The sequence below is a fragment of the Rhinoraja longicauda genome, chromosome 13 (assembly GCF_053455715.1).
Source record: "Rhinoraja longicauda isolate Sanriku21f chromosome 13, sRhiLon1.1, whole genome shotgun sequence".
Taxonomy (NCBI): domain Eukaryota; kingdom Metazoa; phylum Chordata; class Chondrichthyes; order Rajiformes; family Arhynchobatidae; genus Rhinoraja; species Rhinoraja longicauda.
In genome coordinates, this window is record NC_135965.1 from 24,566,532 (window position 1) to 24,638,620 (window position 72,089).

Genomic DNA, 72,089 nt, shown 5'->3' on the forward strand with positions numbered 1-72,089 from the left:
ATTGAAAGTTTACAAAACCTCCAACATTTTTAAGCTGCTTTAATAACCTATTTACTCAGTAAAACATCTCAAGGTATTGTATGAAGGTTCACAGCAAGATGTACTTCACAGGTAAATAGGGTGGTAAAGAAAATAATACTTGCCTTTATGGTCAGGCTGTTAAGTATAAAAACAAGAAGTCATGTTGCCACGGTACAAAACTTTGGTTAGGCCGTATTTAGAATATTGCGTGCAGTTGTCCCTCAGGCCCCCTTTAAATCTTCACCTTCTTACTTTAAACAAAAATCCTAGAGTATTAGACTCCACTACGCTAGGAAAAAAGACTGACTGCTCACTTTATTTCAGCCTCTCATTATTTTATAAATCTCTATAACGTCATCCCTCAGCCTCCTATGCTCCAAGAAAAACAGTTTAACCTATCCAGTCTCTCCTTGTAACCCAAGCCCTCCAGTCTCAGTAAGATTCTTGTGAATCTTTCTGTACCCGTTCCAATTTAATGACATTATTCCTATAGCTTGGTGCCCAGAACTGCTCACAATACTTTGTACAGTCTCACCAATGATGTACCATGGAGAAGTACGGGGTTTGTACATTGAAAGAAGATTCTAGTGCTCAGGATTCAGTTGCCGATAGTGTGACAGTGCTCAAGTGGAGATCACAAAGTGCCAGAACTGGGGAGTATAGAGTTTAATGGAGGTTTGTAAAATGATAAAACCATATGACACCTGAGCTCATGGTGCCAGTATACACCTGAGCTCATGGTGCCAGTATGGGCGATTGGGTTTAGCACTGTTACGTCCTCTTCGCCCTTATCATATTTACTTGCTTCTCCATTCAAAGTTATTGTTCAATTTCGCAATACTTTCTGTATAACAAGAATTTAATGAATACATTTATTTTCCTCTTATCACAAGGCTGTGGATTCAACATTCATAGGCGTGAGCTGAAAGCCCTGCCTGATATGAGTGCAACACTGCCAGAAGTGCCTGACACTCATTCCTGGAATACCTGGATAAGTAGGACACCAATGTCAGGCTCCTATTCATTGACTACAGCTTTGCTTTTAAAGCCATTATCTTAACCAAGCTCATCTCCAAACTCGTGGAACTTGGAGTCAGCACTTCCCTCCGTAACTGCTTCCTCGACTTCCTGACCAAAGGACCACAAACAGTGAGGATAGATAACAAATCATCCTCAGTGATAACACACAACACTGGTGCCCCGCAAGAACGCGTTCTCAGCCCCTACTATACTGCTTATACAGTGCTGTGCAGTGTTTATACAGTGCTGTGCAGTGCTTATACACTCACGACTGTGCAGCCAAATACCAATCCAACTCAATCTGCAAGTTCACAGTAAAAACACGACCGTAGTGGGCCGGATATTGAATAATGACGAGACGGAGTACAGAAAGGAGATTGACAACCTTGTAACTTGGTGCCAAGACAACAATCTTTCCCTCAACATCTGCAGGACAAAGGAGATCATGATTGACTTCAGGAAGTGAAGCAGTACACATGTTGCCGAAGTAGAGATGGTCATAAGCTTCAAGTTCCTAGGAATAAATATCATCAGCCATTTATCCTGGACCAACCATATCGAAGCTACGGCCAAATGCCTCTATGTCCTTAGATGGATTAGAAAGTTTGGCAAGTCCCCAACAACCCTCACCACCATCTATAGATGTGCTGTAGAAAGCATTGTATCGGGATGCATCACAGCCTGGTTTGAGAACTGCTACATACAAGACAACAAGGAATTGCAGAGTATTGAGCCCAGACCATCACACAAACCAAGCACCCTTCTATTGACTCCATCTATACTTCATGTTGACAAGGCAAGGCCACCAGAATAATCAAGGACCACTCCTTCTGCTCCCCTCTCCCATCAGGCAAGAAGTACAGAAGTTTGATTCAGGGACAGTTTCTTCTCACCTGTTATTAGGCAACTGAACAGTCCTCTCATCAATTGGAGTGCGGTCCTGAACTCCCATCTACCTTATTGGAGACTTTTGAACTATCTTTTGTCGGACTTTTTCAGACTACAATATTTTATCCTGCATTATATGTTGTACCTTTATCCTTTACCTGTGCATTGTGGACTTGATTATATTCATGTAGTCTTTTCTTTGACTGGATAGCACACAATTAAAGCATTCACTGTTGCTTGGTTTACATAACAATAATAAACTAAACTAAACTAAACTAAACTATTGCATGTTAAATGATGCTCTTCCTTGCCCTCCCAGATATACAGAAATGAACCTAAGGCCCTGTTTCAAAGATGCAACTTGGCACTTACATTAAATGTCACAGAAATTAGGGCTCAGAATATGACATCAGTTCACAATCTCAATCTTCCTTGCTGCCCCACTAGATGCACAGGACTACCCTGAGCTGATTTGACTCGCATGGTTAAATGCACTGCAAGGATAGAAAACTGCTCCTCACACAGCGAGTTTGATCTCTGTCACTAATCGTTTACCAACTGCCACATACACTGAAACAACTAAATCCTCTGCATAAAATGAATGCTCTGATTTCTTCCAGGTCTCTGTACTCTGTCAGCTTTGCTCAGGACCCTGGTAGCTCCTTGACCCCCTACATCCAGGCCAATGTTTACCTCCTACAGACAGCAAAAAGCAGAGCACTTGATCTTATGACATCTCTGTAGGAGACTACCAACCACATATTGGAGGGGGGGGGGGTGGGGGAGCAGCTTTCCATAACAATTCAACCTTTCATTTACATTCACCTATGTCACTTTAGGGATTACCTTGAACTTTTACCCACTAGTTTTGACCACTCTACTTCTGAAATCAGTTTCTTCTCACTTTCGCACTTCTGATAAAAGGTTCTGGGCTCACAACATCAATGTTTCTCTCTCCACTCATGCTGCCTGATCGGTAAAGTTTTTCTTGAATTTTCTGTTTTGATTTAAAATGTTTAATATGTACAGCTTATTGATTTCCTTCCTCATGCCTTGACCTCCTTTACTGAGCTGGACCACAGATTTCCAATTGAGTTCAGCATAACATGTTTGATATTGCACCCCTTGTTGAGAAATCCATTTGTGAGCTGCAGCGAATTTTGAACAAATTGTCGATGAACAACATGTAGAAGTTGGGAGGATATGTTGCAGCTTTATAAAACACCCATTGAGCCGCACTAGAAATCTTGTGATCTTGTGTCCAGTTCTGGTCGCCATACTGCAGGAAGGGTGTGCTTGAACTGGACAGAGTGCAGAGGAGAGTCACCAGGATGTAACTTAGACTACAGAACTTTAGTTATAGGGAGAGATTGGATAAGCAGAGCTTGTTTTCCCTGGAGTGTAGAAGACGGAGAGCTTACCTGTCAACGAGAGTCAAATTAAATCTTTCCTTCTGGCAGGGGTGTCAATGGTTAAAACAAAATTACATCGATAAAACATGTGAGAAGGCTTTTTCAAAGGGGAGCTGAGGGATTTTCTTTTTACACAAAAAGGGTTGATATCTGTAATTTATTGCCATAAGAGGTGGTGGAATCAGATACAAATATTACATTTAAGAGCCATTTTAAATGGGCAAGGCATAAAAGGAAACAATCTTAATGCGGGCAAATATGATTAGTGTAGATGGGCAAAAAGGTTGGTGGGTCAAATGGCCTGTTTACGTGCTGTACAACTCTATAATTTTATGACTTTGAATGTCTCTGGGTTTGGACATGATTGCGGAAACATGGATATTCTGGTAATTCAGGTAATCTGCAATTTGCCATCCAACACCTGTGTAGTGCAAGCTGAAGCTCATTTAACAGATGGCACATTGCATATGGAAGGATTGAAATCACTATTGCCCAACTGGTAGAGCTGCTGTCCGACAGAGCCAGAGACCTGGTGGGATTCTAACCTCAGGCACTGTCCATGGAGAATTTGCACATTCTCTCTGTGACTGCATGGGTTTCCTTTCGAAGCTCCAGTTTCCTCGTTCATCACAAAGATCTACCAGTTGACAGATTAATTGGCCACTGTAAATTGCTCCTGGTGTGTAGAGGAATGAGAGAAATAAAGGGGGAGGGGTATTGATGAGCCTGTGGGGAGAATAGGATAAAACTGGTGGTAAAATTGGTGTAAATGAGTGGTTGATGGTCTATGATGGTTGATGACTCAGTGGGCCCTCAATGTTATGTAATACATTTTTTAGAGTTTTTTAGGTGGAAACAAAGTCAAGTTTAGAATCATAGTCTATGGCATGGAACAGGCACTTTGGCTCAACTTGCCCTTGCTGACCAAGATGCCCTTTTACACTAGTCCCATCTGCCTGCATTTGGCCCATATCTCTCTGTGATGTACAACATTATGACTGTATGAATTTGAACATCTCTACTTTTGGACTTGGATTTTGGAAATTACACATTTTTGTATTTCAGACATTGTGCAATATATCATCCTGAACTTCCTCACCTCCATATCTTTCTGCTGCGGCACTAATTCTTGTATTTTCTTTCCACCCAGCTGAGCGCCAAAAATTTGGGATGCCACTGATAGCTCTTATGACCCTTCTCCATATCCAGTGGCGAACAGTCAGGCCAGGGACGTGTGAGATTTGTGATCTGGAGCACAGATCGTAAGGGCTATCACCTCTAAGAACAAATTGGTAAACAAATGGAAACCTTGCTGGCAGTTGATTCCATCCATCTAGGCTGCCAGCACAGCAGCTTCCCCTGTCAGGAAGTCCATGTGGTTACTATGACTAAGCTATCACTCCTCTTAGATGCCTCGCTGTTGGAGGATGTTATTCAAGTGGGAAACACAACTTGGATCCTCAAGGAGAAATTCCAGTGTCTGCATTTCTCCAGGGAAGTATCGTCCAGAGAGGGTTGCACACTGCCATTATCAGTGACCCTTTTTCTATATTTGACCCATCTGGTAGGTCTACTCTGCAATGGTTCCCTTTTACCATATGCTAAATGAAAGATGAGGGAAGTGAATGTGAGGCTAGGAAGTCTCGGACGGGAAAGAGGCATTCCATTTCACTGGCAATAGAACTGGGAAAGGAAGAAGTTGTACAATTAAGGCAGGTTTCATTCAATACGTGGAACCAAGTTCTCAGTGAGAGAGATAACGTGGACTGAAGATGAAACCAAATGTGTGTAAGGTAGGGAGAGGGTTCTGAGTGAAGGAAAAGATCTAGCCAACATAATCAACTTGAAGATTAACAAAATGGATGGTGAAAATAAAAGACAGGCTAAGGTATGAAATAACGACAACACAAAGGCTCAGAAAATAATTACCGTTATAAAAGAATTGGAAAATAACAGTTCAGAGTGGAGTGGAATTAATAAAATTAAATTTCCCCCTGCACAACATTGTGTACAGGACCTGAAATAAAATGGGGGAAGTGGGGGCAATAGCTTCACAGAAAAGAATAAAGTCCTGGCAGCCAATGCAGCCTATGAGTCCAAACTGGAGCATGCTGCCAGCATAAAATATGCTCCTTGTAATCTGGCAATGTAGTGGAACAAAACCAGCAATATAGTGGAACAAAGCTGCTGGCAAATCTCATACCTCAGAATGATATGCAAACTGGCTATACTTGGAGAATAGTGCCTAGGTCTGATTGCTGCACCAGACAGATATGTAGCATTGGAGAGAGTGCAGAAGTGAGTCACCAGGATGTTGCTTGGAATGGAGGGCTGTGGTAGTGAGGAGAGATTGGATTGGCTGGGTTTATTATCACTGGAATGTAGGTGGTTGAGGAGTGACCTTATCGGTGTTTGTAAAATTATGAAGGGCTTAGATTGGGTAGACAGTCAATTTCCAAGGATGGGAGAGCGTAAAACTAGAGGGTGCAGTTTAAGGTGAGATGGGAAAGATTTAAAGGGCTTGGAGAGGCAAGTCCAGAGGATGATGGTTATCTGGACAGACAGGAAACTTGGATAGGAGAGAATAGGCAGGATATGAAGATAAATGAAGACAAATGGGGTTAATGTAAATAAGCATCGTGGTCGTTATGGATGTTGGGTCAAAAAACTCAATTTCTATGCTGTACAGCTACGTCTCTGAACAAAACATTACAAAATAACCAATTGCACATAAAAGGTGGTAAAAAGATTATTTTCCTTACTGCTATCCACCCTGGAGTCCTGATGTCTCCTGGGAGATCTGGCATAGTCACGAGGTCTTGCGCTCCTCTGGTCAATCACTTAAAAACAAAGAAGCACACTAACAATGAACTAATCCTGTTAAAGTGCTAAATTGCTACATGGAGTAAGTGTGCCCCAATGATTCTCGAAGTGGAGAGAGATGGTGACAGCCCCAATTTTGTAACAGTGGCCAGTGGTGCCAGCTGTGGCTTGGTAGGGTTTGTGTTTGTGAGGCTGATTTCGATTTGGGTTTGGGTTTTGCTCCCATCTGTCCAGTCGTACTGTCCAGTCCTGCTATTGTCAATCTCTTCAATTCTCCATCATCAAAGGAAACCACTTACTTTTTGCCTGTTTTGGCCAGTTGTGAACATTGCTTCATTCATTCCCAGAATTATACATTGTGGAAGCAGGCCCTTCAGCCTAACTCATCCACACCAGCCAAGATATACCCAAGTAGCCATGATTCCCATTTGGCCGCGTTTTGTCCAAATGTAATTGTATCTCCATGTACCACTTCCTCTGGCAACTAGTCCCATATATGCTTTACCTACTATGTGGAAAATTACCTCTCAGGTTCATTTAAATCATTTATCTCTCATCCTAAAGCTGTGCTTTCTAGTTTTAGACTCCTCTACTATTGCTATCTACCCTATCAATGCCCCACATAATTTTATAAACCTCTATGAATTCATGCCTCAGCCTTCATGGCTCCAGGGAAAACACCTAACCGATCCAATGTCTCCCCACAACTAAATCGTCCAGACCAGGCCACATCCTAGTGAATCTTCTCTGCACTCTCTCAATGCAACCACATCCTTCCTCTAGTGTGGTGACCAGAACTGTACACAATACTCAATGTGCATCCTAACCAATTCAATTATCTATGTGCATCCTAGCTAATGGTTTGTTGGCCCCTGAAGACCGTCCAGTGAAGACCAGAGTGCCGAAGCGGAGGGAGTCGGCAACAGTGGGTCGGGAGGATCAAGGCCGATCACCTCTTCACGGCAGAGGGTCACCCTTGGCGTGCCGCGGCCATACCCGGCAGCAGGCCTGGCTCACCCGCCCAGAGATTAGGGAGTCAGACGGAGGGCCAGTAAGCAGACTGGCTGTGGGAAACAGTGCACTGCCTCGGCAGTGGGGTGGGCCTCTAACCCTGCAACAACATGGGGCTCGGCTGGACTGTGCGCTGCTCCAAGAGGCCGAGTGTGTGGACTAGACGTGACCTACAGCAGCACGGAGCAGTGGAGCAGAGGTGAAGGACATCAACAACCATGCTTGCCCAGGCCAACCCTAAGAGGCCGCTAGGATAACGGGCCTATATGGTGAAGAACCCTGCACGTACAACTGGCGACTTTGTATACTATCTCAGTATGTTACTACTATACATGTACTGTATGCTTATCCAATGTACTAATTGCTTATCTGAGATATATCTAAGGGGTGATGTCTAGTGTTACTTGTACTGAACTGTATACAGGTCCACCACAAATTTTTGGGCAACTGGTGTTCTGGCTTTAATCCGGACAAAATTACAAGAGTGCAGTTGAAACTCCTCCCTGGAATTCCCTCTGAAAATGTGGTGACCAGGCCAGGTGAGGCAGGCGATCATTGGGACTTGCGTGCCTATTGGTGGGTCAAATTTGCCTCGTGCAGCATGTGTTTGGAACTCTGGTCCAGCCGGCAGATTGGAACTCCGACCTGTCCGGAGCCGGTAGATCCGTTTCCATAGCTGACTTCCGCAGCTGATCGGTCGGTTGAATTTGCCTCCTATGGCTGTAGTTCTGGAACTCCAGTGCCCGGTTGGAGCTGGCAGATCCGTTCCCATAGCCTGCTTATCTCTCCATTCCCCGTATACCCATGTGCATCACAAAAGCCTCTTTAACGCCTCTATCTTATCTGCCTTCACCACCACTTCAGCAGTGCATTCTCGGCACCACCCACGCTCTGTATAAAAAACCTGCCCTGCACTTCTTCCCAAACCTTGCTCCTCTCACCTTAAAGTGATGCCCTCAAGCCTTTAACATTTCCACGCCAGGAAAAAGATCCTGACTGTCTACACTATCTATTCCTCTCATCATTTTATGTACTGTTATCAGTTCTCCTCTCAACCTCCCGCGTTTCCAGCTCAAACAATCCAGGTTTGTACAGCTCCCTTGAACTAAATGGCCCCTAATTCAGGCAGCGTTCTGGTAAACTTCCTCTGTACCTCTCCAAAGCTTCCACATCCTTCCTGCAAAGACGTGGAAGCTTTGGAGAGGGTGCAGAGGAAGTTTACCAGAATGCTGCCCGGATTAGAGGGTTTCAGCTACAGGGAGAGGTTGGATAGACTTGGATTGTTTTCTCTGGAGCGGGAACTTGATAGAAGTATGTAAAATTATGAGAGGCATAGATAGAGTGGACAGTCAGGACTTTTTTCCCCAGGGTGGAAATGTCCAACCGTACAGGGCATCGGTAAAAGGTGAGAGAGGGAAAATACAATGGAGATGTATGGAGCAAGAGTGGTAGGGGCCTGGAATGTGCTGCCAGGGGTGGTGATGGAGGCAAATATGATGGTGGCGTTTAAGAGACTATTAGAAAGGCAGGTGGAAGGGCAAGGGATAGCGAGATATATCGATTATGTATAGGCAGATGATATCAGTGTAACTTGTCATCGTGCTCAACACAGCATTGTGAGCCGAAGGCCCCGTTCCTGTGCAGTACTGTATGAGGTTCTATGTATGTTCTAATGGGACAACCAGAACTGCAGGCAATACTTTGAACTTGGCCGAACAAAATTCCTATAAAGCTGCATCATGACTTCCCGACCTATGCCGACAGGAATATCATATGCCTTTTTTTTTCTACTGTGTTGCCATTTTCAGGGAGTTATAGATCTGAGTAGGTGTGCTGACGTTATTCAGGGAGGGGACATTATGCTATCTCTATGGGACATTGGTCTCTAATGTACACGTCAGCCAAGCTCAACCCTCACTGAATCTCAACTGCACGTGATTCCCACCCCATCTGGTGCAGTTTGCAAATGACTCCACCTCCACCAAAACCAAGCCTCTCGGTGTGATTCTACAACCGACATCTAAGCATTTTGATGAACGCATGACCCCACGCACCATGGTTAACTGTTGATGCATTTATCAACTAAGAATAAACTATTAATCTCAACGACATCCAATAACAACTTAAAACTAGTTACGTAGAGTTTACCATGGCTGATTGTCTTCACTTTTAATTTACTAAACTACATGCCAAAATGAATTAATTTCTCTTTTAAAGAGTCATTGTAGTGTCAATGGCTGTATTAAGCTGTGAATGGATTTGAATTGTAACCTGCACCTGATAAGCTTTAGAATGAAATGAAGCAAATCTCAAGTAACAGACACTGTACAGTACAATAATGGGCTCTTTGGCCCACCATGTCGACGCTGCCCTTTTTATCCTTTCACGTGAATACCATTTGTCTGCATTAAGTCTGTATCCTTCTAAGCCTTGCCTCTTTAGGTGTCTATTGAATTATTTGTTAAACAGATTAAAGGACAATGTGCAAAACCACTGCCACTCACCCTCATTATTTGCCTTTCTACAAATGGCACTTTCCAAAAATCAGCGACATCCCGAATATTAATTCGCTTAGCAATTCCAACCCTGGATAAACCTGGTTACACGTGCCGTTGTGGGTGAGCTCCAGCACATTTAAATACTATTAATATTTCTCTGGTGCTGTTAATGTCATTAAGGTCCTTGTAGAAGAATGAGTATAACATTACTCAGGGTTAATTTACTCTTGCCACGTTTGAACTCCTTGATAGACTCCAGGAATGGTTAATAACTATTTTACAAATAAGGAGCAAACCTGTGCTTGTCCGTTTTAATATCTGAGCATAAATTCAGTGTGGGCAGAATATAAATCTCGCCCTTACACCACGTGGCTTTGAGGTCGCATTCAGAATACCGATATATAAAAACCACAAATACATCTTCTGATACATACACTGAACACAGCACTCAGTTACGTAAACTCTTATGAAAGAATATAAAAGCCCAACTAAACTTTAGTCACAGTCTTGTGATTTGGCTCTGCTCTATCGGAGGGATATTAAAGCCTTTGTGAGATAACAGGTTTACTTGGTATTTTTAATCAGAACAACTCCCCTTCTTGTCCTACAGAATGCTTAAAATTAGGCTTATCTGAAATTGACCAGATAGGAGCATACAGAGGCAGGGAAGGTGGAGAGGAGAGGGGTGGGGTAGGACAAGAAGGGGACATAAAGTTGGGGCAGAGCAGGAGGGGGAAGAGAAATGGAAGTGGTGTACATGAAAAATCATCCTGGGATAGAGAAATACAAGTTGGCTGAATTCACTGCCATGACTAGTGTGGGAGGAGGAAATGTAGGATCATGGAATCCCACACCACTAAAATGGGCCTTTTCGACCCACCTCTCCTATGTCTACGCTAATCCCATTTGCTGGCATTAGGGAGCATTTCAAACATTGGAAATGTATCAGTTTCCACTAACTCATCAGGCAGGTTGTTCCAGATATTCACACTCTTTATGTGAAAAACGCACCCTCATATCTCCTTTAAATGTCTCCCTTCTTGCCTTAATTCTGTGCCTCATTTTAGACCATGTTGCCCGGGGTAAAAACTCTTGACTATCTATCCTATCCATACCTCTGATCATTTTATTAATCTCTAAAAGGTCACAATTCAGCCTCTTACATTCTAGCGAAAATAAACGCATCTTATCCAACCTTATAACTACATCCCTTCATTCTGAGTAATATCCTGTGTGAATCTTTTCTGCACTCTGCACTCTTGGCGTCCACATCCTTCCTGTAACAAGGTGACCAGAACTGTACACAATACTCCAAGTGCAGTCTAACAATTTTTCTGTCAATTGCAAATTTACTAATCAGACTACCTACACTCACATCCATTTACATCAAATACAAACAACAAAGGTCCCAGCACTGATCCCTGCCGTACACCACTGGTTATGGATTTCCAGTCAGAAAACATTATTCTGTGTCTGCTATCACCAAGCCAATTTTAGATCTGGTTTGACAACACACCTCAGTTTCTTTTTACCTTAACCATCTGGACCAGCCTACCATGCAGGACCTTGTCAAAAGTCTGCAGAAACCCATTGAAACCACATCAATGTTTAGGTTTCTGTTGAATGAAGTAAGGAGGAATGCTCAGAGTCGTGGAGTTACACAGCACAGATACAGGCCCTTTGGCCTAACTAGTCCCTGCAGCTCAAGATGCCCCACCTAAGCTAGTTTAATTACCTTGCATTTGGCCCATATCACTCTAAACTTTTCCTTTTCATGTACCTGTCCAAATTTATTTTAAATGTTGTTATTGCACCTGCCTCAATTACATCCTCTGGCAGCTCTTTCCATATACCCACCACCCTTGGAGGATGCTTACGTGGAGAATAAACAGGACCAGATGGGCCCAGTGACCTTTTTCTTTATCTTCCAGTAGTGAGAGGTTATAGTGCGGCTTGTCGGATACAGTGGGTGCATTCACTCACTGGGAGAAATTTACAACGGCATATGAAAGAAAAGGGGATAGATGGTCAGGGATTTAGGTTAGGAAAATGGCAGGAGGCACACATATATCATGAAGGCCCGGGAAGTTCCATGGAATAATAGATAATAATGTTTTGTGGACAGTGACTGTCCTCAGAAGGAGCAGTCAACGTAAACAGAAAAGCAGTCAACGTAAACAATTTCTGCACATAATATTCAGCACATAAATCCCAGCAGCAAACTGACTGTCAGTCACTGCCCAGATACTCTCAACAACAAGTATTTATGCAGTGACTTCTCATTATCATTTTAAGCAAGTTACTCATTTAGATGAGGCTGAAGATACAATCACATGCCCACAAATCAGAAAGACCGGCTTCATGAGAAACAGGGATAACATTGATGGAAATCATACCATCAGCATAGAAATATTTTCTGTCAGTGGAAATCAAAATCTGCACAATTTAAATGCTGATGCCTGGATGATGTGTTTAAAAAAAATTAATGGGCACTCGTGGATAATGATGATATCTCAGGCAGCCTGTGCATTTCTTTCTTGGATAACTGATCGTGTCCCAAGATCAGGGATGAATTTTATCTTCTTAGTTCTTTTCCAGTCATGTAATGCTGATAAAATCAAATCTTATCCTCAGGCCTTGAGGTATTTTCATTATGAGACGATATTGTGCTGAAGCCAGAATTTATTTTCGACAGCTAAGCCATTAAACTTTGAAGTGATCAAGGCTCTTTGAGCCATATATTTTTGAAGCTTAGCATCCTCGTTGTGGGTTAAGGCAAATCTTCAAAAGGAGTCTAGAAAGGATGCAATATTTATTTTTTGATTCTGCTTTGCTCGTCCTGATGACACAGACAGTCTCTCATGAACAAACTTCAGAAAGAAGGAACTAACTTTTGATGGTGTTTTTCATGACTTGTAAACAACGCTCGGGACTTCATGGGATATGTTTCTGAAAACAGCAATCTTCCTACAGCTATCAGATTCTTGAACTGATCTGCTCAATACTTCCCCTGGTTTATAAAACACTACGGACAACCTTATGCACCACGTGTTTTTAATTATGTATTTTTGCATTGTTGTCTTGTTTTTTTTCAGTTTTTTTCCTTTTCACTGTCTTGTAGAATTTATACATAAATGAAATATAATTTATGTTTCTGTGTGTTGTCCATGTGCTTGTGATGCTGCTGCTGCAAGCAGGATTTTCATTGGACCTTTACTTCATCATACTTGTGCATATGTTGATAAAATCAACTTGACTTGAAGCATAGATTGTTGGAGGATGCATGGCAGGTACGCTACAGAGAACACAGTCCTACAAACAACAGTGCAAATTACCAGCAAGTCTGTGCATTGTGTGTTATTTGCGAGAAAATATTGTTTAGGATTCCCCGGAGAACTACTCATTTTTAATATTCTCCCATTAGTATATGGCACCTTGGGTGGTTCCACAGGCATGTTGTAGGTGGCGCTACCGAGGGTTCAAGAGGACAGTAATAATGCCGCAAAACCTAAATCGTCTGGAATGGTAGAACCATTCAAACTGGTTTTCCATAATATCAATGAGAAAATTAACACCTTGGGTGTACAATCTGGAGGCATCCATGTCTCGGTGGGGGATATTGCCACACAAGGGCGCAAAGCGAAGCGGACATCATTGTAATTGTCATGGGGATAGATCTGTTTTTCCAAGTTCAACAGTCTCAGATCAACTAGCGCACAGATGATGGGTCTTATTCAGTGCTGTATTCTTCTTCTTCATAGGCAGTTGTAAGATTTGAGAAGTTTTCCCTCATTCTGAAATCAACACAAAACCAAAGAGCTGCAGTTTGGACATTTTAAACGGGAGACTGGGGCTGATAGCGGAGAAAGGCTGCAGTCAGTTTACCAAAGGATGTCACAATCTGTGGGTCCTAAAATGGCTGCAGGACCTCGTGACCAGCCACAAAAAAAGGTAAAAACCTTACATCCCAGTCTCTAGGTTTTTCTGCAAAGCCATGGCCAGAACAAAGGATGGGTATTGGCCATGCAGAAACCTACGAAACCAGGTCAGAGTCCAGACACTGGGGCGCTGACATCAGCATACTCACAATGCCCCAAGCCGACCTAAACAGTTCATCTCAGTGAGGGGGCACAATAGCCCATAGAAAACTACCTGGTAGGTGATGGGAAACCAGTTAACACCCATCACCTCACAATGAAATCCCAATTTACACCGTCTGGCCATCCCCGGTATCCCGGAACATAAGCGCAGATCAGAAGATAAAACCTCATACATATCTTTTGAACAAAAAGATTCCAAGATCTGGCGGGAGATAGGACGGGTCAGAAACAGTATAACTGGCCACTACTTTGGGTGAAAAAGTTAAGACGGACAGGAGGCAAGAAGCGCAGAGAAAACCGGGTTCGAAGTCTGAAGTCAAGAAGAAATACTGGAAGAAGAAGCTGAAGCTAGAAGAAAACCTGCAAGAAACGCAAGCAGGCAAGAAAACGAATGCAGGAGGAAGAAAAGACAGGCAAGAAAAACGGATGCAAGAGAGAGGAACAGGCACGCAACTCGAGGAGAAATACTGCCAAACGAACAGCCAGTAACCCCAGTAATAGCCCCATGGTGAGCATGCATTCCAAATCCTACATATCCTGGACATAGTTTAGTGGAGAGGGGAGGGTGGTTGTGAATAAACGTTGGGTGTGTACTAAAATATGTGTTGGTCAAGGTTGCGATGCGTCGTGCGTTCCCCATCTTACAGTCGTGTATGGGTCTTGCAGAACTGTGTTTAAGAATTCATAAGTAAAAGGTATTCGTGTATATGTCTTATAGAACTGTGTGTGTTTTATGATTCATAGTTATAAGTATTCGTGTGATTCGGTATGTGTTTCATAGACATGTATTATAGAACTGTATAAGTATTCATGGACAATAGTCCCAAGTGCTGAATAAAAGCCTTTTTCATTTAAACCCTGGTTTTAAAATCTGGTCTGGTTGAATTTTTTCTGCACTATAAGAGCTCCTGCATCTAAGCCCAGTGTCTAGAACCGTAAGGGGTGAGTGGGTCGAACCACTCACGGGGAACCAGTGTGCACGGCCTGGTCAAGGGATCAGAGCAAGGCACGGGGACCTTAGGTCGGGCGAAAGCTCGGCGCAGAAACCCCTTACAGATAATGGCGACCACGAAGGGACACTGGCAGCAGGATGATAGTGTACCAGAAAAGGATTTTAAAACTAGGGACATAATGGATGAGCGCATTGCGGACTATGTTTTTAGTAAGGTGAATATCACCAAACAATGGATGTGTGCGTTACTAGATAACAAGCGCCCACTGGATGCAGCAATCCGGTGGACGGCCAGTACAGCCCATAAGAAATCTGTAGAGAAGGCGGTCTGGCTGACCTGCTATAAAAAGCAGGTCCAGCTTTTGGACCGCGTGGTTGTGGCACAGGCAGCCCAGATCAGGGACCTTCAGGAGGAGGTAGAGGAGAAGGCTGCGGGTGGGAACCAGTTGATTGAGGCTCTGGACTCTTTAAACAAGGAGCGCCGGGTCGTAACCAACCGCCACAAGGCCAGGGTAGAGCTGATGGAGTGTCAGATCACTGAGGCTATGCGCAGTAAGGGCAAGCTCAGGGAGCAGTGCGCTTCCCTGAGCCACCAGCTGGAGACCCAGGAAGAGAAACTTAAGGGAGTTAGGGCAGCCTATAAAATGGTTTTGGAGGACAGGTCGGAAGGGGCCGACCACGGGGCCTGCCTGCAGGAGATAGAGGGTCTGCGGGGTGCTTTAAATAAAGCAAGCGGGCTGGTCTGTTTGATGAACCCCCCCGCGGGCCAGTCACTAACGGGTGCGAAGGTCCCGGTTCCGATCCCTAGAAAGACCATGGTGGCTTCAGCCCCCAGACTCCACAATTCCCCTAGCTACGAGGCATCCTGGAAAAGGGGTAGTGTAGGGGAAAGAGAGAGAGAGGAGCTCCCGGTAGAATACTCGGCACCGGCACCCATGTGCCCGGTCCTGGAAACCCGACGGGGACCCCCCCTGGACAATGGGGACACAGGACCCATTCAGAGCGAGATCGTGGTGCCCCACAGCTCCCAGCATTTAAGAGCTATGATTGGACATGTAACTAAATTGTCCGGATCAGGGGACCCCTCAATACATTTCAGGGAGATCGAGCAAACCGCCGCAATCAACGGTTGCGACGAGGGAGAACGGGCAAAATTGTTGCTGTTCTCCCTGGACAGCTCGATCCTCCAATGCCTCTCAGACGAGAGTAAAAGAGGGACCAGGACCTACGATCTCCTGCGGGACGAGGTCCTGGAAGTCTTGGGGGTGGGGGATGAGGGTCCTTTTGCCCGATTAGGGAAGACCCTCCAGATGGAGGGAGAACCCCCAAGAGTTTTTGCGGCGCGACTATGGACAGTATATCAGAGTAGTTGCCCGCACGTCCCCGCGCGGGATGACCTGGCCGGGAATGGGAGAGCCCAGTGGCTCCGATGTTTGGTATCAAACAGCCTGGCGGCCGTCAGGGAACAGGCGAAAGCCTGGTTTGATCCCACAAATAGCACGGAGGAGGCAGTTTTAGACCGTCTCACGGTTGGGTATAGAAACACCCGGAGTACGTCTACCCGACTCGTAACAGGGAAGGTGTACGTAGCGGAGGCTACTGCACTGGCCCAAAAGGAGTGGCGACAGGAGGGTAACCCTACCACACAGTCAAAGTGTTTCAGGTGCGGTAAGGTGGGACACTGGCAGAAGGATTGCAGGGCCCACACCAAGGAAGATAGGGTTGGCACCACCCAGCGCACCGAGGTCCCAGTTAAGCCCGAAATCATCGAAACGATGATCGAGGTGATGCAGTCCCTCATGGCCGCACAGGTGGCAGTCGCTACCGGCTCCCCGGGTGCGAGGGGGGCACTGGACATTCCCCAATGACATCAGCCCACGCAGCCTGCCTATCTGTGTCCTCTCCGCTACGATGCGTGGAAGAGACCGCTTGTGGAGATGGTAGTGGAGAGGCAAAGGGGCAGTTATCTGTTGGACACGGGGGCTTCATGCACCGTGGTCCACACAGAGGAACCCTTTGACTCTCCCCTGTCCACGGGGGTCCCTTTCGCACTGGCGGGGTTCACAGGGAAGGAACAGGCTGGCGCGCGTTCACAGCCAAGGATGAGGCAGGTCACGCAGACAGGCAAGGTTGCCTGCGTGAGGGGGGAGGACATTCTCCAGGAATGGAGGGTCTCCCGTTTTGGGTGGGATTCAGGTGAGGAAGAGCCTGATCAGCTCGACCAGGGGCTGGATCCCATTACGGAGGAAGAGGAGTCGGAGGGGGACGACAGTAACGTCCCCGACTCATGCACCAGGATGGCGGGGGTAGCGAGCGAAGGCTCACCACCTGTAGATACAGGTAGAGTGAGGCCGGATGCTGCGGGTATACCCAGCACCAAGGGGGCAGAGCTGGATGAGGCGGGGCCAGGGTCGGCAGCTGCGGGGGGTACCCGAGCTGCGGCACGGCAGGAACCGGTCCTCAGCCAGGCTGTCCAGGGGGCAGTGTCTAAGGTGATCCTCCGTAGGTCCAGCAGGAAACCCCAACTTAGGAAGTTTTGGCCAGAGGTCAATCACGCCCCGAAGTACGGGAGCCAAGTAGGGAGGAGGGAGCTTACATCCCGGAGGGGACCTAGCCCCCGCCAGGCAGCGACAGGCTGCGGAGGATCAAAGGTGGGAGACAGCGTGGTGCAGCCGCAGGAGACGACCCGCTGCAGCCCTGACAGGGATTAGCTGAGCCGCCCTGGGAAGGCGGCACTGTATTATATTTTAGGTAAATTTAGATAAGGATAGGTATTTTAGATAAGGATAAGCTATTATAGATATGGATATTTTAGGTAATATAGATAAGGATAGGTATTTTAGATAAGTTTAAGTATTTTAGATAAGTTTTGTGGGGATAGTTAGCGTTTAAATAAAGTTGATGCGTCCAGGATGTGTGGGTGTGGGGTGCAGGCTGGGGGTCAAGAGACCCGCCCGCAGAGGCGTTTAACAAAGCCAAGCGCTCCCCAAGAGGCTGGCTATACCATTCTTCTTTATCTGTTTTCTGGAGTGGAAGGAGGCACTCGTATGGTGGATCTTTGCCACGGCAATCGGATGTGGGTGGACCTATCGGGGCCACACCAAGGACATCATCATCTACGGCTGCTCCGGGGACACGGCTCCCATCGCGACCGATGGGACTGGAAGGAGAGAAGCGGAGGAGACCGCAGTTTACTTCCATGAAGGCCGGTGGCCGGGGTGGCTGGGATCGAACTCTTCAGAGTATTCCAGCGCCCCAGGTTTTGCTTATCGGGACTCTTCATTATTGTGCCCGAGAATCAAGATCATCGCCCAAAAGATCAGCGCCACCGTCGGCAAAAGGATCTGCCTGGTATGCACGGGGAAGGTCCCCGCGAGCAGGCGGTGGTGGCTGAGGAAAACGAGCAGGACAATGGCTAACTCCACTGTTGAGTGGGAGAGACTTAACAACAACACTCACAGGACTATTTCTGGGACTAAAGAACAGTTGAGTGTGTGTTGGGACAAATGGTGGGAACCGGATGAGGGGATTTATATGTGTATGTGGGGTTCGAGGTATCGTTGCCCCACGGGCAACAGCATATTTTTCCAGAGACAGTGGCAGGATGACGGTAAGGGGATGAGGTGGGATGTTAGCTCGCGGGCTTGTGGGGTCCCCCTTTCCCCGATCCCGGTAAACGCCACTGAACTCATCACACGACCACGCATGACACCTCCCACAGTTCCACTGGCAGTAGCACAGGAGGGTGAGTGCCCAAAAACCACTAAGGGGAAAATGTAAAAGAGGGCAGCACCTCAATAACCGAGTACATCAAGGGGAATGGAGAGACCGTTACGTGCGGGTGGGCAAGCAGGACCCAGCCGCAAGCTGCTAGGAGGACGTGCCCCCCTCCACACTGAGTAGACTGTGTTTTATATTGTCCCCTTTAAAATTTGTATAAACTGTGTTTTTTGTATTGTTTTCTTCAAATTTGTATCAAGAGTGATTGTGAAGAAATGTACAAAATGTATCGTTTTGCTGTTGTGTTGTTTTCGTGTCCTACATTACAGCTGACACCAGTAGGAGGATGGCGGAGGCATCGGCCTGGGACAAGGTGTAGGTGTATATGTCCGACATGAAAATGTACATATTTGTAATATAGTTTTGCCCGGGACACGGGCAGTAAAGGTCAGCCTAAGAGATGGGGACTGTACGTTCGCAATGAAACACTAGTTTAGTTAAAACCTCAGGGGTCTGGATATGGAGAATCGGGAAAACATTGCTCAACCACATTATTTAATTGATTCGATAAGCTGGGGTTATGCAAATCAACAGGAGGGACTGTAAGATTTGAGAAGTTTTCCCTCATTCTGAAATCAACACAAAACCAAAGAGCTGCAGTTTGGACATTTTAAACGGGAGACTGGGGCTGATAGCGGAGAAAGGCTGCAGTCAGTTTACCAAAGGATGTCACAATCTGTGGGTCCTAAAATGGCTGCAGGACCTCGTGACCAGCCACAAAAAAAGGTAAAAACCTTACATCCCAGTCTCTAGGTTTTTCTGCAAAGCCATGGCCAGAACAAAGGATGGGTATTGGCCATGCAGAAACCTACGAAACCAGGTCAGAGTCCAGACACTGGGGCGCTGACATCAGCATACTCACAATGCCCCAAGCCGACCTAAACAGTTCATCTCAGTGAGGGGGCACAATAGCCCATAGAAAACTACCTGGTAGGTGATGGGAAACCAGTTAACACCCATCACCTCACAATGAAATCCCAATTTACACCGTCTGGCCATCCCCGGTATCCCGGAACATAAGCGCAGATCAGAAGATAAAACCTCATACATATCTTTTGAACAAAAAGATTCCAAGATCTGGCGGGAGATAGGACGGGTCAGAAACAGTATAACTGGCCACTACTTTGGGTGAAAAAGTTAAGACGGACAGGAGGCAAGAAGCGCAGAGAAAACCGGGTTCGAAGTCTGAAGTCAAGAAGAAATACTGGAAGAAGAAGCTGAAGCTAGAAGAAAACCTGCAAGAAACGCAAGCAGGCAAGAAAACGAATGCAGGAGGAAGAAAAGACAGGCAAGAAAAACGGATGCAAGAGAGAGGAACAGGCACGCAACTCGAGGAGAAATACTGCCAAACGAACAGCCAGTAACCCCAGTAATAGCCCCATGGTGAGCATGCATTCCAAATCCTACATATCCTGGACATAGTTTAGTGGAGAGGGGAGGGTGGTTGTGAATAAACGTTGGGTGTGTACTAAAATATGTGTTGGTCAAGGTTGCGATGCGTCGTGCGTTCCCCATCTTACAGTCGTGTATGGGTCTTGCAGAACTGTGTTTAAGAATTCATAAGTAAAAGGTATTCGTGTATATGTCTTATAGAACTGTGTGTGTTTTATGATTCATAGTTATAAGTATTCGTGTGATTCGGTATGTGTTTCATAGACATGTATTATAGAACTGTATAAGTATTCATGGACAATAGTCCCAAGTGCTGAATAAAAGCCTTTTTCATTTAAACCCTGGTTTTAAAATCTGGTCTGGTTGAATTTTTTCTGCACTATAAGAGCTCCTGCATCTAAGCCCAGTGTCTAGAACCGTAAGGGGTGAGTGGGTCGAACCACTCACGGGGAACCAGTGTGCACGGCCTGGTCAAGGGATCAGAGCAAGGCACGGGGACCTTAGGTCGGGCGAAAGCTCGGCGCAGAAACCCCTTACACAGTCCATTGCTATCATGCGTGATCCACTTTCTTTCTGTGGGTTTTGAGGTGACTGATGAGCACAGTGGGAACTGTGACTCTTCCACAGATGGGGCAGGAGGTGGCTGAGGGGGCGGGTGGGTCATTGGTGAGGTGGTGTGCTTCTTCTGCTACTTCCACAGGGCCGCTGCATGCTCCTGATGCAGGGCCTCAAGGTCCTCAATACCCTTCCCGAATGCTCCTTCTTCACTTCGATCAGTCATAGGCCAGAGTTTCCCAGTGGGGATGTTGCACTTCTTCAAGGAGTTTCTCAACACATCTCTAAAAAGCTTTTCCAACTCTAAATTTCCAATTCCAATTCCAAATTCCAAATTTTCTCCTATAACAAAACTCAGAACAGTGTCTGTTTAGGAAGTAGACACAAGGAACAGCAGATGCTGGTTTACAAAGAAAGACACAAAGTGCTGGAGTAACTAAATAGGCCAGGCAACATCAATGTGACTTTTCGGATAGGGACCCTTTTTTAGATGGATTGTGGTTAAGGTGAGGAGTGGGGGAGAACAAAACTGGAGGAGGGGAGGTTCAGGACAAAGCTTGGTGAGTGATAGGTGGATACAGGTGAGTTTTTTTTTGATAGGCAGTTGGTTGGACTATATGCAGAGATGAAAAGACAAAAGGTGTGAGATAAGCATAGAAGAAGAGCAAATTGTGAAACCAGAAGAAGTTATATAGGTTGAAAGGGATGGGAAAGGGGAGAAATGGGTACGAGACCAGGAGGGGCACAGGGAAGGGGGAGGGAAAAGAAAAAAAACCAAAGGGGTTGTTTGTAGGTTACTTACATAAAATTGGATTATTTAACGTTTATACCATTAGGTTATAAACTACCCAAGCAGAATATGAGATGTTGTTCCACCAGTTTGTATCTGGCCTCACTCTGGCAGCAGAGGAAGTCCAGGACAGAAAGATCAGTATGGGAATGGAAAGGGGAGTTGAAATGGTTAGGCCTTGGCAGACTGAGTCTATACTAGGTACTGCAATGTAAAGGAGGCACGTGCGGGAACACCCAATGCAGTAGATAAGGTTAGAGGAGGTGGACGTGAACTCTGTCTCATCTGGAAGGACTGCTGGGGGTGTGGATGGCTGTGAAGGAGGAGGTAAAGGGATAGGTGTTCCATCACCTGTGATTGCGAGGGAATGCACCTGGGCAGGGGGTGGTTTTTGTGGGAAGGGATGAGTGAACCAAAGAGCTGCGGAGGGAGTGGACTCTGCAGAAGACAGAAAGCGACAGTCATGGGAAGATGTGTCTGGTGGTCGGATCACGTTGAAGGTGGCGGAAATGTCAGAACATTATGTGTTGGATTGGTAGGCTGGTGGGGTAAATGTTAAAGGCTAGGGGAACTCTAACTGGTCTGTCTGGAGGGGGTGGGGAAGAAAAGGCAGAACCACGAGACACAGAGGAGAAGCAAATGAAGGTTCCATCAATGACAGCAGAGTGGAAACCACATTTACTAAAGAAATAGGATATCTGGTCACAGGGCTCCTGATGCAGGGACTTAAGGTTATCAGCACCTTCCCAAATCGGGTTTCTCAGGAGTTATACATTATTCAAGCAGGCTTTGAGCATATCTTTGAATCTTTCTTCCTGCAACCTTATCCTTTGACAAAGCTCAAAATCCTATTTTGTTTTGGGAGTCTCCTGTCAAGCCTTGCAACTGAAGCTGCCTGAGTTTAATTTGAACCTCAGTACCTGCAGAGGACGCCAATGTTGTCTCGCTAGTATGCTTGGATGATTCTGTGTATATAGTGTTGGTCGTATCCCTCCAGTTATTTGAAATGCCTACTGCAGTCCAGGTCTCTGAGGCATACAGGGGAGCAAAGATCACTGCTGCCCAGTAAACCGTAAGGTTTAGAACTTGATCTTCAATTCCCTTGACCCCAAATGCTGTGCTGGCTCATTGAAGTCAGTGGTTATCTGGTAATTAATGTCCAAAGGGCTGTCAGGAGCACTGCAATTTCAACCAGTCTAATGTAACAGTGCCCAGCACGTGTATCTGATGTGGGGCATAGAGTCCAGATCCCTGGAGCACTGCTTCAACAGAATATGAGGCAGGGGCACCTTTATGAATTGGGGTTTGACAGATCTAAGATTCCAGCGAGCATAAATGCTGAAGCTTTTTGTTAATACAGACAGTAAGGAACAGAAAGTCCAGCTACGAGGTACATGGCTTCTGGAGATACTTGGGATTTCGGTGCGTGGGCGAATTTCGTCCAATGTGGGGAGAGTGGTATTTTATTTCTGCCTTATGAGTTAATTGAATCATTAGGGATATAACAAGGCATCTCCATTATGTGGAAGACACCTCTTGTGTTCTTGGAGAAAGTCTCGACTGCTTTCCATGTCTGGGCCAACCACAGGTGCAGGGTCAATCCCACAAGTGGGCTGATGTTGTTTTAATAGAGCATCATTGCACAATTGTTAATTGGGATGATCACATGTCACTTGTCAATTTCCATGGCATGATGCAGTAAAAAAATGTTCTTAACAGATAATGGTGCCTGATTGCTGTGGGGAGGTTACATGGAAACAGTTTTTTCTTTTTTTCCCCTGACATTTTTTATCAAGACAGATTATTTGCTGGTCAATTTCCAAAGTAACTTTTAAGTGGTTCCCTAGTTTCTGATCGAAATCACATTAAATCCAATTTAGCCCTTGTAATACAAATAGTGTCCCCTAATTGATTGATCATGTTATATTAAATTTGTCTCATTCAAATGCAGCTAGAATAGATTCAATATCAGGGGAGTGAAAGTGAGGGGAGGATGGTTGCTACTACCAAGCACAAGGATGTCATCAGTGGCAGACCATTGTGGTATATCAGAAGGCAGCATTCCGTACTGATGTCATGGGAGAAAAAGGGATGAGATCCTGCAGGCAAGGTTTAGGGAGTTAGGAAAGAGAGTACAAAGCAAGAGGTCGAACATAGTAACATCCAGATTCCTTCCAGAATCACATGCTAATGAACAAAAAAATCAGAATGTACTGATGGAAGCACAACCAGAGAGATGGTGCTACAGATTCCATTGGGCATTGAGGTCATATCTGGGAAATGTGGGACTCATGCAGACTGGAAGCCATGTACCCCAATAACATTGTGGGGGAATAGATAGGGTGAATGCAGAGTCTTGTCTTACCCAAGGTAGGAGAATCAAAAACAAGAGGATAAATGTTTAAGGTGTGAGAGGCAAGATTTAATATGAGGGGCAATTTTTCATTCAGAGGGTGGGGAGCAAATGGAACACGCTACCAGAGGAGGTAGTTGCGGCAAATACTATCACTTCATTTAAAATACACTTGGACAGGTACTTGGGTAGGAAAGGTTTAGAGGGATATGGGCCAAACACAAGCATATGGATTAGCTTATATGGGGCAGCATGGACAGGTTGGGCCGAAGGGTCTGTTTCTGCGCTGTAGGACTCCATGACTATGACCAGAATCGATATCTTTGTGGGCAGGTTTGCTTGTGCGTTGGGGAGGATGGGAAGTGGGGTGGAGGTTCAATCAGGTTGGTCGGGAGATTGGAGGCTGAGATTTGGAAGGAAAAACGAAGAAGTGGAAACGAAAGGCAGAAAATTCGTTTCGCAGGATTTTAGATTAAAAGTTAGAAAATAGGCATCAGGGGAACCAATCCGTACAACAAGAAAAGGATTACAGCAAGCTTGCAGAGATCTAGCAGAGAGCTGAAGACATCGGCCGATGTGGTGGGGCGATGTTTTAGCTATAAATGCAACACGTCTCGGAGAGGTTGCACTGGCAGCTTACATTTCCTGATTAGATGATTTTCAGATAAGATGAAGCTGGATGTAAAGCAAGGGTTGGCTTAGAAGCAATCTCAGTTGTGTGAACCGATGAGATGATAGAAGGATCATTGAAAGAAATGGTGTGGGTTGAAATAAACAATGACAAAGAAGCAACCTCACTGTGAGGACTGGGAATTCTGGATTTGATTTCAGGGAATGAATATCAGTGGGAGAGCAATGTTGCGTTAATGCTCATAATAGAGTTAGATTTAGCGCAGTTAGGGAAATTTACGCCATTGTGAGTTCACTTAGAAGGAGATTCAAGAGATTTAGGTAAACATGTCCCCACAAAGAGAAAGGCATGATTGCCAAATTAATCTCATCTCATCTTCATGTCAAGAAGTTGAAGGAGTAAGAAAAAGAAAGGTCATGTTAAACATTAATTCCTTAATAGAGCAATAGCTGGAAGAGTTTACAAAATCTCAGAACTGTGCAAGTGAAGTTAAAATGAACATTAGGAAAACAAATAGGGAAAATAGTATTGGCCTATAAAATGACAGGTACATGGATAGGATAAGGACAGGTACATAGATAAGATAGGTTTAGAGGGATATGGGGCAAACACAGACAGGTGGGACTCATGTAGATGGGGCATGTTAGTCAATGTAGAAAATTTGGTCTGAAGGGCCTATTTCCGTGCTGTATGACTCTACGACTATGTAAAATTTAAATAAAGAGCAATGGGATAACTAGGGCAGAGTGGGGCCCATTAGGATCTACATGGATAACAAGTAGGCAGAGGCATGTATCTGGATAATGCTCTTATTGAGTACTTGCAATTGTCTGAGTGAGGGGGAATGATATTGATGTTGTGGTTAAAGGTGGGGTGTGGAGGGTTGAGTGTAAAGTGTTGGGATAAAAAAGATAGGAAGTACTAGAGACATACAGCACAGAAAAAGGGCCTTCAGCCCATCATGCCCATACTGACCATCAAGCAGCCATTTGCAACAATCCTCCAATATTTTGAGTTTGCTCTCCACCATTTTCATCAATTCTCCCCACGGATTCCACCACTCATCCACTCACCGGGAAAACTTTATAGCGGCCAATTAACATGACAACCAACATGCCTTTGGTTTTTGGGAGAATACTGGAGCACCTAAAGTAAACCCATGCGGTCAGAGGAGAACTTCACACAGGCAGCACTGGATGTCAGGATTGAACCACTGATGACAAGGGACTGTGCCTTTGTGCAGGCCTGGACCTACTAGATGCTTTTGTTTGTTGTTGAAAATAAAGCCTGTTGTGTGCGTTCACATTATGCCTAGTGCTAGTTTAGTCATTGCTAATCTGATGCCACTCCTGATGCCACAGTAGGTGAAGGTAAAAGAAGCAGGATAACCGTTGTGATTCTTTAACCCAAGGGCAATCATATCCTAAATGAGAGATGAGGGATCAAAGTGATTTTCCATCTGTCTGAAATGGCCAATTGCCCACAGGTACATTTGGGGGCATGGGTTCTTCATCGAAGGAATTCAACATTACTTTTTTTCATTTTAAAGCATCTTACCACTTTCTTCTTCGCTTGTTGTATTCTCTGTTTCAGGGCTTTCTGTAAAAAGCAAAGGGTGATTAGGAATGTACAATATGTAACATTGAATTATATGGCAGACACAAAATTCTGGAGTAGCAGGACAGGCAGCATCTCTGGAGAGAAAGAATGGGTGACGCTTCGGGTTGAGACCCTTCTTCAAACTGTCCCACTGAGTTACTCCAGCATTTTGTGTCGACCTTCGATTTAAACCAGCATCTGCAGTTCTTTCTTACACATTGAATTATATGTTTATTAATGCCAATATTTTATGTTCATACGGGAATTCAGATATTATTACCTCTTGCTCATTGTTTAAGACCTTCTTTGAAATTTACCTCTTTGGTCAACATTCTGGCCATTCCAATTAATATTCCTGCAGCATTCTAATGAAGAGCATTCTGTGAATAGTCATCACATCCCCATAAGTTTTAAAATGTTTATGAATAAAGGTAAGTCTGGCCTTTTGGGGGAAGTACTAAATTGGGGTAAAGCAGAATACAACAATATTGAGCAGCAGTTGGTGAGATTAAATTGGACAAACAGCTATTATTAGGTAAATCCACATCAGACATGTGGAAGTCATTTAAAGACCAGCTGATCAGATTTCAGGACTGGCATATTCCAGTAAGGAGGAATGATAAGGATCGCAAAGAAAGGGATCTTTGGATGACCAGAGAGGTTGTAAATTTGTTTTTTTTTTAAAAGAGGAAGCTTATGTAAGATTTAAGAAGATGAAATCAGACGGAGGAATATAAAGCAAACAGGAAAGGATTTATGCAGGCAATTAGAAGCAGACATTGAGATTGATAATAGGCCAGCAGCAATATAGATCATTGACAGGGGCAGAAACTTATGGGTGTTCATTCATTTTGAACTGAAGCACCAAATGAACAATAGAATATCAGCAGCCTCGGCAGTCAATGGGCAAGATTCATGTTGCTCTCGTGTTCATGGCAATGTGATATGCTAAAAACAAGTCTTAATATCATAGGGCAGGCAAATCAATTGTTTTAATTTAATTTCTAATAACCTTTGACATATAATAAATATATTGGAGACTTGTACCATTTCCAGGTGCTTCGAGAAGTCTTTGTACATCTAGAAAGAGGCAGAAACAAATATTCATACTTGCCGGTTTTAATTTACATATTTACATGGCATTTGTTATTTCATTGTTAATGTGGGTTTCGGTGTATTCACATTATCATGAAAGTTCCTTGAGAATAGATCAACCCACTGTGAGATCACTTGAAGCTGAGCATTAACAAGTGCCCTTCTGTCAGTGTGCCATTGTTACTGATGAGAGAGGGAGACATAGGGAGAGACTGGGCTGGCTGGGAGTTATTTAATTCCATTTGCAATCTCCTCTCATCCTTCTCCTAATAACTTGGGATAGATCCAGTCAGGCCCTGAGGATGTGTGCACCTTAATGCTCTTCACAAGCCTGAGCACCACATCCTTCTTGATTTCAACCTACCCTAGGCTTGCACTATTATTGTGTGCAGATGCGTGTACATGTGTGTGTATGTGTGTGTACACTCTGAACTTTTTTTTCTTATTTGCTATATTGTTGACAGAGTTTTATGTCAACATATTCTGTTGTGCTGCTGTAAATCAGACTTTCATTGTTCTGTCTAAGCCCCCCAGGCCTACTCCCACAGGGTCCTCTCACTCTCCCACCTGAAGCATTTGATCCACTTCCAGTTCTGACACCCTCGCCAGTGAAAGCACTATACAAGGATCCATCATGTCAGTATCTAAGGGCAGAATAGCTTTCAGTATAACAGTATAACAGTATAACAGAACTTTATTGTCATTCGGTATAAATACCGAACAAACAGGAGAGTGGGCAGTGAGAAGAGCACGCTTTAGTATAAGCAACCAGCATATAGATTGCTGTGGAGCTAAATTCAAGTGAAAGTGTACATGTTCCTTTAGTTTAGTATAGAGATACAGCATGGAAACAGGCCCTTTGGCCCACTGTGTCTGCACTGAGCAGCAGTCCCTGTACACGGGTTCTATCCTACAGTCGAGGGACAATGTACAGAAGCCATTTAACCAACAAATGTCTGTAATGTGTGCGGAAACTGGAGCACCTGGACAGAGTCGAGGGAGGAGGTATAGTGACAGGTGTTGCATCTTCTACGGTTGCAGGGGTACCTGGGGAGGGCATGGTCTGGGTGGCAAGGGATCAGTTAACCAGGGAGTTGTGGAGGGAATGGTCTCTACAGAAGGCGGAAAGGGGTGGAGATGGGAAAATGTGGCTGGTGGTGGGATCCCTTTGGAGCTGGCGAAAATTTCAGAGGATTATGTGTTGTATGCGACGGCTGATGGGGTGGAAGGTAAGGACTAGGGGGACTCTGTCTCTGTTGCAACTAGGGGGAGGGGGAGCAATGATGGAGCTGCGGGGTACGAAGTAGACACAAGTAAGGGCCTCATCTATGATGGGAGCGGAGAATCCCCATTCCCTAAAGAATGAGGACATCTCGGATGCCCTGGTAGGGAACACCTCATCTTGAGCGCAGATGCGGGTGCAAATGGAGGAATTGGGAGTAGGGGATAGAATCTTTGCAGGAAGCAGGGTGGAAAGAAGGGTAGTCAAAATAGTTGTGGGACTCAGTGGTTTTGTAATAGACGTTGGTCAATAGTCTATTTCCTGTGATGGAGACTTTGAGATTGAGAAAGGGAAGGGAGGTGTTGGAGATGGTTCAAGTAAATTAGAGTGCAGGATGAAAATTAGTGGGGAAGTTGATGAAGTCGACGAGTTCTGCATGGGTGCAGGAGGTAGCACCGATGCAGTCATCAATGTAACGGAGATAATGTTCAGGGATAGGGCCAGTGTACGCCTGGAACAGGGATTGCTCAACGTACCCTACAAAGAGGCAGGCATAGCTGGGGCCCATGCGGGTACCCATAGCTATGTCTTGGATGGAGAAGGAAGTGGGAGGAGTCAAAGGAGAAGTTGTTGTGGGTGAGGACCAACTCCGCTAGGTGGAGTACAGTGTTGGTAGAGGGAAATTAGATGGTTCTGCGGTTGAGGAAGAAATGGAGGACTTAAGGCATTCCTGGTGGGGAATGGAGGTGTAGAGTGACTGGACGTCCATAGTAAAGATGAGGGAGTGGGGGCTCGGAAAAACAGAAGTCATTAAAGAGACGAAGGGCATGTGAGGTATCTTGGGGTTCAGGATTTATGTTCCATTGGAAGGGCAGGAACTGATTAGGAGTCAGTATGGTTTTGTGCAGGGGTAATCATGATGCACATAGGTTTTTTGAGGAGATAACTTGACGAAGGCAACATGGTAGACATGGGTTCATGGGTTTCAGTAAGGCTTTTGACAAGGTCCTACATGGTATGCTGGTCCAAAAGATTATGGCATATGGGATCTGAGGAATGCTGGCAAACTGGATTCAAAATTGTCTAGGTGATAGGAGGCAGAGAGTAGTGGTGAAGTTGTAAAAGGTGAAGAAGCTTGTGTAAGGGTACAGGAGGATATAAATCAGCTGGAAAGTTGAGCAGAGTAAGAGCAGATGGAATGTAATTCAGGCAAGTGTGAGGTAATGCATTGCATTGGCTGAGGCATTGAATATAAGTGCCCGGACTTCATGCGGCAGTTCTACAATGCATTGGTTAGACTGCAATTGGAGTACTGGGTACAGTTCTAGTGGCCACACTACAGCAAGGATGTGGTAACAATAAAGAAAGAGTAGAAGAGATTCACCAGGATGTTGCCTGTAATAGAGGGCTGCAGTTATAAGCCGAATGTGAATCATGATGTCAGCCTTCGGCACTGTTTTCAAGCCTTTCTGGATGCTGAGAAGTGACTTTATAAAGATTCTAAAATTATAAGGGACACAGATAGGATCATCGTTTCAATGGAAAAGGAATCTAGAACTAGAGAGAAGATAGACACAAAGTGCTGGAGTAACATTGGGTCAGGCAGCATCTCTGGAGAAAAAGGATGGGTGACGTTTCGGGTCGAGACCCTTCTTCAGGGAACTGGAGGTAAGAAAAGGCTAGAACAAAGCAGGACTGGCAACAGGTGACCATGGAAGGGTGGAGCCCATAATGGTCCATTGTTGGCTGGGGAAGAGGTGATAACGAAAGAATATAAGGATGGGAAGAGTGGAGTGAATCGGACGAATAGGGTGGATGAAGGGGGAAGGGAGGGAATGCAAGGGTCACTTGAAATGAGAGAAATTAGAGAAAGCAGAGGTTTAAGGTGAGAGGGGAAAATTTTAAAGAAGATCGAACGGGTGCATTTTCATACAGAGGGTGGTGGTTGTCTGGAACGAGCTGTGTAATGAGGTAGTGGAGGTAGATGTAATTGCAATGTTTAAAAGGAATTTGGACAGGTACTTGGAGTGGAATGGAGTAGAGGGATGCAAGTCTAAAGCAGACAAATAGGATTAGTCTTTCCAAGCATCCTGGTCAGCATGGGCAAGGTGACCGAAAGGGTTTGTTTCTGGGCTGTAGATTTGATTTGTAGATATGTGCCTCGTGAATTACCAGTGCAATGAATAACAGACTAGAAATGGTTATTACCGTGTCCAATCTTCTGGAAAATTATCTTCCAATTGCAAAACAAAATAAAAATAGGATCTCAAATTTCTATACCATGTCCTTCCGTAGTAGGTTTAATGAAAGTAATACTTACACACAAAGCAAAACCAGAGTGGAAGGAATGGCAAACAGATAATTGCCGCAATTACTTTCAAGATGCGATCAAAGGTGCTTTCCGACGCCATTTTCTCCTTTGGGTTTTGTTCTAGAATTCAAGTTAAGACACATGCATAATTTTTGGAATCACTCAACTATTTCTTGCATTTCACTCATTTGTTTGGATGGCAAAACATAGAATCAGATACATGACCGAAAACTTTGAAGTTTGGGAAATTTGAAAAACTTTGAAGTTTGGTAACGTTCACTCAGAAGGTAGTCCGTAACTGGAATGAGCTGCCAGAGGAAGCTATTGAAGTGGATAGACAATAAACTAAACTAAACCAAAGTAAAACTAAACAACTATGACTTTCAAAAGACTTATGTGTAAGTATATGGAAAGGAAGGGTTTTGAGGGATATGGGCAAATGCAGGGACAAATGTGACCAGCCCAGAATGCCACGATCATCATTGGCAAGATGGGCCAAAGGGCCATGTTTCCATGTTGTACAGCTCCATGACTCTAGCTCTATGCATAACCTCCATGGTAAGAACATAGAACATAGAACAGTACAGCACAGGAACAGGCCGTTTGGCCCACAATGTCTGTCTGAACATGATGCCAAGTTAACCTAATCCCTTCTGCCTGTACAAATGCATCTTCCTCAAATAAAACTGAAAACTACACATATTTGGTTAAATTTATAATAGACAATAAACTGTTAATTCAAACGTGATACTTTCCAAATTTTATGTTAGATCTAAATTGTCTGATAATTTTTCCAAACATAGCGCTACATTTAACACACGTTGCAATTACAGTTGAAAATTAAGCAATCTGCAAAGGCAACTGCAATTTTTTCCAAAAACATGGAATATTTACTGTAATTCTCACTGAATGTTACCACATAGGAAAAAAATTATACTGAAAAGTAAACATGTTACTTTTGTAAATATTGTAATTCTAATTATTATCCAAAGTTAACAGTAACATTACTGAAACTTCAGAATTTTCCACAAACATTATGGTACTTCTGCCACACATTGCAATCATGATGTCACAAACATGAGAGAGGCCTTTCAGCCCTTCGAGTATTTCTCCAGATTCTATCACTCACCTCCACCCCAGCGGCAATACATAGTGGCCAATTATCCTATCAATCTGCACATCTTTGGGACTAGTTTATATATTTTCATAATCCCATCAGAAATCATGGAAATATTCTCCATTCAATCATGATTTATTGAGACAGCTAGTTTATCTTACTATGATTACTTCACCTTTACTTTCACTTTGTGGAATCTATATCTTTGTCCACAGAGATCTTTCACTGTCCCCATTTCTATGAGAACAAATTGCATGGTGTCCCCAAGAAACAGAAACACCCCATGCTGTTGGAATAATTCCCTTACTTTTAATGTCCTTTTCCTTTAGATTCATAAAAGGGTGATGGAAAACACATCCCATATCTTAGTGACAATGGAATAGCTGGTGAGAGCTTATCTGGGTTCATGGAAGATTTGGAAAAAGCCTGGAAGGAGGTGGAAATTCAGGCCCACAGAAAACAGAAATAAAGGATCAGAGTGAAGAGGGTGTAATGTGAGGTGTTAGGGTTTCCTAGGGGCTCTAAGACATCTGGTTCTGGGAGGAAGCATAATACGTTTACAGTATTAATAAAATTACAAATTGTCTGGCCATTTTCAAATCGCAGTTTCCGTAGTGCAAGATTATCACGCAACAAAAGCTTTTCAAAGTACCTTGGTACATGTGACAAACTGAACTGAATCAGCCCCACATCATGCATCATGCATTGCAACTGCCAACACTGTAAAGTATAGTAGACACTGTAAATCATTTTAGTGTATCCTTACTTAAAGACAGAAGGAGACAATTTCATCCATCAGATCCATCCTGGCATCCGGCACACTTAAAAGGGAGAGTTTTAATTGTCTCTAATGGAAGAAAAAAGAAAATTAATTGGAGGGCTCCTTCAGAGTAACCACAGGTGCAATGACACAATGGTTTCATTTCCTGCTGTATCATTCAGGTCATGTCTTACTAGTTTAATCAAGTTTTGTGAGGAGGTGACAAAGGTGATATATGAGGGTTGGATGGAGGATGTTGTCTGCATGGATTTTAGTAAAACATTTGATAAAGTACTCCATGGTAGGCTGATCCAGAAGATTAAGATGCACGGGATTAACAGTGACTCGGTTACCCTGTATGGATTCAGAACTAGTTTGCTGATGGAAGAGAGGGTTGTGGTGGAAGGTCAATATTCAGACTGGAAGGCTATGACCAGTGGCCTTCAGCAGGATTCTGTAGTGGAGCCTCCACTGTGTGTGATAAGAATTGGATGTAAACATAGACGGGTTGGTTAGTAAGTTTGATATGACAGCAGGATTGCTGGGGTCTCAGACTGAGAGGAAGGCGGTCAAATTATACAGCGTCATATAGATCATCTAAATATAATGGGCGGAGAAATGACAGATGGAATTTTATCCGAGCATGCGCGACGTGTTGAGCTTCAGGAATCAAGAGTGCGTAATTGTCATATTTCCTGACAGAACAATGACATCCTTCCTTCAGCAGCACAACAGATTTGTAAACACAGTACTCAATAGATAAGATAAGAATCAAACAAAAAAAAGTTCAATAATTTAAAAACACCAATATAATGCAAAAAATCCCCACAAGTCCCTGGTGAAAATAAGCCATTTCAGAATTTGGATTAATTGGTTTAAGTAGTGTTCAATAGCCTGATGGCTGTGGGGAAAAGCTGCTCCTGAACCTGGGGGTCATGGTTTTCAGACTCCTTTACCTTCTTCCCGATGCAGAAGTGAAATGAGAGCGTGGCCAAGGTGGTGTGGGTCCTTGATAATGCTGGTTACTTTTTTGACCAGTGCTTCCAATAGATCCCTTTGATGGTGTGGGGGTGGGGTCAGTACTCATGATAAACTGTGTATTGTCCACTAAATTTTGTATCTCCTTCATTTCTGGAATTTGTCTGTAATGCAACCAATCAATATGGTCTCTACCATACAACTGTGGACGTTCTGGAGAGTATTTGTCGACTTACTGGATCTCGTCAATCTTCCAAGGAAGTAGAAGCATTGATGGGTGCTTTCTTAATGATTACATCAACGTGCTGGGTCCAGGAAGGATCTTCAAAAATATGCACGCCCATAAACTTAAAATTGTTGTCTGTCTCCTCCACCGACCCATCGATGAAGAGAGGTTTGTGGATCTTCGTCCTTCCTCTTCTAAAGTCAGTAATCAGCACATTGGTTTTACTGACATTGAGAGCAAGGTTGTTCTGGCACCATTCAATCAGTCTTTTGATCTCCCTCCTACACTACCACTCTTTGTTACCCGTAATTCGCCCAAAAACTGTGGTGTTATCGGTGAATTTAAAAATGGAGTTGGAACTGTGTCCGGCGACAGTCATGGGTATAGAGTGAGTAGAGCAGGGAGCTGAGCACACAGCCTTGAGGTGCCCCTGGGCTGATGGTTATCGAGGAGGAAAGATTGTTGCTAATTTCTACCGATTGTGTTCTTTTGATGAGGAAGTGAGAGTTCAGTTGCAAAAGGAGGGGATGCTGGTGTTGATCTCCGAGCTGTGATAATAGACAATAGACAATAGACAATAGGTGCAGGAGGAGGCCATTCAGCCCTTCGAGCCAGCACCGCCATTCAATGCGATCATGGCTGATCACTCTCAATCAGTACCCCGTTCCTGCCTTCTCCCCATACCCCCTCACTCCGCTATCCTTAAGAGCTCTATCCAGCTCTCTCTTGAAAGCATCCAACGAACTGGCCTCCACTGCCTTCTGAGGCAGAGAATTCCACACCTTCACCACTCTCTGACTGAAAAAGTTCTTCCTCATCTCCGTTCTAAATGGCCTGCCCCTTATTCTTAAACTGTGGTCAATGAACACAGCCTGACAAGTGGTCCAGTGCAGAGTGGAGAACCAGCGACATCACATCACATCCCCTGTTGATCTATTGTGGCGGTCAGCAAATTGGAATGTCCCAAAGGTTTTGCTAAGGTAGGAGTTAATTGGCTCTTGGCGATCGAATGTAAGGTGAAAATATGCGATTAATGGCATTAACCATGGTTCAATGTTTCAATGGTACTTTATTTGTCATATGTACCAAGGTACAGTAAAATTCATTATTGTATGCAGTTCAGTACAAGTAAGCATCTTAGATAAGCATCTTAGATACAGTAGAAGTGTAGAGCAGTTGTACACTGCGACAGTATATGGAGATGCCAGTTTGGCACCATTTTCAAGTCTCAGTTTGCAAATGCAGGGTTCTTGAGCTGACTATGAAGGCCCGTTGTCCTGGCGGCGTTGCGGGGTCGGCCTGGCCAGGTGTAGCCGTTGGTGTCCTCCGCTGCTGCTCCATCACTGTGGATCATGTCCAGACCATGCACTTGGCCTCTTGCAGCAGTGCCCGGTCCATCCAAGCTCAAAATGTTGCAGGGCCTCAAGCAGCCTTCTCCACTGTCAATGCAGTGCACTCCCTCCCACCACCCGTCTGCTTACTGGCCCCCCGTCTGATTCCTATCGCTCTGGGCGGGTGTGCCAGGCCTTCCGGACTGGTTCCCGGTCTGCGGCGTGGGTCCTCGGTTTGCGGCGGGCGAGCCAAGCCTGCTGGTGGGCCTGGCGGTGGCTTGTTAGGGTACTCCTGCCATGTGGCTTGCCAGGATTAACCTTAACAACGTTGATGTACAGAGGGGCCAAAGCCCATAACTCCCTGAAAGTGGCAACAAGATAGAGAGGTGAAGAAGGCATATAGTATGCTTGCTTTCATAGGTCAGGACTTTGAGTATATGAGTCAGGAAGTTCTGATGTGGTTTTAGAAGACTTTATAAAGTAAATAAAATTATGAGAGGCATATTTTGCATGGACAATCAAATGGTTTTTTTCCAGGATGGAAATATTAAATATGAGAGGGCATAACTGAGGAGAGAGGGGCAAAACATAGAACCGTAATTAACTGGATGCCACAATGCTGTGAACAAGCTGATGCTGTAATTCATTACTTTGGCTGTTCGTAAACTTGGCTTCAGCTTCTGCCTCTATGACTATTTGAAAAATAAGGCACAAAAAATAATTCCCCATGAGAGCCAAGTACATATTTCGTTTTTTTAGATGTTAAAATTTCCTGAGAAGCTTCTGAAGAATATAATAAGGCAGAAAACACTAATGTCAAGTGGGTTATGGTGACATTAAAATGGATAACATCAAACCTGGATGTGTGGCAAATAGCTGGGGGAATGGTAATCGACTGTTGGAAGACAGAGATAGAGTGGCTGTGTGGGCAAGCAAGTGGCAAATTGGATTTAATGCAATGTAATGTGAATTAAGAATGAGGTGAGACAAATCACATGCTTGTAGAGATTGTGCAGAGATATTGTGAGCTGGGTGCACTATTTGTTAATCTTTTAAAGTGATGGAGCGTATTGATGGAGTGGTCGGTAAATTGTAGGAGATGCTGGGATTCATATACTTAGGCACAGAAAACAATAGCAGAGAGGTCACAAAAGCAGGAAAGCAAGACAATTGGCTTTGTGGGTGATGTTAACATGCCCAATATTGACTGAACTCCTCACTGCCAAAGGCTTAGCAGGGGCAGAATTTGTTAAGTGTATTCAAGAGGGTTTCCCGAAACAGTATATGGATAGTCCAACCCGAGATGGGAACATACTGGACCTTAAGTTGGGAAACAAGTCTCGCGGGTGACTGGTGTTTCAGTGGAGGAGCATTTTGGGGATAATGATCACAACTCCATGAGTTTAAAGATTGTTTTGAACAAGGATAAGTTTGGACCTTGAGGATGATACTAAATTAGAGTAAGGCAAACTCTGAGTGTATTAGGCAGGAGCTCAGGAGGGTACATTGGGATCAGTTGTTATTGGTTAAGTCCATGCCTGACACGTGAGAGCCGTTTAAAGGCCAGTTGATCAAAGTTCAAGACCAGCATGTCCCAGTAAGTAGGAGAGATAACGAGACAAGTAAGGGAACCTTGCGTGGTTGGGTGCCAGTGACTAGCGGTGTTCCGCAGGGGTCAGTGCTGGGGACGCTACTCTTCGTGATATATATCAATGATATGGATAAGGGGATTGAAAGCTTTGTAGAGTAGAGAAAGCAGGGACTCTGCAGAAGGACTTGGACAGGTTGGGAGAATGGGCAGAGATATGGCAGATGAATACAGTGTAGCAAAGTGTGGAGACATGCATTTTGGTAGGAGGAAGTGATGCGAAAGACATATGGATCTGCAGGGAATGGAAGGATATGGATTATGTGCAGGCGCATGTTGGTCTTGGCATTGTGTTCGGCACAGACATTGTGTTCAAAGGGTCTTTTCCTGTGCTGTACCGCTCTATGTTGTATGTTTTATGTGTGTTTTCTATGTTGTATGTTCTAGGTCATGGTGATCTGCCGAGAACACTGGTACGGTTGTAACATTGCTACTAAGTCCAATTCTGGTCAACACTCTTCAGGTGGCGTCCTTGCGAGGGAGCAGGAAAAATAATTACTTCCAGTCATGAAGAGCTTCAATTTTTAGGATAGACCGACAAGGATAGACCGGGTTGTTCTTGATACAAATAAGTTTGTGAGAATTGATTGGGGTGTTAATAATGTGCAAGTCTGGTGCAAGTCCCAGAGAGCACACATGAACCTTTGGGCAAAGATATGGGAATTGGGGAGTTAACGATAGCAGACAGACCAGGTGTGACCTTGAAGTTACTCTCTGGATGCAGGGTGGAATCAGAGCTTTCAGAAAGGAAAAGGGACACAGGCAGAGAGCGTTTGCAGTACTATCGACAGGGATCAGTACAATGGAACAGATGGGTTTACTCTGATAGGTGCAAACTACCTCTTTTGCAACAGAGCTTCAACAACTTTATGATCATTTTTGGCCAAAGAGGTTTTAAAGATCTTCTGATCGCAGAACAGAAAAGTGAAGGGACAGAAAGGTTCAGTGAGGGAAGGGTAAAGTTGACAGCTTCTACTGTGGGAAGGCCCTGGGGAATTCAGCAGTGTGGAAGAGGGAGTACAACTATCTCAGAGTCCTGAGGCTGGAAGAGTGAGGCTGGACAAGCGTTTGAATGAAGAGGAGACATTTAAGAATGAATTCTGTGAGAATGAGAATCACTGGAAGTCAGTGTCCATGAGGACAGAGGGAATGGGTGCGTGGGATGTGGAAGTGAAGCTAACTGGCAATTTGTGGAAGACTGAACATGGAGTTGCTGAAATTCACTTTAGATGCAATCTGTGCCATACAGGAGTGAATTTACTGAATGGATAGGTTGGCGACAGTTTCACTCTTTCTGGCAATGATTTAACAAAAGATTATTAGATGTGTGAGTGGATTTCACCTCAACCTTCAAGTTTATCTATTCAGGCCCATCAGTGGACCAGCCCAAGTCCCCGTCTCGCACAGACATATGAGTGTGTTATAATCTGGCAAACAACACATGGGCAGTGGGAAGTTAATGGGGAGTGGCATTGCAAGGATCAAATGTTGAGGGATTGGGCAGCAGAAAACTGAACAATCAGCAGCTCCCAGGCACTTATTATCTTCTGTGACCTGATGATATGAGACCTTACTTGTAGCACTAGATTATTCTGATGCAATACAGCTTTGACTGTTTCCACTTCGGTGATAAATTTTAAAGCCATTACAACCGGCACACGCTATAAGAGAGCTTTATTTTGGCTAACTTTCAATGCAGTTAATTCTCTCAGCACATTGCTGGATCATTGCTATTTTACTCTGTGAGATTTTTCTGGTTTGCAACTTGATGTATTCCTGCAACAGTCACCCACTATGAAAATACTTTTCATTAAAGTTAAAGAATGAAGCACGTAAAAAGCACAATAAAATTGCAAGTCTTTTTCATTTGTAAACATGATTTGTTTTTATCTAACTCTTCAGGGGCTTATTTGCTTTACAAAGGATTCGGAAGTGTCTGTGCCAACCAAGTGACCAGCTGATTGCCCATCTGCCCAGCTTCCCACTGAGATACAATCACACCCTCTCACTCTGAGCTCACCCAGTCCAATCAATTCCTGGGGAGGTTAAGTGGCATTTGTACTTTGAGTCCATTGTGAATACTGTGGAGAAGAGGGAAAGGCCTTTGAATCACAAACTGCAGGGGAGAAGGAGAATGGTTGCAGCAAATATTTTGTTTGGCAAATTGTATTTTTTGAAACAAACAGGATTTTCCATGTCTGTGAGTGTTAAGAAATTCCACTTTAGCTCTTTCGAGACTGTTAAATCTCTCAGAGCTTTTCACACACATCTGACTTATTTCTCAACAGTCCTGACTTGTTATCTTGACAACTATATTTTATCGTGCTGAAAATCCCCACAGCATCTAATGCACATACAGTATAGCTTGTGGGCAGCTGATATTTTCTCACTCCCTTCTTAGACAGTCTCTTGGAATCCTGGATGACTCGCGTTCATTCCAATTCCGTTGGTTCTGAGGTGGCCGATTGAACATGTTTACTAATTGTGATATGGCCTGGTTCAACAACAGGAACGCCCAGGAACAAAGGAGATCACAAAAGTGGCGGACACCACAGGATCCATCATGGGTACTGACCTCCAAACCATAGAAGAAATCTATAGAACCCATCCTATCAGGATGCATTTCAGTTTGGTATGGCAACAGCTGTGCCAAAGACTGCAAGAAATTGCAGAGTTATGGACCCACCTCAGTACACCATGAAAACCAGCCTCCCCACCATCAATTCCATCTGAACGACACTAGCACAGGAAAGCAGCATAATGAAAGACCCTCATACTCTGATCATTCTCCCTCCTGACATACTCATTCAAGCTAGGTTTTATCTTGAAAAATTAAAATCTTAAATTTTCAAGATACAAAAACTTGAAAGCTGTACCACCAGATTAAAGAATAGCTTCTTCCCCGTTATTGTCAGTCTCTTGGACGAACCTCTCATGTACCAGGGATGTTTTCCAGATCTCCCAACCTATCCCGATGTGTGATCCTCGCACTTTTTTAACCTGCACTTCTTTGGATCTGGAACAGTAAATTCAGCACTCTATTTCCTTTCTCTTTTTGCACTACTTGTGAGTTCAATTAGTTCATTCTGCCTCTGACTGTGCCCTACCTCATACTGTAAGTGAAGAGAAACCATGTATTATGTCGCACAGTTAAGGATGTCCAGTTCAAAATGTTGCCGCAGTGCAAGGTGTGGGACTTTGTGAAGACTTTATTCGTTACAGATTTAGACTTTACTTTAGACTGCAGAGATACAGCGTGGAAACATGCCCTTCGGCCTACCGTGTCCATGCATACCAGCGATCGCCGCATACACAAGCACTATCCTACACACTAGGGACAGTTTACAATTTTACCAAAGCTAATTAACCTACAAACCTGCACTTCTTGGGAGTGTGGGAGGAAACTGAAGCACCTGGAGGATATGCATGTGGTCACAGGGAGAACGTACAAACTCCATACAGGCAGCACCCGTAGTCAAGATCGAACCCGGATCTCTGGTACTGTAAAGGCAGCAACTCTACGGCTGTGCCACTGTGCTGCCCCTTAATCTCTCGCCTCTTAAGAGATCGCAACTCTTCTTGGTGATTCTGTAAACTACAGCAGCAATTCCTAAATTCATAAAATCAGCTTCCAGTGTGTGGAGTGAGCAGCTTTTCTCCTTAGTTGAACTTCATGCATCAAAGCAAAATATAATCAACGTTCAGACAGTTTACTGCATGAGTCACTTGATATTCATGGTAAAGCCGTGATTTTTACATTGTAACCTGTTACTGTGGATTTCTCAGTAATAGGCATTGAGGTGGTTAGGCCACAGCAAGATATACTCAGCAAGATGGGTCTGCGTGCACGCCGTGAGAGGAAAGAACAGCCAGGAAAAATATTCACATGAAGCTTTACAGCTGTTTTATAATCACAGGCTATAACTGGCCAAGGATGTTTCAAATGGCACATGGAGCATTCTGTGGAGGTATTTTCTGAAAGAGACTGTACATAACCATCATGCTAAACAAGCTGAACGCACCAGTATAAAGGCTATTGCCATGAGTTCTGTGTATTGATCAAACATTGATTAAGAGCTGCAGAAAATTGGTGCCAAGTAAACAGTTTGCTAGCAATGTAGAGAGAGAGAGAGAGATACCACTTACGACACAATTACAGTCATGGGAATGGCTGACTTAATCATTCCAATGAGTCTATGTGGATATTTTCCAACAGGGCATCGATCATTCCATACTGCTTATTAACACACAGATAAAATAGATTGTGGATGCACTTACGATTCAAGGATACCGCATGGAAACAGGCCCTTCGGCCCATTGAGTCCACGCCGATCAATGATTATCCATACACTGGTTCTATCCTGCACACTAGGGACAATTTACAGAAGCCAATTAACCTACAAACCTGCACGTCTTTGGGATGTGGAATGAATCCGGAGCACCTGGAGGAAACCCACAGGGTCACAGGGAGAACGTGCAAACTCTGTCCAAACAACACTCGTAGTCAGGATTGAACTCAGGTCTCTGGTGTTATAATGTAGCAACATTACCACTGCGCCACTGTGCCACCCCAAGTATTTGTAAGCCATACAGATTCAAAACTGGCTTACTGATAGAAGACAGAGGGTTGACTTGGAAGGAAAATATTCATGCTGGAAATCTGTGACCAGTGAAGTTCTGCAGGGATCTGTGCTGGGACATCTTCTGTTTGTGATATATATCAATTACTCGGCCGTAAACATGGATGGGTTGGTTTGTAAGTTTGCAGATGACCACAAGATCTCTGGAGTTGTGGAATATATGCAAGGCTGTCAAGGTGTACAGCGGGATATAGATCAGCTACAGATGCAGGGTGGAGAAATGGCAGATAGAATTTAATCCGAGCAAGTGTGAGGTTTTACAGGAGGCCAAATGTAAGGGGAAAATACACAATTATTAGCGAGACCCTTAACAGCAGTGTTGTACAGATGGTTCTTGGGGTCCAAGTCCACAAGTCTCACAACAACACATGTAGATAGAGTGGTAACAAAGGCTTATGGTATGCTTGTTTTTATAGGTTGGGGTATTGAGTATAAGAAGATAACTGCAGATGCTGGTACAAATCGATTTATTCACAAAATGCTGTAGTAACTCAGCAGGTCAGGCAGCATCTCGGGAGAGAATGAATGAGACCCTTCTTCAGACTGATGTCAGGGGGGCGGGACAAAGGAAGGATATAGGTGGAGACAGGAAGATAGAGGGAGATCTGGGAAGGAGGAGGGGAAGGGAGGGACAGAGGAACTATCTAAAGTTGGAGAAGTCAATGTTCATACCACTGGGCTGCAAACTGCCCAGGCGAAATATGAGGTGCTGTTCCTCCAATTTCCGGTGGGCCTCACTATGGCACTGGAGGAGGCCCATGAGTATGTCAGGAAGTCATGATGTAGCTATATATAACTTTGCTTGGGTGGCATTTGGAGTATTGCATTCAGTTGTTTTTCCCTGTTACAGGAAGGATGTGGATGTTTTGGAAAGGATATAGAGGAGCTTTACCAGAACGATGCTTGGATTAGTGGGTATTAACTACAGGGAGACGTTGGACAGACTTGGATTGTTTACTCTGGAACACCAGGCATTGCAGGGAGACCGGATGGTGATAGATAAAATTGAGAGGCATAAATAGGGTAAACAGTCAGAAACTTATTCCTAGGATGGAAAAATTAAATATGAGAGGGGATAGGTTTAAAGCACGAGGGGCAAAGTTTGAAAGAGATATGTCGGGCAACTTTTTTACAGAGGTTGGTAAATGCCTGGAACGCGCTGCCAGGATTGGTGGTTGAGGTAGATACGGTAATGGCAGTTAAGAGATTTTTGGATAGGCACATGGATGTGCAGAGAATGGAGCAATATCGGTTATGTGCAAGTAGATAAGTAATGGTCTTGGCAACATAGAGTCAAAGAGTCATAGAATTACACAGCATGGAAAGAGGCCCAACTTGTCCATACCGATCAAGATGGCCCATTTACACTAGCCCCACCAGCCCATGGTAGGCTCACATCCTTCTAAACCTTTGTAATATATGTACCAGTCCAAACGCCTTTTAAATGTTTATGAAGGAACTGCAAATACTGGTTTAAACCAAAGATAGTCACAAAATGCTGGAGTAACTCAGCGGGACAGGCAGCATCTCTGGGGAGAAGGAATGGGTCTGAAGAAGGGTCTCGACCCGAAACGTCACCCATTGATTCTCCCCAGAGATGCTGCCTGTCCCGCTGAGTTATACTAGCATTTTGTGTCTGCCTTTTAAATCTTGTTATGGTAACATGTTCAGAACGCACATGTGGGTCATAGTGCCTGTTCTTGTGCTGTACTATTCTATGTTCTAAGATCACTAGCGTCTCATCAGGAACAACCAATCTCCTGCCCTTTGTGATGAGGGTGCCGTCTTTTACCCCATGGAAACTGCACGCAGCATTCGTCAGGGCTCCTTATTTTTGCAGAGGATTTATGGAATCTTTTTAGCTACAACCAGTGTCTGCAGGTGGAACAGTTCAGCTTATTCAAGACAGTTTTCACAAAGCTCTTTTACATGTGCAGTATGGTTCTCCCTGCCTAACTAGATATTTCTCAGATCAGATGCCGTTGTTTGATGGTGCAGTTTTTGAAGGTGAACCAATGCTTACAGGGGTGGTTAGAATTTTAAAGTAACTTCAGTTTCTTGCCTCTGCTGCAATCTTAGAGCAGTTCACCCATTTATTATAATTTAATTATGTTTAATTATACATGGATACAGCATTAATTGAACTCAATGCTTTAATAGTTGGTAGCCCAGCAAACAAATGAGAATTTACTGCATTTTAGAAGCTCATTCAATATTTACATTCTTTAAGTACCCAGCTTAATGCTTAATAAAATAATTCTTAAATAATGATTCTGATGGTAATACGAAACATACATTCACAATAGACACACATGCCTTAAAGTTCACCACAGTCAAGAGCACCAAACAAATGGTGTAAAAATTAGAGTGCATGGAAAACCACCTCCAAAGTTCAGTTCTATTTAGGACAATGAAATTGGTTTGGGAACAGCTCCAACCAAGAACGCAAGAAATTGCAGAGAATTGTGAACGCAGCCGAGACCATCACACAAAGCAACCTCCCTTCCATTGGTTCAATTTATACATCAGAAGGGCCCCTTGCTGTGCTGTGCTGTGCTGTGCTGTGCTGTGCTGTGCTGTGCTGTGCTGTGCTGTGCTGTGCTGTGCTGTGCTGTCTATGTTCTTTGTTCTGCAAGTGTGAAGTGTGTGACTCCATTTATTGGCTTGGCAAGACCAGCAGCATAATCAAGGACAAGTGTGCATCCTGGTCACTCCCTCTTCTCTCCTCTCCCATTGGGCAAAAGGTATAGAAGTGTGAAAATGCACACCACCAGAATCAGGGACAGTCTCTTCCCAGCTGTTATTAGGTAACTGAACCATCCTACCACAACTAGAGAGCAGTCCTGAACTACCATCTACCTCATTGGAGACTCTGGGACTATCTATGATCGAAATTTACTGGCTTTATAGACAATAGACAATAGACAATAGGTGCAGGAGGAGGCCATTCGGCCCTTCAAGCCAGCACCGCCATTCAATGTGATCATGGCTGATCATTCTCAATCAGTACCCTGTTCCTGCCTTCTCCCCATACCCCCTGACTCCGCTATCCTTAAGAGCTCTATCCAGCTCTCTCTTGAATGCATTCAGAGAATTGGCCTCCACTGCCTTCTGAGGCAGAGAATTCCACAGATTCACAACTCTCTGACTGAAAAAGTGTCTCCTCATCTCAGTTCCAAATGGCCTACCCCTTATTCTTAAACTGTGACCCCTTGTTCTGGACTCCCCCAACATTGGGAACATGTTTCCCGCCTCTAACGTGTCCAACCCCCTAATAATCTTATACGTTTCGATAAGATCTCCTCTCATCCTTCTAAATTCCAGCGTATACATGCCTAGTCGCTCCAGTCTTTCAATATATGATAGTCCTGCCATTCCAGGAATTAACCTAGTATCTTGCACTAAACGTTATTCACGTTATTCCCTTTATCATTTATTTGTACACTGTGAATGGCTCAATTGTAATCATATATTGTCTTCACGATAACTGGCTAGCAGGCAACAAAAGCTTTTCACTGTACCTCGGTACAAGTGACACTAAACTAAACTAAACTAAACTAAAATAAACTAAAATAAACTAAACTAAACCTCACCCAACCACCATTCACATGGGGAGAAGACGTCATCCATGATTCCTTCAGCCCACAAGAGCAGGTAGCTTAGTTTAGTTTAGAGATATAGTGTGGAAACAGGCCCTTTAGCCGACCGAGTCTGTGCCGACTAGCAATCTGCATACACTAACACTGTGCTACACACACTTGGGACAATTTACAATTTTATCAAGTCAATTAACCTTTAAAGCTGTACATCTTTCGAGTGTGGATAGAGTTTGTGGCTCGGCAGAATCTCTTTGTCTCCACCTGCGTAATGAAAATGCATCAATTCATCGAATAGCATGCTCCCCAGTAGTTGAAAGAGTACTGTTTGTATTTTGATACCTGGTGGGCTAAATAATGAAGGCAAAATGGAGTGGTGTGTCAAAACCGATGGAGATAGCTGGAAGCAAGTGTTTGTACTTGTCACAGAACAACCACCTAACTGGTAACCTGACTGAGCTGCTCTATGAACCTTTCAAACGAAGGTGTTCCTCCGTGCAGCGTCAAAGTCATGCTTGGGAGAGAAACAATGCTATTAAAACAGCAAAATGAGTGACTCCCGCGACATTGTGTAGCACATTACAGAGCGGATGTGTCACAGCATCACTGAGACTGCGCTGTTTCATTATTGTATGGGCCTCTGACCTTATCGTTGCCGGGAGGTCAGTGGAGACAAGAGTAGGGCCAATGAAAGTGCCGGGGGCCTTCAGTCACAGCCACATCACTCGCATAAGTGTCTTATTCAAGGTCCCTCAAGGTCGGCGATGACTTGCTTCCACTTTGGTTCTGTCGATTATGAGGTGGTCAATGAGCCCAGTGTGGGAACAGCCGACCGTCACAGGGGGGGGATAGACACAAGAAGCTGGAGTAACTCAGTGGGACAGGCAGCATCTCTAGAGAGAAGGAATAGGAAACGTTTCGGGTCGAGACCCTTATTGAGACAGAGGGGGCTGATTTAAATGAAAATCAAATAGTGCAGGTGCTGGAAATATTGGATCATGGATTGCTTCGCATTTTGGGTAAGGTGAGAGACAAGTGTCAGGAGTGTTTATTTGTCATGTGATCGGGAACAATGAAACTCTTATCTGCTGCACCTCGGACACACAACAATGACAGCAACAAATAAATAAATATACAATAAATTGTCAGTTATTCAAAATAACTAGACTATGATAGTTCAAAAACAAAAATACGTAGAGCAACCATTGCACTGCAATCTGTTGTATTTTGGTACTGAGGTAAGGTTGTGGTTAAGGTTGTGCAGGGTGGGTCAAGGTCCTAAAGGGCCTGTCCCACTTAGGCGATTTTTTTGGCGACTGTCAAAGTCGTAGCAGATCGGCAAAATTTTCTTTTATACCGTCTTCGGAAACATCGCAAAATTCCCACGCTGTCAATGCTTCTCCGGCGTCCTAATTTTCGCTGAAATCACTGACAAGTCGGTAAGTACTTGAGAGTTTTGAATTGTAACATCTTGTATGGGTTACTTAAAAGCTGTGAGAAAAGAGCATAGCTAAGACATTTCTCCTCATCTGAGTGTGGGTTTTTGATGATATTAGCTGCCTTATTTTGGCAGAGCTTTCTCTACATTGCTTCGATGGTGGCGACGTCAACTTCTGCGATGGATCACCATTTTTTGCAGCGTCATTTGCGTGGGTTTTTTCTGGATGCCCCTGTTTCTGCCCACACTCCAAAGATGTACAGGTTTGTAGGTTAATTGGCTTCTGTAAAATTGCAAGTTGTCCCTTGTGCGTGTAGTATAGTGCTAGTATATGGGGTGATTGCTGGCTCAGTGGGCTGAAAGGGCCTGTTTCTGGGCTGTAAATGATCTAAAGTCTAAATGACCATGAACAGGCAGATTCAATTTATTTATCTAGGCATCATGTCAGCACAGGCATTTTGGGCATAAGGGCCTATTCTTGCTCTGTACTTTTCTACTGTTCTATCTTCTATAATACATGGTTCAAATGGGAAAAAAAGCTGGGTAAAAAGCACCAAGAAAAAGATGTTTCTGGAATTAATATATGGTAATGTTATTAGATCATAACAGAGTTAGTGACTTGCATTATTATTTACCTGGGACTGTGTTCTGTGGAGAGTGAAGCAGGGCTTGTTCTTATTAGAAAGAACATTAAGGAAAGCTTTAATAGCTTATTTGGAGTATATAAGCAATGATCATTTCCAATGGGTCACAAATCAGAGACATTATTGTAAGGCACTTGGTTAAGGATGCAGAGAAAGTATAAGGGTAAGTGATTTAACACAGTTAAATTATCATGATCTGGGAAACATCCAAACGTAGTTGAAGCTTTCATAAGAAAACTTGTTAAATACTCAAAGGGAAGATACTTGCAAGGTTGTAGGGAACGGGGTAGCTGTGGAACTAACTGGATTGCTTTTTCAAACAGCAAGCACAAGGGCCAAATACCCTCCTTCTTTTTGTCCCTTTTCAAAATGTTCAGAAACTGCAACTATTTGTAATTTGATGGAGGTTAATGCTAATAGCTTCCCATGAGTATGATGGTCCGATAATAAAATGGTTCTTTCAGAAAGAGGGTGTCAGGTCCATTAACTCTCATTGTTACATAGTCTGCAGTGCACCCTCAAGACACAGCTGTTAAGTCGCACTTTAGGCGATTTTAAGGCGACTGTCGGCGACTGTCAAAGTCGTAGCAGATCGCCGAACTTTTCTTTAACCCAACGACAATGACCACGACAATGCCGAGTCAGGTCGAGATTACAGCGCCTTCGGGAATATCGCGAAATTCCCACGCTGTCAATGCTTCTCCGGCGTCCTAATATTCGCTGAAAGCACTGACAAGTCGGTAAGTACTTGAGAATTTTGAACTATAACATCTTGTATGGATTACTTAAAAACCAAGCTTCACTGTAACAAGGCATAAACTGAATTTATTTCCAGTTTACTAATAGCTGTATTAAAAAAAATTTTTTTTGAAAATGTATGGGAGATGCATATCTGGTTTCTGGGTTGCATATCGGGGTCGGGAGCCCACTTTAAATGTAATGGCTGATGGCCATAAACATCGCGAAAATTCCCACGCTTACCTGACCGTCAAACTGTCACCTCCAATCTACCTGTCAAATGTCCTGACAGTAAATAAATTGGTTAAACACAAGCATTTTATGGTATTTTGATATGACTTTACTTATTTTAATATAATGTGCTTCTAAATGCATCTAAGAGAACCTAGCAATCCTGGGGACAGCGCGCGACAGTGCCCGCAATAAGCAACGATACCTGCCGACAAGCCAGCTGTCGCCAAGAAATTTCACTCCGGATGATTTCTCAGCGACGCGCTGAGATCCACTACGATTCTTGGAAGATTCCTCACGATCATGCCCGCGACACCTGGCGAACTGTCGGCGACAGCCTAGTCGCCGGCAGTCGCCTTAAAATCACCTAAAGTGGGACAGGCCCTTTAAGTTTACAAATATTGAAGAGTCATTGTAAAACTATATATTGAGGAGACAATATACATTCAGCAAAATGGGAAAAGTGGCCATCCACAAGACTTATTTAGATAAGTGTTAGAGATAGAGTAAGGAAATAGGTCCGTGGGGCCACACTGACCATCTATCACCCATACATTAGTTCTATGTTATCCCACTTTCGAATCCTACACACTAGGGCCAATTTACAGAAGCCAATTAACACACCAACCTGCGTGTCTTTGGAATGTGGGACGAAACCAGAGCATCTCGTGAAACCCCACGTGGTCACAGGGAGAATGTATAGACAGCACCCATAGCCAGGATCAAAATCAGGTCTCTGGTGCTGAAAGGCAGCAGCTCTATTGCTGTGCCACAGTCCCACCCAAATATTTGTGAAGATTTAAAATGAAACTTCTCTCTGATGTTCTCAGCTTAAGTAGGCTAGTAGATGCTTAAACCATCAGCAAACCATGGTAAAGGATGTTGTGCGAGATGAGCTTGCAATGCAGCACATACAAGAAACGTATGGCTGATTTTAATTGCTGCTATGAAAACTCAGTAATGCGAACTACTGTCTAATTTGTTAGGATTCACCATTTAAAAGAACCATGAGCTAGATGACCATATTATAAGGCTAAATACCTTTTGCAGATTAGTTGAATTGTTCGCTGGTGATAATGGAGGGCAAATTAAGACAACAATGGTAGTGGAGCGATATAGTTTTTTCCTGGTTACAGATTAACCATAATCCTCAAGAATAAAGCTCAAACAATTTATGTTAGTAATCAAAATTATTGGATATTGCCTGAAAATACCCACGGGTGTCTGCTATCATTGTGATATATTTTACATGATGCACCATAACATTCATACTAAAGGGTTAAGAATTGCAATATGACTGCTGTTTTATTGTGAAATTATTTGCAGTTAATTGCTGGGAAAGTATTCAGTGCTGTTTAACCATGATGAGAGCAACCTAAAGTCTATGTAGGGCAGTATTTAAAAAAAGATGCAAAGTGCTGGAGTAACAGGTTAGGCAACATCCCTTGAGAACATGGATAGTTGACGTTTTGGGTCGGGACCCTTCTATATACGGTATTAATCTGTGAAGTCAACATCAAGAAGTACTGTGACTCGATAAATAATATACTATTACTGATTTTTGTTTTGATGTATTAGCCATTGGATGACAACCCTGAGCTCCAACAATATTTGAATCGTATTGTAAATAATGCATGTAGTCTTCCATTCGTAAGAAATGCATGGATTGGGTTTGTTTGATTTGCAACCTTACTGCAAAGTTCTTCCCATTGATTACACTTCAAACAAAGAATACACACGCTAAATGTATGCCCTTCCCTGACATCAACAGAATTTCAAAGCAGCAAATATTTCAGAGGTCATTAGTCACAGTGAGGTTCTGAGTGCTGAGGAATATGAATCCAGACTGGATGTTGACGAGACAAATTTGTTTCACTACTTCGCTCACTGGATTTCTGTCATTACTGTCACATTTTCTCATCAGATGGAAACTGATTAGCCACTCTATTGACATGAGCTATCACGATATCTGACAGGCAACTGATCCCACCTCTCAAGCTGGGAAAGAATTGGCTCATCAATAACAATGTTCAAATGCTGCTTGCAGGAAAGGATGAAAGTTATAGGTCAGTTAGGGTTATAGGATCAAGGGGTCAAGGCCCCTTCACTCCTCCACATGACATTGGGGACCTGGAATGTTGGGCCCCTCATGGACAGCCCATCAGTGACACACCTGAATATCACTCAATTCCTCGACTTTGACACCTGGGCATTGACCTCTTTGGATTCTCCTTGATTTAATCTGCCAGAGCTGTCTCCTGACACCTTTTTGCCCTTCTGATTTTCTTCTTAAGTATGCTCCTCAATCCCCTATACTTCTCCAGGGATACTCTTGATCCCAGCTGCCTTTTCCTGACTTACGTTTCGTTTCCTGACTCCATTTCTCTTGTCATCCAAGGTCCCTTACTCCTCCTACCTGCCTTGCCATTCACTGTAACAGGAGCATGCACACTTTCACTTTTGCACTTTTGAAAGCAACTCACTTGCTTGCTAACAACTAATCAACTGCTGATCAGATTTCATGACCATCATGTTCCAGTAAGGATAAGGATGGCACGGTAAGGTAACCTTGGATGACAAAATCTTGGATGACAAAATTTGGTCAAAAATAAAGAGGAAATCAGACAGGCCTTTGAGGAAGGCACAAAATGCTGGAGTAACTCAGTGGGACAGGCAACATTTCTGGATAGAAGGAATGATTGACGTTTCGGGTCGAGACCCGTCTTCAGATTGAGAGTTGGGGAGAGGGAGACACAGAGGTAAGGAAGGGTAAGGTGTGAAAACCCCCATCAAAGGGGGGGGGGTGAAGCTCAAGGGAAATGTAAAATAGATCATTGTTAGCTGGGCGAAGGTGACAACGATGCATACGGAAATAAAATTTAATCAGGGGGAATAATTAAATTTTACTGTATTAAATTTTACTGATTCAATTTATTTTTTTCACCCAGAGGATGGCATGGGGCTGGAACTCACTGTCTGATGGATGAGAGAAGGCATAACCTTCATCACATTTAAACAGTATGTGGCTGTGTTCTTGAGGAGTAGTGACCTCTCTGGCTATGGAGCCAGTAATAGAATAGGATTAGCCTGGGGATTCCTCTTCATGTGACATGAACACGATGGGCTGAATGGCCTCCATCTGTGCCTTAAGAACACGTAGAGTGACCAGAAACACAAATTCTCCAACTGAGAACATTTGATAAACATGATACATTTTTGTGGATAAGCCTTCAAATGAAAAAAAAGGCATTTGTTAAAATCCTCTTTGGAAAATAAAGCTGATTTTTGCTAAAAGCACGGAATATTTTATGTGCCAAATAAAAATAGCTAATTTAAATACGAGATTTATGACAAAATTAAGTCCACAAAACTATGGCTGGTTATGCACTGATGTGCTCTCACTCCCTTTCAAACGCTGGGTTCAAACGAAGGGTCCAGACCCGAAATGTTACCAAAACATGTTCTCCAGGGATGCCGCCTCACCTGTTGAGTTACTCCAGCACTTTGTGTTTTCTTTTTGTAGACCAGCATCTGCAGTTCATTGTTTCCACCTGCAGAAGCAGTATCTGTTTTCAGGAGTCCAGTGTTGGCAAATGGATACTGTGTCCTGCACAATGTAGAAGACTGAGTGTAACGTGCCTCAGTGATGGGGCCATTGGCCTGGGAGAAGGCATTGGATTGGTTACTAACAATACAGTGAACTATCGCATTTACCAGCACTTGGCACCTTCTGTGCCTTGGCAATTCAATGCCAGTCCAGATGCTTATTGAATGTTGTTAGAATGCCTGCCTTCACCTACTTCTCAGGCACTATGTTCCAAACTTCATCCACCCTCTGGAGGAAAATAAATTCTTCCTCAGTCTATGCTGAAACTTTTACTCCTCAACTAAAGCATGTGCTCTGGTCTTAGATACCTCTGCCATGGGGAAATGTTTCCTCCTAGGTACGCCACTCATAATTTTATAAACCTCTATCAGGTCCCTGCTCAATCTCCTCTGCTCCAAGGAAAACAAACCCAACTGATTATATACCTGAAAGGGTTCATCCCAGGCAGCATCCTGGTGAATCTCCTCTGCACATTCTCCAGTGCAATCCAGCCTTCCTATGATGTGATCAAAACTGCATGCAATAGTCCATCAGTAACCAACGAGTCCTGAAGTCACGGAGCTATACAGCATGGACCAGGCTCTTCGTCTAATTTTGTCTATAGAAGCCAGATTAGCATTGTAGCCAGCATCCCAGAATGCATTATAATGTTTATAATGTTGCACTAAAACATCCGTGCCCGAGCGAATGAAGGCCAGCATCCCATATACCTTCTTCACTATCTTTGAAGGCGATTAATAAGAAGGTGTGTCAGCCCCTCCACTTTCTTCGTAGATTAAAGAGATCTGATTCGAATACTAACAAATTTCTACGGAAGCACTAAAGAAAGCATACGGACTGGTTGCATCACGGCCTGGTCTGGCAATTCCAATGCACAGGAATACAAGAAGCGGCAGAGTGTAGTTGACTCAGCATGGTCCATCAAGGGCATAGCTGTCCTCACTATTAAAAGTATCTACACGAGGAACTACTACCGTCAAGGATCCCCACCTTCTCGGTCATGCCCTCTTCCTGCTGTTACAATCAGGCAGGAGGGACAGAAGTCTTAGGTCTCACATCAGCAGGTCAGGAACAGCTATTGTCCTGTTCCTGTTTTTGAATTGACCCGCACAACCCAAATCTTACCTTGGCAATGGGACACTATGGACCACTTTGGTACGGGCAAGTTGGGTCAAAGGACCTGTTTCTGTGCTATATGGCCCGATGGCTATGACCACTTACACTACCATTAGTTTTTCTAATTGTGTATTTTGCACTGATATCTTGCTTCTTTTTGCACAGTCTTTTTCTTCTCACTGTCTTGTCACATTTGTGGGGAATTTATGTAGTTTGTTTTGTGTGTTGTCTGAGACTATGCGCCTGTGATACCACTGGCCAGCGTGATTTTCATCGTACCTGTACCTCACCATATGCATATGACAATAAACTCGACTTGACTCGACCATTTAACTGTTTTTTAAATTTGTACATCAAGATTCCTCAACACACCCCATGGCCCTATTATTCTTGGTGTATTTTCTATCTTTATTTGATCCATCAAAAAACATCACTTCAAACTTCTCAGGATTACGTTCCATCTGCTATTGCTATACCCAACTGACCTTTTCTCTGCAAGTGATTTACTTTCCTGGCCTGACTTACAATACTTTCACTGCTGCTTCTCAGGTGCAAACGAAGTGCAAGTTGAAAAGAAAGACCAGCCTTTAACTGAGCCCGATCACTCTGCCTCTGAGAATAACGGATCCCATGGAAGATTTATTGATTAGTGGTGACAAACCGATCATCAGTATTCAATCACACAGCCAACCAAAGGCTTGGGTAACATTATTTTTAACAGAGCACTGTAAGTTAACCACCACCTTATCATTGACGTTGATCCTGTTTATCCATCCATTAAGCTATTTAAATCCAACCCTCTTTAATTAGGTGGTTAAAATCTGGAAGTGCGTTTAATGGAAAGAGCAATTTACAAGGAAGGGATTAATCGGCGATTACTTATTTCAAGGAGTCAGAGAAAACACGATGTGGAAATGAGATACGCGTATCTTGAAATAATTGCCTGGCACATTGTCCTTGAACAGAAGCAATAGCATGGGCAAGATAAACTGAATGGAGACACAAGTGATTGCAGATGCAGGATTTTGGAGCAACAATCTGCTGGAGTAATTCAGTGGGTTCAGCGGCATCTAGGTGGAAAGGAACTGTCAATATTTTAGGTAAAAACCCTGCATCAAAATAATCTGTCTTTTTGGTAAATTAGTACATATGTAACCTTAAGTACATCTTTCAAAAGCTTGTGCTTCTGTAGATTGATGGAGCAGAGTGAAAGAATCGTGTGCAGCTTTGGTCCTGTTGTCTTGCGGCCCTCTCAGATGTTAATGACTGGGTTTAGTTTAGTTTGCAGGCACAGCATCGAGAAAAAGATCCATTTGGCCACTGAATCCACGCTGACAATGATTGGACCAACCTGCTCACACTAGTTCCATGTTATTCCACTTTCTCATCCACTTCCTACACATTCAGGGGAAATTTTTACTGAGGCAAATTAAACTATAAGCCGGCATGTCTTTGGAATATGGGTAGAAAACATCCTTCATGGTACCGGTACCAAAGACGCAGCACCCGAAGGAACTCAACAGCTACAGGCCGGTGGCACTGACATCACACCTGATGAAGACACTGGAGCGTCTGGTCCTTGACCATCTCCGCCCCCTGGTGAGACCATCAATGGATCCGCTGCAGTTCGCCTACCAGACTCGCATCGGGGCGGAGGACGCCATCATCTACCTACAGAACAGAGCTCTTTCACACCTGGAGAAGCCGGATAGCACGGTGAGAATCATGTTCTTTTATTTCTCCAGTGCATTCAACACCATCCAGCCGGGGCTTCTGGGAGGCAAGTTGGAGCGCACAGGAATGGATCACCGCCTCACATCCTGGATTCTGGACTACCTCACCAACCGTCCACAGTATGTGAGGACAAAGGACCTGGTCTCGGACAGGGTGGTCTGCAGCACTGGGGTTCCGCAGGGAACAGTGCTAGCTCCATTCTTGTTCATCCTGGACACTGCGAACTTCAGGCACAGCTCTGCAGACTCCTATCTACAGAAGTTCTCTGACAACTCTGCCATCGTTGGCCTCATCACGGGCGACGAGGACAGGGCGTACAGAGAACTGATCATGGAGTTTGTTGGCTGGTGCCAGAGGAACTGCCTCCGGATCAATGCGGGGAAAACCAGGGAGATGGTGGTAGATTTCCACAGGCAGAGTACTGGGCCCTCATCTGTTTTTGCTTTACATTAATGACATCCATGAAAACGTCACAAGCACGACCAGACTATTCGCTGATGATTGTTTGCTGTACCGTCCAATTAAGTCAGCTGATGATAAAGATGCTCTCCAAAAAGATCTTGATACTATGGTTGAGTGGTCACAACAATGGGGGATGCAGTTCAATCCTTCCAAATGGGAAACCATGCATGTCACCAGGAGGAGGAAACCAGGCGAAACATCATATAATATTCTTGGTGCCACCATTGAAGAATCCAAACAGACCAAGTATCTTGGCATCAAATTACAGAACGATCTACGTTGGAATGGTCAGACTCATCATGCAACGGTGAAAGCAAGAGGTGTCCTAAATTTTCTGAGACGCAACTTTTATCATTGTTCAACTTCTAGCAAGGAGAAGTTATACTTCACCCTTGTTAGACCTCATTTGGACTACGCAGTTGCAGCATGGGACCCATACACAATTAAAAACATTTCTTCCATCGAACATGTCCAAAGACAGGCAGCTCGTTTTGTTACAAATACCTATGAGAGAGAAGCGAGTGTTACCGAACTTCTAAATTCATTGGGGTGGAACACTCTCCAAGACCACCGTTTGACCTGTTTTTACAAAATGTTAAATGGTCAGCTCGACATAGATTACCACATCTACACCAAACCCAAACCTATCAGAAGTAGACGAGGGCATTCGATTCAATTTGAGATACCAGCTATCAAGACAGATGTGTATAGCAATTCATTCTTCCCTCGCATAATTAAGGCATGGAATAGTCTTCACCCTACTATAGTTATTCAACCAGACGCAACTAAATTTATGGCAGCTCTTCTCCAAGAAGCCCTTCGTGCTTAAGTCCATACTTCGCCACCTCCAGTTTAAATTCCATTTGGAATATTTTGGAGGACCAAGAACCAAGAACCAAGAAGAACCAAGAACCAAGTCGCAGCCAGGTCCCCCCGACACCGGTGAACATCCAGGGAATGGACATCGAGAGGATGGATTCTTATAAGCACCTGGGTGTCCACCTCAACAATAAACTGGACTGGACTGAAAACACCAATGCGCTGTACAGAAAGGGCCAGAGCAGACTTTATCTGCTAAGGAGACTCAGGTCCTTTGGAGTGCAGGGGGCACTCCTAAGGACCTTCTACAACACGGTGGTTGCATCGGCCATTTTCTATGGAGTGGTCTGCTGGAGCAGCAGCATCTCAGCGGCGGAAGGGAAGAGACTCGACAAGCTGGTCAGGAAGGCCAGCTCTGTCCTGGGTTGCCCCCGCGACTCAGTGCAGGCGGTGGGAGAGAGGAGGATGACGGCAAAGCTAACATCGCTGCTGGACAACGACTCCCACCCCATGCAGGACACTGTCACTGCACTGAGTAGCTCCTTCAGTGACAGACTCCTTCACCCCACGTGCGTGAAGGAGAGATATAGGAGGTCCTTCCTTTCCGCTGCTGTGAGACTGCACAACCAGCACTGCTCCCAGCAGACGAGTCAACAATAACAGCGAAGAACACACAGAAAACTGATGACAATTTATGTGTCTTTTATTTAATTATAATGAATGATCTCTTGCTCTCTTGCTATCCACTTTGCTGCTGTAACACTGTAAATTTCCCCAGTGTGAGACAAATAAAGAAATATATTATTATTATTATTATGAAACCAGATCACCCAGAGGAAACCTATGCAGTCACAGGGAGAATGTGGAAACTCCGTACCCGAGGTCAGGATCAACACTGAGTCTCTGGTGCTGTGAGGCAGCACCTTTACCAGCTGCACCATTGTACTGATGGGTGTTGGAGTACTTGCATAAAATCACGAGCCAATGTCTTAGGTGCACTGGGAACCAGTGAACAGGGCACATTATGAAAAATAGATATTCCTTGATGCCTCCATATAGTGTCTCCCTTTTTGTGGTGCAGGCAGTTCACATGGGTTGTTGGTGCCACTGAGCTTCTCTGGCTGGTACAGTGGTACAGAGGCACAGAGGCACAGCAGTAGAGTAGGTGCCTTCCAGCGCCAGAGACCTGGGGTCGATTCTGACCACGGGTGCTGTACGGAGTTTCTACGTTCTCGCTGTGCCCATATGGGTTTTCTCCACGTGCTCTAGTTTCCTCCCATGCTCCAAAGACGTACAGGTTTGTAGTTCATTGCTTTGTTAAAATGGTAAATTGTCCCTAGTATGTAGGCTAGTGTACGGAGTGATTGCTGGTCCACGTGACTCGATGGGCCAAAGGGCTTGTTTCCACACTGCACCAACACACTTATGCACATCACACAAACATGCATATTCACATACACAGAGGCAGCGGAGGGTGAAGAAGTTTCCAGAATGAGCTTGCAGCCTCCAGCAAACTGTACAAATTCATATGCAGAGTGAGAAGTCTAACGAGAACCTGGTCAGTTCATAGCGCTGATGATGTCAGGGTTTTGTAGGAACATTGCAGTTTTTCACCTGGTGACAATTTAATGATGTTTGCTTCTGACATCGGAAGCACAGAGCATGTGCCGAGTGACAAGAAACAACCTGGAAACTGTTGCACGGTGCTTCAATTAAAAGTGAATGCTCTTTCAGGTTGCACTGAAACTATTTGTCAGGTGACTGCAGTTCTAGGTCAGAGGAACTGCTCACCAGAGCTCCCCGATCACAGATGTTCTGTATCCAGGTCGAAATGTTGTTATTACGTATGCTTACTGTGTAGAAGTCCTTCCATTCCCTCCAGACTCTTTGCAATGATCCAGATCCCACACACAACCCAAGAGCCGCAGACACACACGTATACTTACAAGGCCGAGTGCATATAGAAACATAGAAAATAGGTGCAGGAGGAGGCCATTCGGCCCTTCGAGCCAGCACCGCCATTCATTGTGATCATGGCTGATCGTCCCCAATCAATACCCCGTGCCTGCCTTCTCCCCATATCCCTTGATTCCACTAGCCCCTAGAGCTCTATCTAACTCTCTCTTAAATCCATCCAGTGATTTGGCTTCCACTGCCCTCCGTAGCAGAGAATTCCACAAATTCACAACTCTCTGGGTGAAAAAGTTAGTGCTGGAATAACTCAGTGGGTCAGGCATCCCTGGCGAACATGGATAGGTGATGTTTTGGGTCGAGATCCTTTTCCAGATTCCAGTATCCCTGGAGAAATGGATAGGTGACGTTTCGGGTTGAGATCCTTATTCAGACTACAGCATCCCTAGAGAACATGGATAGGTGACGTTTGGGGTCAAGATCCTATTTCAGCCATGTTGCTTGCACAACCGAGCCTCAGCAGAACTTCACGCAGTAATGGGTTCTGGGTGATATTGCCACGAGTGACCCTGATGAGATGTACACCAAATCTTTGCACAGAAGGCAGACCTCAGATCTGTGGTAATAGTGCGTGCATCGTTTGGTTTGGTTCAAAAACTGAGAGGGATCTGTGGAGCCCAGTACTGAGCTATTGTCCTTGGCTCGATGGATGAGGCGACACCTGGGCAGCAGGCAGTGAGCACAAAGACCAACTCCAGAGAGTGAGAGCAAAACCTCAGCTGATAGCAGGGGGTGTCGAACATGTTGCCAAACGTTAATCTGTCTGCACCCTGCATTGAGTACAAAAATGCTTGCCCTACTTTAAAAAAACATTGCCTCCCACTATTGCTATTCCTGAATCTCCATTGATAACGCAGTGATTTGTATCACGCTGTTTCAAAGATCTTACTGCATGCAAATTACAAAATGCACTTTCCCACATCACAACAACAATCCATTTCAATAACTCTGAAGCTTTACAGAATGTCCTGAAGATGCGAGGAGTGTTGTGTGAGTTTCCCGTGCCAGCTCTGCATCTCCAGCTCATAGCCTGACTTGCTGGAAATTGCAGCTACAGTTTATTTCTGTGACCAGTCCAACTCCCTTGCCACCGACAACAAAGCAACAGGGTTATTGATGAGCATCTGAGCTGGGAGTTCAAACTCACTGTCCAGAACTCCCCTGAAGTTGGGAGAGTATGCACTGCACATTGGATGGGAGAGTCACTACAAAGTGGCTGCTTTCACACGGCCTGGAGCTAAGTGCTCAGAATCACAAATTCCTGGGAGCTGCTCCTGCCAATCCATCAATGCACAACACAAGGAGGATTATATTCTGCTGTTCCTGCTGACAATTGTTACCAGAGCTACTGGAAACGTGAAGGTATATTCTGAACATTGAACTCCATCCTCTCTGCATCATCTTCTGAAAAACCAATGTGATTTGATCAGATTCATGATCTGGACTAAATTTTGAAATACTGGACTCTATTGGTGATTCCTCTAATTTTCTCTTCTGCCAAATCCTACCAGCTGAATGTTGACTCAGAAATTCATTGATATAAATATACTTTCCTTTTGGAAGAACATGTTTTTTTATGGTTTTCCAATTTCAGCTAATGTTATTGCAAAGACTATCATAAATATTTGGTCTCTGCCCGCACTTTTGTTAAAAAAGAACCAATAATGGGAGAGAGCTTCAGGACATAAAGTATTGGAGTAAGTCAGCAGGTCAGGCAGCATCTCTGCAAAACATGGATAGGTGATGTTTCAGGTGGGAACCATTCTTCAGACAATCTGAAGAAGGGTCCCGACCCGAATCCACACTTATCCATGTTCTCCAGAGATACTGCCTGACCTGCTAAGTTACTCCAGCACTTTGTGTCCTTTTGTGTAAACTAGCAAATGCAGTTCCTTGTTTCTACATGTATCTAAACGTTGGGACATCTAGTGGCACCAGCTGAGCACTTCCCTCAGTTGGAGGGACCCAAGGATCCACTGCGACTATCTCATGGTAACATCTCTGAAGTGGAGGCCTTCATGCACTGGCTATCTGCCCTATGAGGATGACTGTGCTTCTACCAACTTGACAAACATTCATTGGCTTTTATTCCAACTCGGAAGGTGTCCAGAACACCCATGAATATATCCCGACCAGTCACTAGGCCAAATATTCCAGACATGCTGAAACTCTGTGAGGAAATGTTGATCCTCACTGCATCAGAGAAATTAGGAGCAGTTGATAACTTGCACATACCGACTAAAACCAAGTGGAGTATTGTATAAAACAACCTTACCTGGAGAACAGTCGATTGGACAGGTTAAATTTCATACAGCATCCAGGGTGATTGTAATGTTGGTTGAAACATTCTGTCAAATGTCGAGATCTAGACTTATGTCCTGGTCTGCCGATTTCAGTTTATATACCCCTTTATATTTCTGCTTCACGTTCTGTTAAGAATGGATCTCCTCCAGTGCCTTCTCCTAAGTCACACAATGCCATTGTGAGCCGTACTGACATCACAATGACCTCCACCCGTTCCACATAACATGTCACCTGGTGTCGTTTAAATGTCAGGACAACACCCAGCATTCAGAGCTCTTGCACAACTCTGCTTCAGCCCTTCCCTGCCCTGCACCCCTTCCCTTCCCACTCTCAGGATCTTTGCCTGCATTGGTCACGACACTGTAGTGTGACAGTATACATGTAACCAAGCACCAGGCCTTGTCCTTTAGGTTAATGAAAGACAAAACAAAGCAGATTATATCCAGTAACTTCACAGGATAGACCAAAGGGCCAGCATTGAGCAGTTGACCCAAAATGCCTACTTCCACTGGTTAATGTCAATAGACTAGAAATTAGATCCTGAAGTGAGATGTTTTGATGTGTGACTCAATTTGATTTCAACCCAAAGTCATCCATGGAAACCTGTGGGCTTAATTTAATTTCCACAGAGTCTGCAATTTTTCTTCTGGGTTTCACCCCTGCTCATGCAGAGAGGAGTCCAGACCACTGAAACTCCTGTACCTGCCTGGGGTTCAGGATTGTGGTCAGTGCACAATGAGTCCTCAGACGATGAGACATCAGGAGTGCTCTGCATTGCTCCGAGTTTGGTTTGGCATCGGTTAAAGGGATCCCCCCACCCCCCCCCCTCCCACCCCCACCGCCCCTCCGCGCACACCCCTGCACGAACCCAGTGCTGGGAATCCACCTCAGGAGGGTCCCTTTAAGTAAGATATCTATCCACAGTAACTGCTCTCCATCGAGCCCCTCTGCACCTGCCCTTCAAAGGTGGTCCACATCTTTGAAGTTCATGACTAGTATATAGTGGGTGGAATCAAGGCAGACATTATGAACTGCCGGGACACTATAGCTGCAAGTCGAAATTGTTCTGGATACACCATTGACTGGTGTCAGCCTTTACCTGCTACACTACTTAATATATAGTTCCCCGTGGCACCAGGGATTCACTAAATGTAAACTACCGATCCCAGTGAGAGCCCATGTCCTCAAAAGTACTTTAGATTTCATATTTCTTTTATCATTTAATTTTGGTAATCTTAGGAGGGAAAATGGGTAAAATTAATTAAAATAATAAATAGAGCAAATCCGAAAACTGAAGCTAAATCGGAGAGAACAAAATAGGAGGCAGCTGAAAGAAGATGGAAAAAATATCATTCACCACTCAGTGAGATGTTACTTTATATAATGGGCTTCGGGTTAGGGCCAAAGGTGGTAGCGTTTTAGGCAGTGGTCATTATTTTGGTGAAAGTCTTGTTCCAGCACACAGTCTTGGTCCATTGTTGTTCATATTTATCTGGATAGGAAGCAGCTGCTTGAAGGTATGGCAGTCAACTAGTGTGTCATGGAGGGGGTGAGCTGTATTGTTCAAGATGCTCCACAGTTTGCGGAGCATCCTCCCCTCCAAGACCACCTCCCATGATGAACTTAAAGCTGAAGTTACCTACCTTAGAGAACTGAGGGACTGCTGCATGCTTTGTGATACAGAGACATGGCTCACCCCTGCCTCACCTGACTGCCAATCAACCATGTAGTGAGGGTTTCTCACTACACTAGATAGAGCGAATGGCATCCTTGGTCAAGGGAAAGGAGGGAGGGATATGCTTTCTAATTAACTGTGGGGTGCTCAGACAGGGAGGTCCTGGCAAGCTCCTCTTCCTGGGATTGGAATATCTTTCAGTGAAGTGTTGTCCCTACAGCCTTCCACAGGAAATCATTTTGGGTATCCACTGTCGTCTACATCCCACCCTAGGCCCATGCTAATCTTGCACTTGAGGAACTGCACACTGTCACCAGTAGGCTTGAAACAAAGTACCCTGAGGCCTTGTTCATAATAGCAAGAGATTTCAACCATGCCAACTCAAGAGCTGCCCCCAAAATATTATCAGCGCATCCCCTGCCCAACCAGAGGTCCAAACACCTTAGGCCACAGCTCTGCAACTATCAACATTGCATACCACTCCATTCCCAGACCATACCGGTAAATCTGATCACCGATTTTGCTTCTACTCCATGCTTACAAGTAGAAACTAAAGCTGGAGGACGTATCAGAGAAAGTCGTGCAATGTTGGTCCAAGGAAACAGACCACACCCTTTGCGACCGCTTTGAATCAGTGGACCGGCTTGTATTCAAGGAATCTGTGGCTGACCTAGACGAATCTGCCTCTGCTGTCACAAGCCTCATCAACATTTGTGTAGAGGACTGTGCACCAAAGAAGACAATATGTGTATTTCCCAACCAGAAACCATGGATGAATCGTGAGGTGATGCCTCCTAACTGATGTCCAAGTCTACAGCAGTGAATGGTTGGGAAAGTGGGATAACATAGAATTAGCATGAATGGGTGATCGACGGTCAGTGTGGACTTGGTGGGCCGAAGGGCCTGTTTCCATGCTGTATCACTAAACTATACTTAACTAGATTGATATTCACATTCTGCGTCGGGGTAAAATGATTCAACACAGAAATCATGGCAAGTGCAGTCGACCTTCAGTGAACAATTTTAACTTGCCTTGGACTGAATAAAATGTGCAAATTTCTACAGTGTGGTCTGCTTGACTTTTCCACTTGTTCCCACTCTGCCTGCAGATGGAGCTGTTCAGCAGAAATCAAAGAGGAATTTCAGCAAAAGAGCACAAACTCACAACTTCAGAGGTGCACTTTCAATTGCTTGGTTTTACATTTCCTTCACAGGAATTCAACTGACCCATTGTGCATTGTGCCTCCTCTTTGAATTAGCCCCACTCCCCAGTTCCAACATTACACTGCTGATTTTTAAACTTCAAATATTTATCTGATTCCCATTTGTACCTAAAATTAGTCATTATCTGAGCAATGCATCAAGGTAACAACTTGGTAGACTGTTATTGGTTTATTCAAAATCTTTGCAGCTATCCAAACAAAACACACCATACCTAAAAAGAAATAAACAACGTGCAGGATGTAGTATTACTGCTACGAAGAAAGTGCAGGTAAAACAAAATGCAAGGGCTGCAATGAGGTAGATTGAAAGATTGGGAATTCATTCCGAGCATATGAAAGGTCTGTTAAAGAGTCTGATAACAGCAAGAGTCTGATAAGAAGCTGTTAAAGAGTCTGATAAGAAGCTGTTCTTGAAACTGGTGGTACGAGCTTTTGAACTTTTATACCTTCTGCCCAATTGGAGAGGGGAGAACAGAGAATGACCGGGGTATGTCCTTGCTTATGTTGTCTGCCTTTGTGAGGCAGCATGAAGTGTAGATGGAGTTGATGGGGCGGAGAGGCCGGTTTGTGTGATGGACTGGGCTGCATTCCCAATTCTCTGCAATTTTGTGCAGTCTGGGGCATATCAATTGCCAAACTAAGCTGAGATACTTCTTGATAGGATGGTTTCTATAGTGCTTCTGTAGAAATTACTATTTAGAGATAAGCCCAATTTCCTGAGCCTTCTGAGAAAGTAGAGGCACTGATGTCCTTTCTGACTATCTTGGTTAATTTCAGTTCAAGTGATAGATTTAAACAACACAGAAACAGCCCTTTGGCCCAGCATGTCCATGTTAATCATCATTGACCCATCCATACTAATCCCATTTCCCAGAAATTGGTCCGTGACCTCCTGTGCCTGAGCAATTCTAGAATGCTGCCAGATGCTTTGTTAATGTTGTAAGAGTTTCTGACTCCACCACCACCTCAACCAATGCACTCCAGTTTCCAACCACCCTCTGGGGGAGAAAAATAAATATTTCCTTAGATCCACTCTAACTTCTTATCCCTTAACAAAATGAAAGTATAAAGGTTTTAGATATAAAGGTGTAATGTTTTAAATCTAAAGGTTGTATCTGTAACATGCTACAGGAGAGACAACTTCTTTTCTTGCCTTTTATTGGTTGGTGGCTGTTCAGTCTCCAAGCTTTTAACACTATATAGTGCCTTAATAGACATATGCACTGGTGGAATTGCCAGAGGTCTGAAGAAGACAAGTTATGAATGAGCAGGCTTTCACATTGAATAAAGACTTTCATTCCCCACCTCTCTGTCCAAATCTAGCAATGTAAATGGAAGTGGTTCCTTGGCAACCTCAATTCCAAGGTTAAGTGAGGCCTTAAAGAACAAAGCTGCGTTTGTTATGGAAACCTCCTTGGAATGATCAAATTCTACTCTGGTACTGAGGTGACTGTTGAGTTCAATGAGGACCTTGAAGATCCTGCCTCAGATGGGGCAGGTGGTGCCTGGTGAGATGAGTGGGTTGGTAGCTTGGGAGGTTGTGAGCTCCTTTGATGAAGTCTTTTTGATTATCCTTGATGCATTCCCTATATCTTTTCACTAGCCACTGTTACGTTGTAGCTCAGGATAGAGTGTCAGTTTGGGAGTGTGTAATATAATTGGAGCCACAAACTGAAGATATTAACCTGGGGGAGGACTCAATGTTAGTTTGCTTCTACTGCCAGAAGATTTTGAGAACATTGTGGAGACTGCGCTGGTGGTGTCCATCCAGTGTTTGAGATGCCTGCTGGCTTGTTGTGGCAGTCCCTGTTCCTGTAGTATACAGGACGGCAAAAATTGATGCCGGGTTTAAAGATGGAATTTTTTTTAACACTCTTCCTCAACTGGTTAAAGGCTGTGCAGGTGTATTCGGGATGGTGGTGAATTTCATTCATCTTTTCCTTTGCTGAGAAGTGGCTCCTAAGACGTAGGAATTAGCCCACAATTCTCAGGATCACATCCTGGATCTTTATTAATGGAGGGTGGTGTTATGCAATGGAGTGGAGGATCTCTGCTTTCTACATGTTTTGCGTAAAACCTATTCACTCACACTTCCTTAAAAGAGTCAAGGTTAACCTAATGCTCAGCCTTTGGAATGCACCCATGCCACTCTGCCTTAGTTTGAGGTTGGAGGGATCTTGGTTTTCAGGTGGATTTTAAGAAACTTAAACAGTTTCCTCTTTGGTGTGTAAATTAACTCCACTCTAGAGGAATGGTTGATGGATCTAGGCTGAAATATTGCAGTGAAGGAGATTGAAAACAGGGTTGGAGCAATGGAGTACCTTGCTTGAGTTCTGGCTCACTGGTGGATCCATTGGACAGAATCATTTATGGCATGTCAACATATTACAAACATGGGATGGAAATACATTTTGGAGGGTGACCAAATTTGAGACAGAACTAACGGATTTGTAGAGGTGAGAGTGTTGACATGAGTGTTGGTCTTCTGCCAATTAACCACCCACGGTTTAAACTTGAAACCTCTGAATTTCTTGACAATGATTAATCTTTTACCTCTTACTTGCCAGAACCATGCTGTATGTGTGGTCTGGCTCCAACTGGCAAAACAATGTCCTATCACGAGATCCATTGGCAACCCTCTGAACCACACTGCTGATTTTACTAATCTGCCGCATGATGTTACATTGTGGATCAAATTGAGAAGTTTAGCTCTTCTGGAACTGTCATTACTGTAATGAGAAACTAGTTCAGACACTCGATCACCCTGATGAAGAATACTGGTGATTTAAGCCATTCTCTTCAGATTGCTTGGGAAATTATTTTTGTATATCCTTACAACTGTCACTAAATTAAATTCCATGTTTTTCCATCGACCTCCCAGAAGATGCCTGCTATACACATTCCTAATTTGACAGAAATCTCCCCATTTAAAGGGGAAAACAAAGAAGTACACAACACAATGGGTGGTGACTGAAACATGTTCATTCAATTTATTGACTCAATTGTACATCTTTATCACTGCAGCCCAAAATTACAAAGCTTTATGGAATGTCATTGTACTTCGGAAATTCAACTTGTTAATTAGTGAGCGGATTAAAACCAATCTGCGAAAAACAGGATTGTGTTTAACCCTCTGTTCTAAATTGTCTTTCTGGCTATCTTCCTGTTTAGTTTGATCTTCAAATAATTCATGGGATTGACCTGCAAAATCCTAATCCTACCTTGTCAACAGACCATTGACAATGTACCAACAATGGAACAATGAAATCCATACAATAAAATATTAACCTAAATACAGATCTTCAGAGATACCAACATCCAGGAAATTAAAGTTGTTGACTCTCTCCACCACTGACCTGTCAATGAAGACATGTTTGTGGATCCTTTGCTCCCTCTTCTAAAGTTAACAACCAACTCCTTGGTCTTGCTGATGCAGCAAGCAATGTTGTTCCAACACCATTCAATCAGATTATCGATTATCGATCCTCCTATGGTCTGATTCATCATCACCCATAAATCATCCAATGAAGGTGGGGGTCATAGACAAATGTATAATGGCATTGGAACAGTATCTGGCTACACATTCATGGATATTGAGTGAGTAGTACAGGGGGCTGAACACACAGCCCTGAGGTGCTCCTGTACTGATGGTTATCGAGGAGGAAATGTTGTTGCCGATTCATACCAGTTGTGATCTGTTGTTGAGGAAATTGAGAATCCAGTTCAAAGGTAAAGACAAACTGCCAGAAGGCCCCGAAATGGAAAGGACTCAAATGCAGGCTCACCGAGAAGTACTGAAGAAAACTCAAAGTCCAGACACAAAAGGATCCGAAAGATATGGACCAGGAACCAAAAGAACCCAGAACTGCAACTCCGAACCCAGAACTGCAACTCCGAACCCAGAACTGCAACTCTGAACCCAGAACTGCAACTCCGAATCCAGAACAGCAACTCCAAACTCTGAACTGCTATCGAATCAATGGAATGCAGAACTGAGTAGTCAGCACCCAATTGGTGATGATCTCAGGTATTCATACCAAGTGATAGATTAGGGCAGCAGATTAAATGCAGGTGTAACTCCTAATAGCTCAGGGGAGGAGTGTGGAAAGTGTCTGGAGGCGTGGCAAGTGTGACACAAACACCCAGTTCCCTGAGCTTGGTAATCAGTATGAAAAGGATGATGGTGTTGAATGCCGAGCTGCAGTCACTGAACAATGTATGAACAACGCCTGGTGTGTGTGTTCTTATTGTCCAAGTGGTCCAGAATGCAGAGAGCCAGTGAGATCACATCCCCCATTGATCTATTCTGGCGCAGGCAATTTGTAGTGGGTCCAGATTCTTGCCTAGAATTTGCCCATACACTGGAATTTAGAAGGATGCGAGGGGATCTTATTGAAACGTATAGGATTATTAAGGGGTTGGACACGTTAGAGGCAGGAAACATATTCCCAATGTTGGGGGAGTCCAGAACCAGGGGCCACAGTTTAAGAATATGGGGTAGGCCATTTAGAACGGAGATGAGGAAAAACTTTTTCAGTCAGAGTTGTGAATCTGTGGAATTCTCTGCCTCAGAAGGCAGTGGAGGCCAATTCTCTGAATGCATTCAAGAGAGAGCTAGATAGAGCTCTTAAGGATAGCGGAGTCAGGGGGTATGGGGAGAAGGCAGGAACGGGGTACTGATTGTGAATGATCAGCCATGATCACATTGAATGGCTCGAGGGGCCGAATGGCCTACTCCTGCACCTATTGTCTATTGCTAACATTTGCCATAACCAACCTCTCAAAGTACTTCACTACCATAGACATTAGTGCCACCGGTTGGTAGTCTTTGAGGTATGAACCTTACTCTTCTATCACTGTATTATAGCAGAAAAAGTGCAGATAAAGATCGACATCTGCAACAAGGTAGATTGGAAGATTGGGACTACAACCTAGCTTTATGTATAATTTATGTTTTTTGTGTGTTTTCTGAGTATTTGCTTCTGATGTTGTTGCAAGCAAGATGTTCATTGTACCTGTACCTCCGAGAACTTGTACATATGGTAACAAACCTGACTTGGATTTCTCAAACCTCTATGTTCAGAGTTTGGGCTGAAGTCCTATTGTGGACCATTATTAAAGGAGTGCTTTCATTCAAATAAATGATTGAAATAGGCACATTTTCCTTTTAGGATGAATGTAAATAATCCCTAGGCATTACTGTATAAAAGAACAAGGGGGTTACCCTTGCCAGTATTTAGCTTTTAACAAACACCACAAGAGTACTCATTTGGTCATTTATCTTTTTTACTGTTTGTGAAGCCGTGCTGTGTGATAATTGCTGCTGTGTTTTCCTAGTGAAGAACAATGACAACAATTCAAAGGTAATTAATAGGTGAGAAAGAGCAGTAGAGCATACTATAGATGTGAAAGATACATCATTCCTCCCTTTCTCCATCGTCTTCCCTCCCTCCCATTAATCCTTTCCTTTCCCCTGACATTCCCATCCCTCCTTTCTTCCTTCTTTCCTTCCCCTCTCTATTCACATCTTTCTTTGCATAGAGGTATAGTCCTTCAGATCCTATGACCACATCATCTACTCATTTACACAAATACCACACCAACCCATTCATTCTCCCAACATTCCCAGATTCCAGTGATAATGTGTAGCAGCAAATTAACCTGCCAACCAACATGCCTTTGGAATATGGGAAGAAACTGCAGCACCCAAGGGAAACCCACACAGTCATGATTAGAGTTCAATGTTCCCTGATTATATTGGCTGCTTTCTCGAAGCCGCGAGCAATTCAGGTGGAGTTGATGCGTCGTGGGGCTGGATTATGTGATGACTGGGCTATATCCACGAGGCCCCCTAATTTATTGCGGTCTTGAGCAGAGCTTTGCCAAACTAATCTGTCAAACAGTGTATCTGTAGAAATTGGGAAGAATTGTTGGATATGTGCCGAATGTTCTCAGTTTAGTTTTGTTCAGAGATCTAGCATGGAGATAGGGCTCCACACTGACCATTGATCACTTGCTCACACTAGTTCTATGTCATCTCACTTTATCAACCCCTCCTTACACTCAAGGGGCAATTTATAGAGGCCAGTTAATCTACAAACCCGCATGTCTTTGGGATGTGGGAGGAAACCAGAGCACCCAGAGGAAACTCATGCGATCACAGGGAGACCCTGCAAACTCCACACAGACAGCACCTGAGGTTAGGATCAACTCCAGGTATCTGGTGTTGTAAGGCATCAGCCCTTTCAGCTGTGCCACCCTAACCATATGCTAGTAGCTTCAATGTGGTTGGTGTAGGACAAATTGTTGGTGATATTTACGGCTCAAAACTTGAAGCTTTGAGCCATCTCCACTTCAGCACCGTTGAAGCTGACTGGGGCATATACACCACTTTGTTTTCTGAAGTCAATAACTGGTTCCTTCGTCTTACTGTCATCGAGGGAGAGGTTGTTGTCTTCGCACGACGTTACCAAGCTCTTTATTTCCTTCCTTTACTCCATCTCATCATTGTTCGACATCCGGCCCACTATGGTGAATCTGCATTTTGTTTTTGGCACAGAAAAATGTACCCACTTTTTTTCAGAAAGGAATATATTTTAAATGAAGTGAATAGTGCTTGTTTACTCGAAAGCTGTGCCTCTGAGCAGATGCCCTTCACCAGCACAACAGCCTGAAATAAGTTGTGGATTTGACATAGCAAGTGCCTGATAGGTATTAGCATCTTTATTACTGTTTCAGTGGAGGTTTTATAGAGGTTGCATGAGTATATACAACCAGCGGGAGTTTACATTAAGCAGCAGTGTGCATATTTTAAAGTAAATGAACCAGTTTCAGCACCAGTTTGTCTAACAAGGATCAAACCTTTCTGTGCATGCTGATGCTGCAGATGGCAAGCTTCACACTGTGCTCTGAAAGCATTGCAGTTGCACAGGCCAATGTTTGCAATTTGCTGTGAAGTTAAGAAGCAGAACTCCTGGGAATTAATTGGGGAATCCAGGAACACCCACTTCCCCAGTCTACCCTACATTACAAATTCTGGCCAAAGCCCCACATTTATCCATGCTGTTTCAGAGCTTTGTATGAGTTCAGCATGACAATAGACAATAGACAATAGACAATAGGTGCAGGAGTAGGCCATTCAGCCCCTCGAGCCAGCACCGCCATTCAATGCGATCATGGCTGATCACTCTCAATCAGTACCCCGTTCCTGCCTTCTCCCCATACCCCCTCACTCCGCTATCCTTAAGAGCTCTATCCAGCTCTCTCTTGAAAGCATCCAACAAACTGGCCTCCACTGCCTTCTGAGGCAGAGAATTCCACACCTTCACCACTCTCTGACTGAAAAAGTTCTTCCTCATCTCCGTTCTAAATGGCCTACCCTTTATTCTTAAACTGTGGCCCCTTGTTCTGGACTCCCCCAACATTGGGAACATGTTTCCTGCCTCTAATGTGTCCAATCCCCTAATTATCTTATATGTTTCAATAAGATCCCCCCTCATCCTTCTAAATTCCAGTGTATACAAGCCTAATTGCTCCAGCCTTTCAACATACGACAGTCCCGCCATTCCGGGAATTAACCTAGTGAACCTACGCTGCACGCCCTCAATAGCAAGAATATCCTTCCTCAAATTTGGAGACCAAAACTGCACACAGTACTCCAGGTGCGGTCTCACCAGGGCCCGGTACAACTGTAGAAGGACCTCTTTGCTCCTATACTCAACTCCTCTTGTTACGAAGGCCAACATTCCATTGGCTTTCTTCACTGCCTGCTGTACCTGCATGCTTCCTTTCAGTGACTGATGCACTAGGACACCCAGATCTCGTTGAACATCCCCTCTTCCTAACTTGACACCATTCAGATAATAATCTGCCTTTCTATTCTTACTTCCAAAGTGAATAACCTCACACTTATCTACATTAAACTGCATCTGCCATGTATCCGCCCACTCACACAACCTGTCCAAGTCACCCTGCAGCCTTATTGCATCTTCCACACAATTCACACTACCCCCCAGCTTAGTATCATCTGCAAATTTGCTAATGGTACTTTTAATCCCTTCATCTCAGCATGCTCAGATAGTTATAGTCTGTTTCTGTTTCCCGTCTACATACCTTTCCAAATATCTTTTAAACATTGTGATAGTACCTGCCTCAACTATCTCCTCTGGCAACTCATTCCATATCCCCACCACTTTTGTTTAAAGAGGTTGTCCCTCAGGTACCAATTCCTAGATATGGTAGACTGAGGGTAGCCAGTTAAAACCTTTTTCCCAGGATGAAAAAAATAAATACTAGAGGGCACATCTTTATGGTGAAAGTGGCAAAGATTAAAGGACAGTTCAAAGTGTGGGGCAGGTTTCATTTGTCTTTTTTCACACTAAGGGTGGGGAGGGCCTGGAACGTGCTGCCTGGTTTGGTAGTAGAGGCAGATAGAATGGTGGCAATTAAGAGGCTTTTGGACAGGCATATGGGTATGCAGGGAATTGAGGGATATGGATCATGTGCAGGTAGACATCAGATGGCCTTGGTATTATGTTCAGCACAGACATTATATACAGGTGTACTCCTTTGGGACATTAGAAATCTCCTTGACTTCCCACATCCTGCAGGAGGTGTATATAACTGCCCTAACTACACTAGGTCACAGAATGTTTTGGGAAAGAAAACAGACTGTACCTCATCTCGCAGTCATCCTTAACACTGAAGCCTCTCAAGCCAAAGCCTCACACTTACTCTCCACGGGGCACTTAACCTCCCGCTGGTCACTCCCAGCGCAGCTGTTCCGCTTGTATCTACCTTTTATACACCATCAGAGAAGCAGTCGCACATGCATGCGGACCACTTTCAGCTTAACCAACTCACGGGGAAACCCACCTCAGCTCGTCAACTGTGGTGCCTCAATAGTTGGCTGGTCTCCTTTTAACATCCCTCTCTTCTTCATCTGATAGAAATATATAAAATTATGAAAGCCATAGCTAGGATAACAATCGGAACCTTTTTACATGGACCGAACAATCAATTACTAGAGGGTATAGTTTTATGGTGATATGGGCAAAGATGTGCAGGACATTCTCAGTCTGCTCCATGACAGAAGAGGTAGGAGTTGTACAGTTTGATGGCCATAGGGAAGAAGGATCTCCTGTGGCGTTCTGTTCTGCATCTTGGTGGAACCAGTCTGTTGCTGAAGGTACTCCACAGGTTGACCAGTGTGTCATGGAGGGGATGGGCTGTATTGTCCAGGACGCTCCGCAGTTTGAGGAGCATCCTCTCCTCCAAGACCACCTCCCAAGAATCCAAGTCCGCCCCCAGGATGGAGCCAGCTTTCCTGATGAGTTTGTTAATCCTGTTGGCATCCGCAGCCTTCACCCTTCTCCCCCA